The sequence below is a fragment of the Vigna umbellata genome, chromosome 2, assembly GCF_029865625.1.
Source record: "Vigna umbellata cultivar VRB3 chromosome 2, Vumbellata_1.0, whole genome shotgun sequence".
NCBI lineage: Eukaryota > Viridiplantae > Streptophyta > Magnoliopsida > Fabales > Fabaceae > Vigna > Vigna umbellata.
The window spans coordinates 20373594-20445682 of NC_142166.1; the positions used below are offsets into that span (position 1 = coordinate 20373594).

Consider the following 72089-nt stretch of genomic DNA (forward strand, 5'->3'; position numbering starts at 1 on the left):
AAATATGATTTTAGAAACATCGAGGGGAATGGGACTTAAGCTACTGGCTAACAAACAAGTGATGATAACCCAACCTCTGTGATTGGAGATCCCATGAATAAGGTTCATATGGGTAAAAACAAGTCACTTGTTAGTTCTGATAGCACTAATTTGATTTTAAATCAAATATAGCACACCTAAGACCAAAGGTCAAAGCCTAAGGTGAAGTACATATGTAATACTTCAATTAATAATCAAAAAACTACATTATTATGATTATAATTATTATAAGACCATTTACATGGCTCAAATCTATATTTTTGTTTTAAATTAAATGTATTTAAGTTTATAAACTAATTTTTGAATTTTTAAGCATTTTTTTAAAGTTAAATCCTAATTTTTGTAAATAAAAAAGGATATAAATAAAAAATAAAATGGGAAAAGTGAAGTCGTGTACCCCCTGCACGACTTCATTAGGTGAAGTCATGTACCCCTGCACGACTTCATTAGGTGAAGTCGTGTACCCCTTGCACGACTTCATTAGGTGAAGTACCCCTGCACGACTTCACTAGGTGAACACTTTACTTTTTCCATTTTTTTTAAATTTAAATAATATTTCAAAAAAAAAATTTACAAATTTTACATTATTGAAATACTAAATTATTTTCATACATCTAAATAGTTAATTATTTATTTCTTCACAAGGAAAAAAAATATTCTCTCAACATCTATAACTAATACAAAAAACGTGTCATGAAAATTAAATGATATATCATACCACTCCCTATTACTTTATACGGAATCAAATAAATGTAATAATATACATAGCTTACAAGTTACTGAATGCATGCAACCCTATACATATATGACACTGCTCTATTGCCCAGTACTTCCCTACTTCAAACCGTAACACGTAAAATGCACAAAGTAACCTTCACACTTGAAATTTCATTATATATATGAATCTTTCAGCAATCCATTTTCTCATCCAAATTCCACTTCCAACAAATCTCATTCTACTCCAATCATATTTTTTCTCTCACACATCTATTTCCTTATGGCATCGGGGAACTTTGCACCATCTTCATCATCGCAAATCATTGACGAACAACCTTTGATATTAGATAATGTTGATGAATTCAGCACCGATGATGAATTAGACCACATACTTCAAGATGACAACAATGACGACGACCACATCACACAATCATCTGAACATGTCATTCCAGAGTTGAATGAACGTATGCAGTTCCAGTCAAAGGAGGAAACTATTGGTGCAATCAAACATTATCACATCACCAACGGTTACAAATACACCGTTGTTGAATCGAAGCCCAATATTTATGTTATTCGTTGTGTGGAATACCACAACGGTTGTCAATGGCATTTGAGGGCAGCTTATAGCAAAGTTCGTACATATTGGGAAATCAAGAACATCGACGGACAACATTCGTGTTTCTCAACCATACTATCTCAAGATCATACAAATCTTGATAGTACTCACATTGCCACGATCATATCAAATTCAGTCCGGACAAACCCATCCATTCCAATCAAGAGTTTGATTGCAGATATTAAAGCTCGATTCGGATATTTTGTGTCATATAGAAAAGCCTGGATCGCTAAACAAAAGGCTCTTGCTATGGAGTTTGGAGACTGGGAAGACTCTTATAACCACATGCCGAGGTGGTTGAATATGAAGGATGCAAACCCAGGTACAATTTTACAATGCACTGGTTCTCCACTAGTGTAAAATTGATCTTTAACGTCACCTCATAGACGTCCGTCCACCAAAACCCCAACGTAAATAATTGACCGGTGGCATAAATGTAAATAATTGAGTGTGGAGACGTCCGTCCTAGACGGGGCCGGACGTCTATAATACAGTAGACGTCCGACCCCTCTAACAGACGTTCAAGGGGTTGACAGGTTCAACTACTCTGTCAGCCTCTTAAACGTCCGTCCTGGAGGGGGACGGACGTTTAATATATATAGAGGTCCGTCCCCCTCCAGGACGGACGTTCAAGAGGCTGACAGAGTAGTTGAACCAGTCAGCCCCTTGAACGTCCGTCCTGGAGGGGGACGAACGTTTATATATATTAAACGTCCGTCCCCCTCCAGGACGGACGTTCAAGAGGCTGACTGAGTAGTTGAACCAGTCAGCCCCTTGAACGTCCGTCCTGGAGGGGGACGAACGTTTATATATATTAAACGTCCGTCCCCCTCCAGGACGGACGTTCAAGAGGCTGACTGAGTAGTTGAACCTGTCAGCCCCTTGAACGTCCGTCCTGGAGGGGGACGGACGTTTAATATATATAGACGTCCGTCCCCCTCCAGGACGGACGTTCAAGGGGCTGACTGGTTCAACTACTCTGTCAGCCTCTTGAACGTCCGTCCTGGAGGGGGACGGACGTCTATATATATTAAACGTCCGTCCCCCTTCAGGACGGACGTTCAAAAGACGTTTAAAATAAGGACTTACTAACCAAAACGCGAACCCGCGAGGAGTTATGCGAACCCGTGAGAGTTCCCTCTGCGCCTTGCATTTCCAGGTTGGTTTTTATCTGTTTTGGACCATTTAATCTTACTTTTATTCCGATTAAATTGTTCAGTGATGAAATATCTTTCATTTGAACCGATTAAAAGTCGTTTTCTGTGCATTTTTGTGCAGTTTGTAGCGTGTTCTTGGGCGGCGTTTTTGGCCTACGTTTTAGGTCGTTTACTCCTCCATCTCCCTCCATTTTCATTTCGAATCTGCTCTTCAGACGTGTTGCAGTGCACAAACAAACGTCCAAACCCTGTAATCCTAAATAACCCGTAAATAACCCTAAATAACCCGTCTAATAAAGCCCTTTCTGCAGTAGTGTATAGACGTCCGAGAGGTTCACAGACACAGCGGACGTCTATATAGACGTCCGGCCTGACACAACGGACGTCTATATAGACGTCCGGCCTGACACAACGAACGTCTACATAGACGTCACCCACATAGACGTCCGTTGGAGGTCGGACGTCAAAAGACCCATAGAACGGACGTCTATAGCCCGTTCTGCACTAGTGCTCCAGTGCAGATTGATGGACAAACCGACAATAATTGCTATATTAGGGAAAGAGTTTTCTGGTCTTTCGATCCTTGCATACAAGGATTCAAATATTGTAAACCCATTCTCCAAGTTGATGGTACATTTCTAACGGGTAAATATCATGGAACTTTGCTCACCGCCATAGCTCAAGATGGCAATAGAAATCTTTTTCCATTGGCCTTTGTCATTGTAGAAGGTGAGAGAAAGGAGGCCATGATATGGTTCTTTCAACTACTTCGAGAACATGTTTGCCCTCAACAAAATATTTACATCATCACTGACAGAGGAAAGGGTATCCTATCGGCCTTAAGATCAGAAGAAGTTGGTTAGGAACAAGATGGTTTGAACTCTGTTTATTGCATACGTCATCTAGCATCCAACTTCAACAACAAACTCAAAAATCATGACCTCAAAAAACAATTCATCAATTTAGGTACTACTACAAACATTTTTAATGCACTTTTACTTTTATAATTTTGTAACATTATTCTAAACTTTATTTATTTATTACGTCATTACAGCTTACGAGGTCAAGCAACCAACTATCACGGCAAAACTTACTGCACTAAGAAACCAATACCCACAACAAGTTGATTGGATAGATAAAATCCCATTAAAAAAATGGTCTCAGGCTTTTGATGGAGGGAGAAGATATGGACATATGACCACTAATCTTGCTGAGTGCACCAACTCCATTTTAAAGGGAGCATGTTCATTACCAATATGTGCTCTCATCAGAACAACATTTGAGAGGACACAATCATGGTTTGTTGAACGAGGATTAAAGGCGAACTATATGCTACAAGCAGGACACCAATTTCCTGAACAAATCGCCGACATCATTAGGAAAAATCAACAACAATCCGCATTTTGTCATGTTCATCGCTACAACCGTGAAAATTCTGAATTTGATGTTCAGGAAATTTCAACACCTCACCAATACCGCCTGTTCCACTTTCCTATAAGGTCAGCCTAAATGAATGGTGGTGTGATTGTGGTCACTTCCAGGCTACTCGTCTCCCATGTCATCATGTCAATGCTGTTTGTGCATTTTTGCATATCCCACTAACCCAAGTAATCGATACAGTGTACAGTCTTAACAACATTTTCAAGGCATATGAAGTACAATTTCACCCAATCCAAAATCAAGATTATTGGTCTGCGTATACAGTTCCAAACTTCATACCAGATCCTAAAATGCGACGCAAGGCATCCGGAAGACCATCTACAAATAGGATTCATAATGAAATGGATCAATCCAATCCAGATAAGCCAAAAAAATTCTCTTGTTGTCGCAACGAAGGTCATCATAGGGGAAATTGTCCATTTTGTCATTAGTTATTTCTTAATCTTACCCAATTGTAATCAAATCGATTATTAATATATTACTATTAATATTTCTTATTAATATTTTTTTTCTCTTTTCTTCAAATTTGTCTCCATTCATTAAATAATAACCACAATTTCTTTTTCGTATAACACAAACAATACATAAAATATGTAAACTGCAAAATAATTTTCAAAAACCAACCAAAACACACTAGTAATCGATTACAAGAAGCTTGTAATCGCTTACCAAAGTGGTTCTTGCATACTTAAAACACTGGTAATCGATTACAGAAGTGTCGTAATCGATTACCAATTCCATTTTTGCCTACTACACTGAAGTCGTGTAGGGGGGTCACGATTTCAACACTGTGTAATCGATTACCAGTATCTTGTAATCGATTACAAGACCCAGAAGTGGTAATCGATTACAAGACCCAGAAGTCGTTTTTGGGGTGCACGACTTCACCACTAGTCAAATGCACAGTGTGAAGTCGTGCAGGGGGGCACGACTTCTTCATTTGAAGTCGTTTTGGCCCCCCACAACTTCCCCATTATGGTATTTTGAATTGAATTTGCCTATTCTCGTAATATATGATGTATTTTTGCCTATTTTGGTAACAAAGCTGAAAACCTGTGAAGTGAAGCCCACAGACGATGTGATGCGGGGAACGAATAGGGCTTGCGGAAAAATTAGACTAGATCTAGAGCCAGAGAAAAAGGGATAAAGAAGCAACTAGAGCTTGAGAAATATTACATTAGATGCTGAGAGAAAAAAGGGAACGAAGGAGCGGAGAGAAGGGAACGAAGGCGCGGAGAGGGAGGAAACTTGGAAAATTATTCGGGGTTTCTAAAACCCCAAAAAAACAACCCCTCCTAAAATGTATTATTTTTGTAGTGTGATAAATCTCAATATTATGTACTCTATCTTAATATTTTTATTATAATGGATTATGATAAGTCCCTAAATAATACATTATATCTTATTATTATTATCTAACAATAATATCTAATTATATCCAATAATATCTCAAGATATCTTTTAATTTGTACCAATATCTCAAGATATCTTTTAATTTGTAAATGTATCCAATATATAACAATATTCAAGAATATCTTTTAAAATGTCTAACAATATCTAATAATAATTTTTTAATTAATAATTTTTTTCCAAATCTTATTCTTTTAGAAAATAAAATAAACCCTTTAAATAAAAATAACAAACTATTTTATTTTTATTTAAAATAGTTAACTACATACGTATATTTTTCCTAATTTATTAAAATTTATAGAATCTCACATTCCCCACCAAAAACAATTTTCATCTACAAAAATATACTTACAAAATGTATCTTCTTCTTATGTTTTCCACATAAAATAGATACTTAAAATAATAGTTAAACAAATACGATAACATATTCATACTTTAACAAACAATGCACAACAATTATTATAAATATTTCACTTACATATAAAACAAATAATAAAAAAATATATATACCATAATCAAACACATGACCACTAATCCATCCATAATAAGGAACTCTGTATCATTCACTTCTATAAAAACTATCTTTTCTTATTTCAAATAACGACTTCCATAATTACCATATTTTTTAAATATCTAATTTATCAGGGTCTTACATATATAATTTACTCAATGTAAAATACAAATAAACTTAATCTTGTTAAAAATATTTAATAAAAATATCAATTTTAATAAAAATATTTGTATAACATTTATATATAATTAAATTTTGTTTTAATTTCGGAGGAGACAAAATTATTTAATTTAAAAAAATAAAACTAAACTAAGACAAAATAAGAATAGAAGAACCAGAAACTAGTGTAATGTGACTCATCCTGTCGTTGTAACGTACATTTGACACAAGACAAATTTTTATCTTTATAAAAAATATTAAAAAATGAAAAATAAAAATAATTAAAAGAAATATTTAAAAGAATCAGAAACGGATCCATGACACATCCTTTAACTGTGTTAGTTCTGTAATCACAGAAGGACCTAATTACTTTTATTTTTTTAAAATAAGAAATCAATTGAGGAAAAAGAATGAAAGGATAGATCTGCTACTTCTAACCAAAAAAACGTGATCACTGAAATGATTAAACCAAAAATATATATTCACTTTGTACGTAGCAAAGGCATCAGCCTCTTATTCTAATTTGGCAACGTTAGAACGTAGAAACAACTTTACAATGAAGAGACGACAACAGTGGGTGTGGATTTTATGCCTGATTTTGCAGAAAATCTCAGAGGTTAGTTCCCAGCAAGAATTATGTACACATAGATGTTAAATTTTATTTTACAACCCTCAAAGTTTTTGGAATAATAGCATTAACTACACTAACATCTAGAGCACAAATCACCTCCATCGAGTGTATTAAAAAGCAATATACTAATATTTTTCACATATTATATAAGTTGCTTTGTAAACATTAATGGATGAGAGGATCGATACAATGCCAGAAAAAAAAAAAAACCCATCCATACACGTTGAAGGGATAAGTTAATTTCACAGTGGGATCAACCCTGCTCCGAAACTATCAATGGTGCGATTTAAGCTTCCTAGAATTGTTTTATTGTTCAAGTTGGCCACTGAAGATGAGAATCAAAAAATGTCCACGTGAACCATTCAATTTAATAATTTATTCACCATGCAGTAGCCAGAACTAGTGCACGTGAACTATGACTACAAAGTTTGAGGAATCTCAACGTCTTTGCAGCGACATCCCTTCGAACCACTATTGTTTCACAGAAAGTGGCTGAGGTCCAAACAGTAGATTCAGCTTTCAAAAAATAATATAGAAAATATAGAGAAAGACATCCAAAAGGGCTTGTAATAAGAAGCGAGTAGAAGACAAACAGATAGTCAAAGAAAGAAAGACAAAAAAAAGAGAGCAAAGAACGTATTCAATGAAGAAACAAGGGTGTGAGGTTGAGGCAACAGACATAAACTACAACATCCGTACAAAGGCAGCAGAGCAACCTTCTAAAATCTTCAGAAATTTTTCACAATTGAATAGGGAGGAAGATGGTCGTGAAGCAGAAGATGAAGAAAAAACTGAACAAAGATCATGCAGTGGAGTTAGGCATGTCCTCAAGAACGTGAACTGCATAGCAAAGCCACTGGAAATTCTGGCAATTGTTGGGCCAAGTGGGGCTGGGAAATCATCCCTTCTTAAGATCCTAGCTGGTAAAGCTAGTTCACAAAGTGGGTGTATCTTGGTGAATCAAGAGCATCTGGATACAGCTGAGTTCAAAAAAATTTCTGGGTATGTTTTGCAAAAGGATACCTTGTTTCCCTTACTTACGGTTGAAGAAACCATAATGTTTAGTGCAAAGCTAAGGTTACGTCTTCCTCAAGAACAACTATGCTCCAGGGTCAAGTCAGTGATTCTAGAGCTTGGTCTTAGCCATGTTGCTAGGAATAGAATTGGAGATGACAGGGTCCGTGGCATATCTGGTGGTGAGAGGCGCCGAGTTTCCATTGGTGTTGAAGTCATACATGATCCAAAGGTACTGATTTTGGATGAACCAACTTCAGGGCTTGATAGTACCTCAGCTTTGCAAATAATTGATATGCTTAAAGTAATGGCTGAATCTAGGGGGCGAACTATAATCCTGACTATCCACCAACCCGGGTACAGAATGGTGAAGTTGTTCAACTCAATACTGTTATTGGCTGATGGTATTGTGTTGCACCATGGCTCTGTGGATTTTCTGGGTGTAAATCTGAGGCTAATGGGTTTAGAAATTCCTCTTCATGTTAATGTGGTTGAGTTTGCCATTGACTCCATTAAGACCATTCAGCAACATAAAAAATGTCAGCAGGTTCAGCTAGAAGCTTCGTGGCGATTATCAAGGACAATGTTACAGGAGAAATGTGATGAGCAGGGTGAGAGTACAAGTGGTAAGTTTACTTTGCAACAGCTCTTTCAACAATCCAAGTTAATTGATGAAGAAACCATTAGTGCGGGAATGGATATCACTTTTGATTTTGCAAATTCTGTATTGAGAGAAACTATGATTCTCACTCATAGATTCTCCAAAAATATCGTACGCACAAAGGAACTCTTTGCGTGCAGGACAATTCAAATGCTGGTTTCTGGACTGGTTTTGGGCTCAGTCTTTTGTAATCTCAAGGATGGTATGGAGGGAGCGGAAGAAAGAGTGGGTCTCTTTGCTTTCGTTTTAACGTTTATGTTATCAAGCACCACCGAAGCTCTACCAATTTTTCTGCAAGAAAGGGATATTATAATGAAAGAAATATCTAGTGGAAGCTACAGAGTTTCATCTTATGCTATCGCCAATGGCCTAGTTTCCTTGCCATTTTTGCTCATACTAGCCATTTTATTCACAGTGCCTCTGTACTGGCTTATTGATCTCAACAGGAATTTTTCGGCATTTTTGTTCTTTCTGATGCTAATCTGGCTAATTCTTTACACTGCAAATTCGATAGTGGTATGTTTCAGTGCTGCAGTGCCTAATTTCATTGTTGGGAATTCAATGATTGCCGGTGCCATCGGTTCGTTTCTTCTGTTCTCTGGATACTTCATATCAAAACAGCAAATTCCAAGTTACTGGATTTTCATGCATTATATGTCTCCATTTAAGTATCCCTTTGAAGGGTTTCTGATAAATGAGTTCTCCAACTCAAAAAAGTGCTTGGAGTACTTGTTTGGGGCATGTGTGGTGAGAGGAGAGGATGTACTTAAGCTAGCAGAGCTTGGAGGGGAGACTAGTAGATGGAAGAATGTTGGGGTGATTGTGTGCTTCATCCTGGTTTCCAGGTTCATTTATTTTGTAATTCTTAGGTACAGATGCTCACAAGGAATCATCCTAAAAAGTTGATGACTCTCTCACTCTCGAGAGGGTTGGTTCACATCACTCGGATTAATCTGCATAGAGGAAACAAAGAAGATGTAGAATCATATCATCAAGCAAAAAATGTAACAAGACAACAAAAATGATATTGTGGTTGTTTCTGTTTTCAAGCATACTTAATTCACACCACCGTCTCTCTCTTCATCATTCACATTCTTCTTCCCTCCTAATTTTCTTTCACAATACATGCTTTTTGCCAGAAATAGTGAAAGGAGGATCCTATATGCTGGCCGAGGGATTCTGCCGTTTTTATTTTTACACACGAAAAAGCTTCAGTATCTTGTGTAGCAACTCCCATAATGAAAATAGGTGATGCAGTAACTGAAGAGATGGTATATAAATATTAATTTCACCAGGCTTACTCTAAAATCCTAATTTCAATCACAACACACTCTTGTAAGACATGGTATATAAATATTAACAAACAGCATAATGAAGCAATTAACAGCTTGATCTACGGAGATATATCTGCTATTCCTTTTTATTGTAGTTTTATATCCCTATATGCTAGTGGCCAAGAACCCATCTGATTTACAGGATGAGTCCATTTGTAAATATGACACTAACTATTTTGAGCTCATATATTTGGCAATCAAACTGATCATATGATCAAAATCAATGAGCTTAGCTGCAAGAAAGTTAGCAGACTGAAAGTATATATCAGAGATGCACTGACGCAAGTGGTAACAACAAACCGACGGGTACATTCGAGATTCTACATCTTCAGCCTACTTACTATAAATTTGACTTAAACCCTTATGAAAAATTTTGGACGCTTCATCTCAAATTTCTAGAGCCTTGCTCAAATATGCGAACTTTAATCCCAAACCTTCCTACTTTCTAGTGAAAACTCGACAACTAGCCAGAAGATTTTCATTTATACAACTTCTGTATCAGCCTCCGATTCCATTTCACAATGCAAGACAAGTTCAGAGTCACTTTCCTCCTCGCAAAACTCATCATCATCAGCTTCTGGCACATAGCCAGCCCGCTTCATCTGTGCTGTGAGAATTTTCAGAACTAAATGGATGTCCTTCCTACGAGGATGCCTTTTATCTTTCACCATGAAAACATGCACGCGACTCTGAATTTCAATCCAACTGCAACCAGGTTGCTTAACTACTCCCTGTTGCCTCATCTGTTTCCGGACTTTGACCACGTCTTTCCATCTTCCAAGCTCAGCATACATATTTGAAAGAAGAACGTAAGGTCCAGAGTTCAAGGGATCAATTTCCATGAGCTTTTCCGCTACATGCTTCCCTAATTTAATGTTTCCATGAACCTTACAAGCAGCAAGTAGAGATCCCAAGACAACGGCATCTGGTTGCATCGGCATTGTCTGCATCAAATCGTTTGCTTCATCAAGGCAGCCAGCCCGACCTAGTAAATCAATCATGCATGTAAAATGGTCCTTCAACGGTGCTAAACCATACTCAAGCCTCATTGAGTGGAAGTAACGTCGTCCTTCTTCAACAAGTCCTGCATGGCTACATGCAGATAGAACTCCAATCATAGTAACAGGGTCTGGTTTTTCTCCAGATAGCAGCATTTTCCTGAAAATTTCGAGGGCGCTTGTACCATTACCATTTTGTGCATACCCCACTATCATGGCATTCCATGAGACAGTATCCCTTTCTACCATATGCTCAAAAACCCGGCACCCATCTTCAACCATTCCACATTTCATGTACATGTCAATGAGAGAATTCCCCACAAAAATGTCAGATTCTTCTCTAGACTGAAACCAATATCCATGCTTCAAAATGTGAGTGTGAGCCTGTCTACCAAGTTTCAGATCGGCAAGATTGGCACACGCATTAAGTAGATTCCCAAAGGTGTAATGGGTTGGCCAATGAGAATCCCTCTTCAGGAGGAGGAAAAGTTTAACTGCCTCCTCATTCTCTCCATTTTGTGTGTAACCTGCAATAAGAGCATTCCAGGACACCACATTCCTCTCCATCATCTTCGAAAACATCAACCTTGCCGCTTTCACACTTGCTGCCCTGGCATATCCACTAACCATAGAAGTTTCAGACACAACATCCCTAACCGGCATCCTATCAAAAACCAGTCGAGCTTCCCTAATTCTTTTGCACTTTGCATACATATCAACTAACGCATTGCCTAACACAAGGTCATTCCGAAACTTATCCCTTTTGATGACACGAGCATGTATTTGCAAACCTTCCCTGGTTGCAGACAAGCTCGCACAGGCACTGACTACGCTAGCCAGAGTTATTTCATCAGGTTCAACCCCATTATCCATCATCCTAACAAAAACTTCCAGAGCTTTTCCTGCAGGCCCATTTTGCTCGTAACACGTTATCAAACTGTTCCAAGACACTATATTCCGCACAACCATTTCATCAAAAGCCTTTTGAGCACAAATCACCACTCCACACTTAGAGTACATATCAACAAGAGCAGAACCCATATAAACATCTAATAAGTAACGAGATTTTGATATCAAAGCATGGATTTGAATCCCTACATTGAAATCTGTCAACCCTGCACAAGCACTGAGAGCACTCCCAAACGAATACTCATTAACCACAAAATCCTCACTATGCATGTCAACAAAGAACTTCAATGCTTCCTCAAATCGATCATGTTGTGCAAAACCCGACACCATAGCATTCCATGAGCATTGGTCAGGCTCAGGCATCGACATAAAAACGTTCCAAGCCTCGTCAAGCTTCCCAAACTTCGTCAAAACGCTTAAAATCGCATTATAACTGAAAGTGTTCCTCAGCGGCATATGAACAAACACCTTGTGTGCGTCCTCAAAACAACCGCATTTTCTATAAGCATCAACGAGTCTGTTCTGAATGAAAACTTCAGATGAAAACTGTGTCTTAATGATTCGACCATGAATGCGACGCACGTCAATTCCAGACTTTGATCGAACGCAAGAGTCCAATAACCTCGCGAAGGGTGAAGAATCGAGGAAACAAAGGTCACCCACCACTTTTTGAACGAACGCATGTCTACCCATTCATAGAAAAACCCTTAATTTGAAGAAGTGAGTCCTTTAAACGAAACCATATAGAAAGACCTCCTAATTTGGTTCAGAGAAACCAACATGACCATGCTCCCCAACAATGTCGTTTCCTCCGTTGAAAAGTGTTCGTCTATGATTTCAAAGTGTGTCTCGGCGAGGAGGGTGAAACTCGCAAGAGCCGTGCACGGTCACCTTATAAAAACCGCGCTTTTCTTCGACGCTTTCCTCGCTAACGGTCTCATTGACGCGTATTCGAAGTGCGGCAGCGAAGAAAGTTTACAAAAGGCCTTCGACGATCTTCCCAGCAAGAACACTCGTTCGTGGAATACGCTAATCTCGTTTTACTCGAAAACGGGCCTTTTCCGTAAGGCCCGTAATCTGTTCGATAAAATGCCTCAACGGAACGTCGTTAGTTATAACTCGCTAATATCCGGTTTCACGCGCTATAATCTTCACCAAGATTCGGTTAAGCTCTTTCAAATGATGCAAAACGGTCGAAACGTTTTGGTGTTAGACGAGTTCACCCTCGTTAGCGTAGTTGGAAGCTGCGGTTGTTTGGGGAACGGTAAATGGTTGCGCCAGGCTCATGGGGTGGCAGTTATAGTTGGCATGGACTGGAACCTGATTCTCAATAACGCGTTAATTGATGCTTATGGGAAATGTGGTGAACCCGACTTGTCGTATTCTGTGTTTTGCTGGATGCCAGAGAGAAATGTAGTGTCTTGGACGTCAATGGTTGTGGCTTACTCTAGATCATGTAGATTGGATGAGGCTTGTAAGGTATTTAAGGATATGCCGGTTAAGAACACGGTTTCTTGGACTGCTTTGATAACGGGTTTTGTGAGAAATGGGCGTTGTGGTGAAGCTTTTGATGTTTTTAAGAAAATGTTGGAAGAGGGTGTGAGACCTAGTGCTCCAACTTTTGTGAGTATTATAGATGCTTGTGCAGAAGAGGCTCTTATAGGAAGAGGTAAGCAGGTGCATGGTCAAATTATTAGAGGTGACATAAGTGGGAACTTGTTTAATGTGTATGTCTGCAATGCTTTGATTGACATGTATGGTAAGTGTGGAGATATGAAATCAGCTGAAAATTTGTTTGAGATGGCTCCTGTCAGGGATGTGGTTACTTGGAATACGTTCATAACTGGTTTTGCACAAAATGGTCATGGGGAGGACTCATTGGCTGTGTTTAGAAGGATGATAGAAGCCAAAGTAGAGCCCAATCATGTGACATTTCTTGGCGTGCTATCTGGTTGTAGCCATGCAGGTTTAGATAATGAAGGGTTAGAGTTGGTGGATTTGATGGAAATAAAGTATGGAGTGAAGCCTAAAGCTGATCACTATGCTTTACTGATTGATTTGCTGGGGAGAAAAAACAGACTGAAGGAAGCCGTGAGTTTGACTGAAAAGGTGCCTGGTGAAACTATGAATCACATTGCAGTTTGGGGTGCAATATTGGGTGCTTGTAGAGTTCATGGGAACATGGACCTTGCTAGAAAGGCTGCTGAGACACTGTTTGAGTTGGAACCAGAAAATACAGCTAGGTATGTTATGCTAGCAAACATATATGCTGCAGATGGTAGATGGGGTGATGCCAAAAGAATTAGGACGGTAATGAAGGAAAGGTGTTTGAAAAAAGAACCAGCTTTTAGTTGGATTGAGTTGAGAAATGTGAGACACGAGTTTGTGGCCAAGGACAAGCTGCATCGACAGATTGGAGAGATATGTGAAGTGAACAATAAATTAGTCCTTCATTTGAAGGATGCTGGGTATCATCAGCCTTATATTGATTACCCTTTTCATCCAGATTATGATGATGATTTCTACTTTAGTTAGTCAATATAGCCGCATTGATGAGAAGCTTTTGTCATGGTGTTATCATGCCACCGTGATTATCAAGAATGCTAACTATCTTCAATCATACTCCTCTCAATACTAGGCTGTGAGTCAATCGGTATGTTTGTTTTCATGTTGAGACGCTTCAACTGTCAGTTCAACTCAATAACACAAAACTCATGAAGAAATTGGAGTGAATACGCATTGGAATGTGTATTAAGTTTTGGGTAACACGTTGAATATTAGTGAACGTGGTTCCAAGAAGCAACTAATAGTTGGTTTTGAATTGTTGTTGTGTGATTTTGCTCTGAATATCCCTTATGGGAAAGCAAGCATTCTCCAAGTAATAACTGAATGTGGTCATGTTTGGTATTGATTAGCACTGTAATTACAAACATTGGCATTGTATTGAAATTTGACCAACTGTAGCTATTGATTAGCATTGATCATAATTATGAATGATCACTGCAAACAATAATAGGCCTTTCACACCTGCTATTGTTTATTGTGTAAATGTGTCATCAAGTAAAATTATACATTATTTATGTACTCAGTTGACTCTTGACCATAACATACTTCCTTTTAATTTTAATTTTAAATTTAAACTGACAACAGTCAAGTTTCTTCGAAATGATGATAATCTCGTGGTCGTTGGGAGGGACCACAATTCTTTGGAACACATTGCCATATGTTTCCTCCCTCTAACGTCGCTCAATTTATCTCATTCAGAATCAGCCTGCAGTTTCGTGACAGTAGTTTCCAAATGTGTATTAACGTTTGCAAAAACAAAAAATTCTTGTTGAAATTTTGCTCGTGGCTTTTATTCTGAAATCAAGTTAATAGTGAAGCATTTATCTAAAAAAAACTCAACTTTAAATTTAGAATTCATTCTATTATGTGAAAATGAACAGGTGAATAGTTATATAAATCACGTTAACTAGTATTTTTATCACTTAATACTTGTTAGTAATTTACAAGTTTGACAACTGAAAATGTTCAGAACAGAACACTAGAACATGGACTTTAAAACAACGTGAAATATAATCCAAAGGATGGGTGTGGAAAATGAACATTTTGGACCATTTACTTTTACTCCCATCCAAGACGGCAACGACTTGTTCATTACAAATTCCATAAAAAAAAAAGACTAAGAAAAAGACTACATATTTCCCCAACACTTATATTCGTTACCATGTTCTTCTTTGTCCCTTCACTCCTCCCTCAAACATGAACACAACCCACCAAACACACTCTTTTCACGAGAGTGGAGGAGACACAGAATTCAGTTTCTGGGGTTCATCAAACACCACACTTTCTAGCGATTGTGATCAACCACAAGGCAATGAAGCAAGGTTCAACAAGGAAGCAGATTTTGGAGAAACACACCAAAGGAAAAACTTAAAGTTTGAGCATTCACCTTTTTGTTCTACGGCTTCTCACCCTTCAAGGAGCAAAGCTATTGCACAAGGACAAAGGGAACTTATGGAGATGGTGCAAGACATGCCTGAGTCTGGCTATGAACTCTCTTTTCAAGACATGGTGGTTCATGAGAAGCATGTGCTGGAACCAGAACAACCACATCAAAATGAAACTTCCCTGAACAACACACACATGCAAAGTAGTGGCAAAGCTCAAGTCAAAAAGCTAAAGAAGAAGAAAATCAAAAGTAATAGTAGACCTGGTCAGATATTGCGGGTTGAAAGCATGGACAGTGACACCTTCCTCCTGAAGTTGTTCTTTCCAATCTCTCTTGATTGGATGAAGAAGGATAAAATGAAGAATGAGTCCAAGGTTTCTTCTAGACCTTCATTGCAGGAATCTATAAAACAAGTGGGAAAAGATTGGAGAATTAAACGATTTTCCCTTTCAGGAAACAACACAGAAGATGGCATGAGTGACACAAACAGGTGGATACTGAAACTCTCCATATGTTTCGGAAACACTTCTAATTCTGCGAGAGAGAGAGGTTGTGAAGAAAAAATGAAATGAATTTCTTCACAAGCTAAGTGTATAAACGAATTTATGAAATCTGTTATATAATTTTTCTGATTACTAATCCTTTTTATGAAATCGCTCGTATAGAGTACTAGTCCTTTTTATTAGACTTAACTCGTTTTATTCAAAAAAAAAGTCCTTCTAATATTCTGTATTAGAGGCCAAGAGTCATATAATTGTAGTGATCAAATAACTAGAAATTAACGTAGTTTAAGTGAAACAAACTTGGTGTGGTGTATATTATCCACTGATGCTTTTTTAGTTTCATCAGGTATTTTGATCACAGTTCTTCATTCTCAAATGGATGCTGGTCATTCCTTCCTTGTGCAAAAAGCAAAACAAAGAATATGAGAGGGTGAATTACTTATAATGGAAACACAAAACATGGAGTGCCATGGAAATTCACAACAGTAATAAAAATGTGAAAGAGTATTCCAGGGCATGAAAAATCCCAAAGGAAGACACCATAGATTTTAACTCCCAGGTTTGATAGTCAAGGAAATTCATTTCATTAGTTAGTATTGAGAAATGTAAAGACCACCAACAACTTCTCTTTGGTCATAAATTAGAGCACATAGCATATGTCAAGAGTTTTGCAGTCCGATAATTGAAAGTTCAACTTTTGTTTGTAAACTTTTGTCCTGTTTTAGACTTATATGTATTTTTAACTATCTATCCATTTCTTACTATAATCCTTAATCTAAAATTCGACATGCTTACCAACTTGTTCTTTATTGTCACTTTTGATTTCTGAATAAAAAAATTACGCGTGAATGTTTCTTCCTGTATGTGACATGTTACTGAACTTAAATATCGTGTTTAGGTGAAGGAAGTTGGTAAATTTATATTCCCTTTAAACATACATCATTACACCATGATGTGACATTTTAAATCATTGGCTGAATCCTTAGGGTGGTATATTTGATTTTTGAATGAAATAGGAAAAACATAAGGAGACACACATCTCTGTGTGGTGGAGACTTGCTCGGTGTTATGAGTTTTGTTTTATCTGGCGTGTTTTTTGTTAGTGTTTTCTGGCTTATTTAGACAAGGGCAGATCTAAGACAGGTATGAACTAAAATGTATATAGACAAAAATTATTTGAACTGTCCATTCATAAGAATTTATTATACAAGACAGGATGAAAATAAAATGATTAACAAACAATGAGACATGAAAGATAAGACAGGACGAACAAGAAAGATGATGAAGAAAAAAGAAACAAAGAATGAAAAAAACAAAGCACCAAGGGGAGTATAAAATAAATACCGGTGTATATAGAGAGGTGTGGTGAGCATTAATCTTATATTTCAAAATGAAATTGGACGATTAGAATTAGAACAATGTATCAACATAAATTATGATCAATAAGAGAAAGAAACAAGTGGAGGATAGAACCTTCAAACAACAACCACAGGATGAACAATCACCGCAAAGGGAACCTATCATGTTTGATATTGTTCTTCTTCTTGTTCCTCAGTCATTGTAACTGCCGACACTTTCTGCTCAAGACTCAACACTCACTCCTCTATGGCCATGGCCACCCTCTCCTTCCCCATTTTCCCCACAACCACCGCCTTCAGGATCAAAGCATCCGCCGTAGTCGCCACCCCCTCCACCAAGGTCGTTCCCGCCGTCATTGTCGGCGGCGGAAGAGTGGGGCAGGCCCTGCAGGACATGGGCAGCGGCCAAGACCTCCTCGTTCGCCGCGGAGAGGCCGTACCACTGAACTTTGAAGGCCCCATTTTGGTGTGCACGAGAAACGATGATCTTGAAACCGTACTTCAATCCACTCCTTCTTCCAGATGGGATGGTGAGTTTCTCACTGTCATGCATTGTGGGTTGAATTTGAGTTGATGGACTTTGTTAGGAGTTGAAAGATCGATTGAACAGAGAGTCTCTGGGATTAACTTTCACGTGATTATATTGCTAACATATATTCGGGTTTCTCATCTTACTCAATGTGGGATTCCTAGAACTTTTGGTGGTAATGATTTGGTGTTGTTTTCTCAGATTTGGTGTTTTTCCAGAACGGAATGATGGAGCCGTGGCTTCAGACCAAAGGCTTGAATGATGCAAACCAGGTGTTGGCTTATTTTGCAGTGTCGAAAATTGGAGAGGCCCCTGTTGATGGCACCACTGATACCAATCCTGAAGGCCTCACTGCTGCATATGGCAAGTGGGCTTCTGTTATTGCTGCAAGGTTAAATGCTGGAGGCCTCTCTTGCAAGGTATGCATACTACTCCTGAAATTAGATAACTGTCTGATGAATCCTTGAATTTTGTTCATGATATATACAACATACTGTCATTTAAACGTCTGATAATATATCATTTGTATGTCTGAAAACCAGGTTCTTGACAAGAATGATTTTCAAAAGCAGATGCTAGAGAAGCTTATATGGATTTGCTCTGTAATGCTTGTTGGAGCACGTCATGGAGGGGTTTCTGTAGGTGTTGTGGAAAAGGACTTCCGCACCGAAGTAAGTATGATTTGCAATTGGCATATTCTCAAAACTAATCTGCTAATTCTGTCAATCAATAACATTTTTATTACAAGACAAAATCTATCAGCATGTGCACGGTTAGATTAAATTTTGTAGTTAATAGGATGCTTCACGGTTGGTGATTACAATCATTACCATATGCATAAGATTTCTTCTTTTGGATCTTGAAGAGGTGTCTAAGTAGGTAAAAGTGACTATGGCTGAGTTTTTTGGTGAAATAAACTTTTGTATAGATTTTTTTATTTTATCAAACAGTTTAAGCTAATATGAGTGATTGTATTCAATACTAAGAAATAACACTGAGTGAAGTTTGCACTTTCAGTTGTCCAGCCTTATAGCAGAACTGGCATCAGCAGCAGCAAGTGAAAAAGGGTTAACATTTGAAGAAGCAATGGAAGAACGGTTATGTGCATATTCAAGAGCTGTGGCCCACTTTCCCACAGCAGTTAAGGAGGTAAATGATACAGTTAGTGCAATAAATATCTGATTCAGAAGATAACGTTGATATATAAATTATTATGTTGGTTATACTTGCAGTTCAAATGGAGGAATGGTTGGTTTTATTCTCTCTTTGAGAAGGCCACTGCCCAAGGCAACCCAGACCCATGCCCTTTGCATTCCCAATGGCTAAAAGAGTTGAGAATTGTTTGAATTTAACTTCAACTCTAGTGTCTTGTGTGTGCTTTGTGGTGTCAAGAAATATTTGATACCTTTGCTTATTGATGTTCGTTTTATAAATAATCATCGAGCATCTACTGATAATTACTACCATAATTACTTATCATATACAATTTGTCTCACTTGTTCTTACATGAACATATCAATGTAATTAAGAAAATAAAATATCTTCTTATTCACATGTCTGTGGGTCATCTGTTCAAGAGTTATTTATAGTTTGCTCACTTCACTATTAAGGGTGTTCTGGAAAAAATAAAAATTCCATAAGCATTTTTGTAAGAAGAAAAAAATAAATTATTTTTTCATATAAGTTAAAAATTTAGATTTGGAAAAGCTAATATTAACTCTGGAAGCTCTAGATTTGACCAACAATTCAGAATCATTATTATCCAAATGCTCTCATCTGTTCTATATAATTGGTTATTGTTTCTTTCAAACATGTCCTAGGCATACACAAGATGTGACCCTAAGTTATCAACTATTTTGTTGGTTAATGCTTCGGAATTCATAAGTTAAGATTATAACTAGAGCTATAAAAACTTGGGTAATCCGACTCAATTCAGTTCAGTCTATCATAGGTTAGTCAACCCAACAACGAACTGAAAAAATTTGAATCTAACCCGATCCATCACAGATTGGTAGTTTAAACGGATTGGTTCAATAGTTCCCTTAATTATAAGTCTTTTTTAAAATAAAAAAATATATAATTTTTTTTATTTAATTCTAAATAAATTTCACTCTAATGATGTTTAAACTCCAAAGACAATTCAAAATAAATAAAAAACAAATATTATACAATCCAAGCCTAATTAAAAAACAAGCATAAAAAGCGAATAAATAAGTTTTTAATATTGATAGAAAAAATAATATTAGAGTCTTGAATAATATTAGAATCTATTATAATATTGGAGTCTTGAATAGATTAATTATAATATTTTTCTCTCTTGAAACATCTTTTCTTTATCCCATCTACAATATAATAAAAAAATGCTAACTAATAATATTGAAACACAAAATAATAAGATTGGAACTGAGATTGGTGAGACAACATTTCGCCAAATGGGATTTGTTTCTCGTGGTCGCGTGATCATTCACAAGGATGATGATCACCAAGATGATGACAATGATGATATGGACGCCATATGGCTGACCCAGTCCAAGTTGTTGATCCTACTGATGCTGGTCCTTCTCAAATGCCTTCCTCTTCCTCACTAACTATGGAGGAGCATTTTGCAAACCTATCTAAACAAATGGAGGATAAGCGTCTTGCTCAACAAGCTCACTTTGAACCGATATATGAGTGGCAACAAAATCATGAAGAATATGTGATCGACCAGTTCAATGACCTTAATACTCGTCTTGGAAACATTGAAAATCACTTTAATCTTCAACCTCCAGACAGACCACCCAGTCCTGAGTTTTAGATTTAGGATTTTATGTTAGTATGTTTTGATGATTGTTTGTTTTGACTCTATGTTTTATGTTCTTCTTTATGAAAAATGTTACCTTTCTTTTCATGAATAAAATGATCTCTTATTTTAGTGCATACATTGTTTAATTGAGGGGGAGCTCATATTAAGGGGGAGCATTTTTTTTTCATTCATCTTTTTGCTTATGATCAAAAGGGGGGAGAAGTAGTGCAGTTACTGCTAACTTTCTTGTTGTCTATCAGCTTGTATTTTTTGCAGACTAACCAAAGTTGCTTTTAAACAAGTATTTTTTTATCATCATCAAAAAGGGGGAAATTGTTACCAATGAGGAGCATTGGTAAATTTGAAGATAAATGATTTTGATGATGCTGCAAGAAGATAGACTTGAAGAAGTTGTTAAAATTATTTTAAAAGCACTTTGTAGAATATAAATGTATTAGGAAAGTCTTTGAATATGTAATACTTAGAAAATCTCGTATCTTTAGTTAAGTTACGCATTTAATCGATTATATGAAGCTATAATCGATTATCATGACCACTCTTGAAAAAGCATTTCGCTCTGGAATAATCAATTATTCCTTAAAATAATCGATTATCAACTGGTCCTGATGAGAACTGCACAAGTCTCTGGAATAATCGATTGTTCCTCAGGATAATCGATTATCACTTTCTGAAAACCCTGTAACGGACTTAAATAATCGATTATCACTAACAATAATCGATTATCAGTGGCAGTTGTAATTTGTCTTTTCTAACTCATACCAATTGCCTATATATAGTTGTTCCAAAACCCTTAGTGGGTTAACTTTGAGCTTTTGAGAATATAGTTTGTCTGAGGAAGTTATAAAAAGCTAGTTCAAGTGCTTTGCCTGGTCTCGTGAATAGGAGAAGCTCGCGCTTTGTGGGTCAAAGGTCGGAGCGGTTCTCTTCGAGTTGGCAAGGCTATCATCTTCCGGTTCGTGTGTCGAAGGAAGACTTTTTTTCGCACTATTCCAATTCGTTGGTCGAAGGAGAGTGTAGATTTTTGCTTCCGGTTCGTTGGTCGAAGGAAGCTCCCTTCCGGTTCGTTCGTCGAAGGAAGGTTTTATCTTTCTATTTTATTCACTCCATTGTAAATCTGTGAAACTAATTTTTAGTGAAAAACATAATAACTTTTTATAGTGATTAACAACTGGACGTAGATTCTTTTGAATCGAACCAGGATAAAAATTTTGTGTTGAATTTTTATACTCCCTACCCTCTTTACATTTTATGCTCATCAACTGTTTGATAAATTTTCTCTAAGAAAATTGATTCTCTAAAACAGACCATCTTAATATGAATTTGACTGAACACGCTTTCCGCTATCTATATTTCATTCCGCTGCGCGACTCTATAACGGTACCGATTGTTCCGACAAACATCGCATCCTCAAATTAGAATGTTTAGGTACTCATCCTCTTCAAACCGAATGAGATTATGTTATGGGAAGACATCTTGATGCTCAAGTTAGTCAAATGCGTTAGATATTAGTAGATACGATAATTAATAAACGTAATTAATGAACTTTGTAGAATGTATTATTTATATTATTGTTTGTGGGCATTTATCTGGATGGGCATGGATCACGTGGTATAATTGTTTGTTAATCTTGCTTTGACCATTTTCTTCTTAACTTACTTATAATTTATAATATCAGTAGTCTCATCAGTATGGTTCCTTCCTGGCCGAATAGATGTCAGCTCAGATGGTCGAATGTACTTGGAGGGGGTAGTAGATTTATTACCATGGCATCCATATATACTCTACACTTTTTCCAATTAGATAGCGAAAAATCTATCCATGACTCACTGATAGGTTGCTCTAGCATTCTTGAGGCCAAAGGGCATGATCTTGTAATAATAGTTGGCCCTTTATATGATGAAAGTGGTATCTAATGTATCTGCTTAAGTCGTGGGGATTTGATTATATCTCTAATATGCATCCAAAATAAATTAGCATATTGTGATTAGTAGCTCCATCTAATAGTCGGCCTATGCTAGGTAAGGGATAAGCATCCTTTGGACAGGTTTTGTTAAGATCCATATTATGAGGCCAACTTGCAAGCGCTTTTTGGTTTCGGCCTTCGTGGCAAGCCTCCTTCCTTCTCCCAACTTCCTTTTCTTTTACGATATTAGTGTAGCCTCTTTAAATATGGATAACATGTAGGGATGGCAAAAATTTCAATGTTTGTGGGTATCCATGGATAAAATTTGTGATAGATAATTGGTACCTACGGGTAGGTACCCATGGATAGCGAGTATTTCAAGACCCAGTTAGAAATAGGTTGAGTGTGAGTATTATACTACCCGTACCAGCAGGCATTCATTACGTGCAAAAAATAAAAATAAAAATTTAATATATATTTCATTATGTTAAATTTAATTAAGTTTAAAATTAATTTATATTTTATCAAGTTAAATTTAATTAAAATTAAATTTTAATTTATATTATATTATATTGTTTTTTGTAATTTTATTTTAAAAATTTATAATTTTTTTTTTAAATATCCGCAAGTATCCACGAGTATCCTGAGTTTCAAAATAGTCGCGAATATTTTTTAAATGGGTATCCGCACAGGTAGCGAGCGATAACGAGTGGATTTTTTTCTTGCGGGTCGAGTAGCATGTAGGCATTATTCATGTCTGACCCGACCCGTTGTCATCCCTACATGTGAGAAGTTTTGTAGAAAAGCATCTTATAACAAGAAGTTATTCTTGGGTCTCTTAGAAGGTCAGTTGTTGTCCATGCAAATAAATGGACATTATCAGTAAAGACTTGCCCTTAGAACTTGGTTTCCCCATTAGTTCCATCTTGGCATCGTTGTCTAGCCTAAGGTCGAGGTCTTCTCCATCTATGGTTATGATGACTACACTTGCTCTCTCAACAATCTTAGTATTAAGTTGTGGGAATGTAGCACTCTCATCTTGTTTTTTGGTCTTCGTGGATCGTGATTATAACACCTAACAATGAAGAGAATTTCATGGCCAAGTGGGGAGTGGACACAATTGCCCCAAACAAGTTGAGCGATGGTCATCCCAATAGGATGTTGTAAGACGTATTTGCGTCTACTACCAGATACTAGATAGATATGGTCTTTGTTAGCTCTCTCTCCCCAAAGGTGGTGTGTAGGTCGATATATCTGCTGGTACTAACCCTTTCTCTAAAGAATCTAAATATGGGCTCGTCATATGAGGTCATAGCCTCCTCTAGTAGCTACTTTTTATATGTCTTCCAATATAGTATATCTACTGAACTACCTTGATCTATCAAAGTCTTCTTAATAACGAAGTTTTCAATCTCCATTATGATGACCATGGGGTCATCTTGTTCAAGGTCTGCACCTTGGAAGTTGGCGTCCTTGAAGAAATAAGAGACATCCTCTTTCTCCTAAATGTTCTAGATATGATGTTGACGGACTAATTAATGTACCTCGTAGAATGTGTTATGCATAATATTGTTTATGGACCCTTACCTTGATCGGTCTAGGCCACGTGGCTTAATTACCTGTTAATTTTTCTTTAACCCTTCTTCTTAACTTAGTCATAATTTATCAATATTAGTAGTTTGGATGGTATGCTCCTTCTAGGCTGAAGTCGTACTTGGACAAATACAATAACCATACTGAAAGGTTGAGGTGTGTTCGGTCATGTACAATACAAATAGGATTAGGACATTTAAAATTTGTCTAAAATTGCGCTAATTAGTATTTAAAACCTTAACTTTAAATCTTACTTGAAACAAAACATGTATAAAGTTATGTTCTTTATTAATGTAAGACAACATTGTTTATCTGTAATGGTATTTAAACCTAAGTTGATGGATTGGGTCCAATCGATGGACTCATCACAAGGAGCATGGCTAGGAAGATCCAAAAAGGCTGGGAAGACAATAGATACAAGGATCCATCATCTCTTTTGTTGGAAAGCGTGAAGCTCATTCGACGCTATCCACCTCGCCTAGTGCATGTGGTTAGCACCAAGCATTGCTCGAAGATCTGGAAGATCCCTTGATGCATTTAACACGTTTCTTTTGCAAGTTTCCCCTTTTTTGCACACGTAGCACGTCATGTGGCATCTGATCGTGTATCAAGGCTAATCATCAACCTAGTAGTTGTCATAAAGCATCGGGATCACTATAAAACCATGTTCATAACTTGTAATAGAGACTTTTGATTAATGAATTGTATTTATGTTGAAAATACTCCAAAGCCAATTCCATTTTTGAGAGTCAGGGCTCGAGAGTCTGAAAGGATCTCCTATAGCCATCTTCCAATCATCGAGAGCCACCCTCCATTATCCATACTTACCTTGCTGCACATCCACCAATACACATCATTCGCCATCTCAAATATTAGAATTTAATTTCTTGGTATTAGATTGGTTCAATGGTCTATTTAAGCAATCCTTATATTAGTCAACCCTTAAAAATGATATAATTGGAATAAAAACATATTCATATAATAACCAATTTAATAACATCATACTTCAAATTTTAGATTTTTACCAATACACAAAACAATCACAAAGTTTCAATTACATTTCATTAAAGCAAAATACACATACTAGTTATTAGCCAATTGAACGTCAACATAATATATTACAATTCATCTAATACTATTTAATTCACTCAATTGCACATATCATATGTAGATTAGAACTTGAATAAAATAAAAATAATAAGCTTCCCTTACTTTGAGTAAAAACCATTGACTCAAATGTTGTTTCTAAAGCTCTAATTCTCATAAGATACTCTAACTACATAAAGAACCCCAGTTAAAGATCAAAACACATCCTCATGATCACAAACAAACAAAAATTTACGTCGAATTATTTTGAATCACATGGATACACTATAGAGCTACACACAATAACAAAATAGACACTAACTAAAAAAATGAGCAAAAGTGAATTTACTCTATTTAGAATTTTTATTTGTTGGATGCGTAGATCTCAGTGTAAAGATCCCTCCTATGTTCTTTAATATTCAAATAAATAAAAAATGAGGTCAAAGATATAGAAAAAAGACAAATAGAAATTTTTAGAAACAAATACTAAAGAGATGATAAATTTTTATAAAATGAAATTCAATTAATAAAAATTCCATTTATATAGTATAACTTTTTAAATAATAAAATAATTGAGTATCATCTTTTAAAAATCACTATTAATCTTTACTATTTTCTTAGTCTTTACCGTTTACAAATATATAAGAAAAATAAATGTAATTTACTAAAATCATAAAGAAAATAAATGTCTATTTAAAAAGTAATAAAATGCGATTATAATTTTATTGAAAACATAAAAGAAATACATATATAATTTAAAATTATAAGAAAAATATAATTCTCATTTAGCATGATGACCTAACATAGTAAATCCTTTTTCTTTCCTGTAATATGGTTGTTGTTAACCATATAATTGAAGAGAAGGTTTAAAAAACACTGAAGGGAAACCATCTTCAAAATATTTTTAATGACTTTTTAGTTTATTATATTTATAATGAAAAAATTATTACTATAGTATATAAATTAATTTTTGGAAAAAAAATGAAGAAATTCAATTGCCCTAATTTGGACATTCAAGACTGGTGTAAATGACTATAATTTGCAAACTCAAAGGTGTAGTTGGTGTGTCATTTAGGAAGAGAAGGATCTGTTTGTAATTTTCATTATTAATTGCTGGCCTTGATGAAAATGATTGACCTAAGCTATTGCAATTTAATGCAAGTCACTATTAATATTTTTATCATATTAGTTTTTTTTGCCCTATATATTTTACACAAAAGAACTGTTTGTTATATATACCATCGGAGAAAGTTTAATATCAAATATGCGGCTACTTTTATTATTTGGTTTAATACCTATTTTGGTTCCTCGGTTTGTAGAGTGTGTTCAAAGTTGTCCTTTTTTTTTCTCAAAAGTACACAATCGTCCTATATTTTGCAAAAACAGTTTAAGTGAATCCTTTTTGCTTACAACGTTAAAAAACTAACGGCAGGTTGCTCTCCTGGCAAAAAATAAATGACATGTCCAATTAGTTGGCAAGCTCAGCCAATAAGACATTGGCACATGATAGTCCCCTTTTCACTCAAAAACTTCATCACACTTCTTCATCTTCTTCAATCACACGCTGCTTCCCAAACCCTAATCCCATTTTCCCCTTTCTGTGTTCAATGTTGAGGTTCTGAGATTAGAGAAATGAACTTCGTTTTTTAAGCTTTATATGTAGCTTCAGTTCAGAAATAATTTAATCGATTTTTATTTGTTTACTCAATTTTGTTTTACTGGGATAAAAAACCTCACTATCTTCTAATCCCAGTGTATCACCCTTGCCGTAAACCAACATCGTCGCCGCCCCGTGCGCCTCCGCTCTCTCCACTACTACACTGCGCCTCATCTCCCTGCCCTTCTGCATGATCACCACGCACTCGCTCACGTTCACTCCCATCGCACACAGGGCGCGGTAGAGGAGTGTGGTGTAGGTAGTCCATGTTGGTGAGGGCATCAAAACAATTTCAATCAATACAATCTTTACTCATATATGAGAAAGAGAAGAATATTACAAGATCTGGAAATATACAGTGGCACAAGATCTGAGGAAATACACTATTACAAGATCTGAAAATATACAGTGACACAAGTTCCCTTTTCCAAATTTAAATTCAATCTCAACCTCGCTTTAATTATGTGCCATTGAGATGAACTGAAACTATATCAAATTAACAAAAAAGGAAAGTCGGGGAGGACCGCTTCCACTCTGGCAATTGCAGCTCTGCCTGTGTTTATGTCTCTCTCCTCCCTCAACCCTTCCTTGTGCCTCTTCTCTTTCACATGTTTGTCTCCTAATACCTCTTAACTAAATTTGAAAGTTAAGTAAATACTTTCCTTTTAAAAGGTAGTTTTGTTCCGACGAGGTGAGGTGCAGGGTGAGGGCGCAGAGGTAGGAAGAAATGGTGGAGTTCGAGGAAGTGGAGAGAGAAAGTTTTTCCACTAGATAGATGTTTTTAGAGGAGGAGAAGGAGGAAGCTGCAGAAGAGTACGGGAAATGCAAAGCAATGCCACGTAATAAGAAATTGTACAACTCATTCAGGTTTCGCCAGGTAGACAACTCTGCCGTTAATTTTTTTAACGCTGTAAGTAAAAAGAACTAACGTGAACCGTTTATGCAAAATATAGAACGGTTGTGAACTTTTGAAAAAAGGAAGGACAACTTTGAACACACCCTACAAACCGAGGGACCAAAATAGGTATTAAACCTTATCATTTCTTTTATAAATACGCTATTATATAAAATATTTTTTATGATAAATTAAATTTTGTAAAAAGTCTGAGTAATCACTTTTACTAAAAGTCAGTTTTTTATTTCAAAATTAAAAACTTGATATAATTTTTTTTTCATTTTTTGCGCTCACACTATGCAAATATAATGAATCTTAAAAAGATATTCTTCAATACATTTTTTAACATACAGTTATTAATTAAATAATTAGAATTTATTAAAATACAAAAAAAACAATTTTTATTCACTACATAAATTATCTGTTAAGGACAACTAAATTCTAGAAAACGTTATTAGGGTATTATTAGGGTATTATTAGGGTAGATAACAAATTCTCTTTTAAATTTTGTTTTCTAAATTTCTAATCCAATGCAATTGCACGTTTAAGATTTAAATCCAAAACTGATAATTAGATTGAAGAAAAAAACTTAACTTTAAACGTAAGTATTAAGGAACTGAGATTACTTAAATAAACGAAGAGGTGGAAGTGTAGCAAACTCTGGTATGTAGTTTCGCAGTGGAGTTGGTGCATTTGTGATGGATTCGGGTGCATACGCATAGACTAATATAATTTGATAGCATTCCACTAAATTCTAAAATAATAATATATATCATTATTTGGACGCTATTATTTTATTATGAAATTTTGAGAAATTTAAGGTTTTTTTTCAATTTATAAGTTTTCAAAAAAAGTAATTTCCTTTCTTAGCTTTTCAGTAATAATTTTTGTAGGTCAACATATCTAAATCTCAATAATATATTGTACTGCTATCATTATTTTATTATTATACAATTCGTACTTTGGTAGTATAATTCCGTGTATTCACCCGCAACTGCACCACCTTTTGGTTATGTATCCATTCACATTAATTATTTTATTTTTCTAAAAGTTAACAAAGCTGTTTAAAAACGTATGGCAGTCACGTTTCAGATCTGACTCTATATCAATTCCCGCTTGTGGACGGATGTGATATTTCGAACTTGAAGGAGTACGACATTTGAAAACTCCACAACCCATATGATTCAGGAATCTTAAAATGTTTAAATTGCAGATTTTTTTTATTGATGTCGAGTTAAATAACAGTTACTTATATTATTTTATTGTTTGAGGCAAATAAAATTTTCAATTGATAAATCATAACAAATTTCAAAATAGGAGAAATATTACATTTTTAAAATTATTTTTTCAGTTTTGTTTTGTCAAATATCGGTCTTACTGTTAATGTCCCATACTCTTTGTCGGTGGGGGTGAACCGTTAAAAATCAGTTCATTTAAAGCGCCGATTTTGCATGACGGGTTTCACCCATTATTCTCCTATTTGTATATTCAACTCATGTTATCGTGTTATTTCTAAAACAATATTTCTAATGTAAATTTAAGTATTATCTGAAATATATCAAAATCTATGAAATAAGAAAAAAATATCAAATTAAAATCGAAACTTACTAAAATATGTTATGTTTAATATTGAATAAAAAATATATTAGTTGTATTAGAAAATATATTCGAACTAAAGCGAAGATAAATGAATTCATTTTAAAATTATTGAAATACTTGTGTTAGAGAGAATGACCTCTTGTTTGTTTAGTGGACTTGCTTCTTACACTATAGGTTTGTTTCCTATATATGTTATAGTACGAGGCTCTGGTCAAAACACCCACAAAATCAAGTTTTGTATGTTAATTAGGTCAAGTTTTGGCTGTCGAACCACAACCTCCTTATGTATTTTTATACGATTTATATACATAAGAGTGCCTTTATCGATACTTTACTCACCATTTCAAAAATAATAGGAAAAATAAATTTCAAATATAAAAAGGATGAATACATCTTAGTCTTGTATAAGAACATATGAAAATTTCATTATCATGAAATAGTGTTTGATTTTCTCTTTACATATTGACTTTTGCTTTTTGTGGAGACTTAATATACGAGTATTCATAATGCTATTTATTTTGAATTTAGAAACAAATAAATAAATTATAAGTTATTTAATTTAAGGATCTGATATGTTTTTGGTTTCTTAATATCTATAAAAATCGGTTTTACAATTTTGTTGTATAATTTTTGGTATATATATATATATATATATATATATATATATATATATATATATATATATATATATATATATATATATATATATATATATACACACACACACACCAGGTCTTATAGGTTTTAAACGACATTCTAATAGTATATCATGATGAAAATTTTCATTATCTAATCCATTAACTAAATATTTGTTCTTTTAATAATTTGAAACTTTTTACCAACAAAGATACTGAAATAAAATACAAAAGAATGATAATTATCTATTACAACAATAAATAAAACAAAGGTAGTCTTAGTAGAAAATAAACGTTTACATATACAAAATAATTAGACTCTTTAATTCATTATGATTATTTTCATTAAATATTGACAACATTTAAATAAGTACAAATAAAGTTTTAAAGAGTCAAATACAAATAATGAAAACTAAAAATAAAATATTAACTTACTCAAAATAAAAAACAACTATTTAATCTATTTCTATCTTATATCAACAAAATAAAGTAATATTGTATCTAAATAAATGAAAAATCAAAATTACTCATCCTTATTCTATCTATGTTAAAATCAAAATAAATATTACTAGATAGAAACTAATAAAATAAGACTAAAATAAAATTATTAATAAACTTCTAAAATTTAAATTTATCCTAACAATACTATTTTAGTTTTTTATATTTTGGTAATTTTCTTTTTCATTCTAACATTTTTCTCTTCTAATCATAAAAACTCTTTTTTCGTTTTATTCATATACTAAGTGTTCTAAATATATTAAGTATTCAAGATACTTCTCAGTTATAAATTTACAGGGATGAATAAAATAATAAGTTCTTTTTTCTCATATACATATCTTATATACAAATATGATATATAATTGATTTTAGTCAATTTCAAAATATAAAACTGCAAATCAAACTAAGCTACTCAATTGTGAAAAAAAAAATCAAAAGAATTTCAATTTTAATTTATTAGCAACTTTTGTTGTTATTCTTTTGATTGAAATGTAAAAAAGTTATTATAATGTTATCTTTCCGATGATCATATTTGTTGTAACTAAGAGATATGGAGATCCACAACATTTAAAACTTTTTGTATTCCTATTTATTAGGTATATAACTGCTATTTGTAATTAATTATTAGGTACAAATTGAGAATTTGAAATCCCTCATTATTTCATATCTTGATTTTAATTATTATAACTTTTGTTTAAAAGGAAGGAGTTTACCTAGGATGTAATCCTATAATCAATCTTGATTTACCTTTTTTATGGCATTTAATAATGTAATAATTTTGTATTAACTATGTTGTAGAAATTATGAAAGATTTGCTTAGTATTTATGATTTACTAGACATTTATTATTACTTTAAACTAACAAGGGCAGGGGTCAATAAAAGAAGTGGACATATTTCCTATCAGACCAACTACATAAGTAGGGGTCAATAATTAAAGACATTAATATTATATCAGTACAAATCACAATCTATACTAATTGAGCATTATATTGACACAAAAATGTTTGATAACAAATATTTTTCTGAAATGATCCTTCCAACTTCTTCTATTTTTATTCAAAATTAGTTTGACTTGAAGATTAACAAGAAAACGTTTTCTATCTCCTTTCCATATGGCGACCATGGAAAAACATTGCTCCTCACTTGTGCGGTCAAAATTCAAATATTATTCAAAATTTCTTATAATCGACATTGCATGAAGGACCACTTACAGGTTATATTCAGCTAGAAAGATTGGTTCAGTTTGTAGCTTGAGGACAAAGTGAATTTGGAAGCAGCTGGGAATGTAATAACAAAATCAGTGGATGAGTCTATTCAGGAAATTGGTAAACAAAGATCCAAAAAATAAAATGTTATGACCCATTATTAGTAGATCCTGCATGGTTAATTATGAGGTTAAAAATTAGAAAACAATTAATTAAGGGTATAATTAATTGCCTTGTTTTTCATTGGACATGTGAAAAACAAAATTAACTTCATGAAACCTCATGGGACCACAATTATATTTGGTTGGTTAAACTAAACCTTTCATAAGAAAATCATTCAATAAAATGCAGTAAATGGTCATTAAATGATGCCCTTTTATGGATTTTGATTAACATCTCTCTCACCATTCTCCTTTTGTTTTCGTCATAAATTAATAAAAATGATAAATACATATTAGGTATAATACTAAAGAAAAAAATTTAAATTGATGCTAATCACATTTACTCTATGATTATGTTATGTCTGATAGTGAAGCCAGTAATTTTTAGGTGATGTTCGCACAAGAGTTAAAAGTCAGAAAATTGTTGCTGCATTGTTCCTAAATTTTAGTCACCCACTCAGATCTCGTTTATCTTGCAGCATTTCTACACGGCACTGCTATGCTTCCACACTCAGCGCGTGCTCTTATTCCACACTCTTTAGTTATTTCAAAGTTTTTTTTTTCATTTCTTTAATTAGTATTTTATAAATTCTAAAAATCTCACTCTCCTTTCCCAAATATGATTTATTTATTTATTAATTAATCAGTAATTAATTTCGTCGGCAAATTCTAAAGGAAATAAATAAATAAAATTAGGCATCGTCATTTGGCAGCAGCGACCAGCTACTAAACTCTCTCTTCACTCTGCTATTTAATTCACTCATTCGCCGTAAGCTTTCATTTAACACTTCTCTGCTCTTCTCTTCTCTTCACATCCCTCTCTCTCCGCAAACGTGATGAACAGATAGAATTTCAGATCTGCTTTTCTTTTCACTCAGATCGCGTTAACCTTTTCGCCTACTGTGTGTTCCGGTTCACGCGGAACGCGTTTTTGTCCGCCAAATCAAACCGACCTTATCTTCTTTCAGTGCTCGCTAGGTGCTGATTCACTCGGGCGGAATCTTGTTCGGCGTAAGTTTCGTGCCGCGGTTCTACTTTTGTTAGATCCGTGTGATTGCTGTTTATTTGAATCGATTTTTCTTGCCTATGCGCTTAGAACATGTCTTCAGTTAAAAATATAAAGCGTTTATTATATATCGAACTCGACGGCCATTTAATGCTTGTTTTTGTTTAACTGACTCGAAGTCAGCTTAATGCATTCAATGCTCCTTACATGTGCTCGTGGTTGAATACTCATGCTTCAATGTGTTGAATGTGTGGTAGTAGGTATCTTATTTTGTTTAGTGTGTTCTGTTGGTCATGGATCTTACTGGTTCGTATCATCTCATGCAAAAGATTCGAGTTGTTCTCTCAATTTTCAAGTGTGAAAACGTTACTATCGTCATGTTTCTTGCTTCGGTTTTATAATCTTGGCTCAGTTTGGTATAGTTTTCTTCTCCTTTGGTAGGTTTTATTGATTGGGTTTTGGGTTTGTTTTTATTTTAACATGGAATGAATTTTATATTTTCAAGATACTAAATGCGTGTATTTTTTTTATTTATTTATTGCTTTCTCAGTTTCTTTACCTGAGGAAGTATTGTCTGTGATTTTGTTTACTAGTCTTGCACGGGCACTTTGGTGTAGCTCTTTGTGAGTGGTGTTTAAATCTTGTTTTGTTCTTGATCAGGTGTGAGTCATCTGTGAATTCCGTCGGACAAGATGGCTTTAGGGAAATATACTAGAGTAGATGGTAGAAGATCATCGAGTTGGTGTTCCACGGTGACAGTTGTCGTGTTTGTGGCGCTGTGCTTGGTTGGGGTTTGGATGATGACATCATCTTCAGTTATCCCTGTGCATAACGGAGACGAGGCTCACGAGACCAAGAATGAAGTCAAGGAACAAACGGATATTAAAGAAGAGGCTGCCAACGAGGTCGGCAATAGCAATACCAGGCAGTTTGAAGATAATCAGGGTGATTTGCCTGAGGATGCAACCAAAGGAGATATCAATGTATCCTCTGAAGACAATTCTAACTTGTCAGAAAAACAAGATGAGAAGTTTGAGGAAAATCCTGTAGAAAGGTCTTCTGAAGACTCAAAGACGGAAGATAAGTCGTCCGAAACGGAAAAGAAGGATAGGAAAACTGATGATGAAGGTTCCAATACAGAAAATGAATCAAACTCAGAATCTTCCGAAAATAACGAAGACAGTGACGAGACTTCCACTAAGGATTCTGATTCTAATGAGAGTGAAAATAAATTTGAATCAGATGACAACAAGAAGTCTGATACAGATGAGAGTGAGAAGCAATCTGATAACTCTGACGAGACAACAGATAGTAGGATAGAGGAGAAGGTGGAGGATAGTGATAACAAAGAATCTGATGAGAACTCTAGTTTGAAGAATACAAATGATAATACTAAACAGCAGAGTTCAAATGAGGTATTCCCTTCTGGGGCTCAGTCAGAGCTTCAGGATGAAAGTACGACAGAAACTGGGTCTTGGTCAACTCAGGCAGCAGAGTCTAAGAATGAAAAGGAGTCTCAAGAATCGTCCAAGCCAGCTGGATACAATTGGAAGCTTTGCAATGTCTCTGCCGGTCCTGATTTTATCCCATGCCTTGACAACTGGAAAGCTATTAGGAATCTCCGAAGTACTAAGCACTATGAACATCGAGAAAGGCACTGTCCAGAAGAGCCTCCGACCTGTGTTGTTCCTGTTCCCGATGGATATAAACGCTCAATTGAGTGGCCTAGAAGCAGAGAGAAGGTAGAAACAAACTTAAATCTTGTTCATTACCAGTGTCTGTCTGACCATTTACCCGTCCATTAAATATTAAGTTTTTATCCTGCAGATATGGTATCACAATGTTCCACACACCAAGCTTGCTCAAGTTAAGGGCCACCAGAATTGGGTGAAAGTTACTGGAGAGTACCTTACTTTTCCTGGCGGTGGAACCCAATTTAAACACGGGGCACTTCATTATATTGACTTCATACAAGAGGTAAAATGAACAGACATACGTATATACATGACTTTGAAGTTTGACTTTAATTTGTTGCTTTTTAATATTGTGCCCTGAAATATGTAGATATGTATGTATGACTTTTGCTGCATGTTCCTTAAATTGAAATTATTTGTTATTTCAGAATTGCGGTACCAACCAATCATATTTTATCTTTGAGCAAATTTTCATCCAAGATTTTATTTTACATTTTCTAAATACTTATTTCTTTGTCTCTCCAATTGCCTTATTCTAATACAATTTTAGAAATTAAACAAAAAAGAGTAAGGGAGAATCAGGATACTGTTGCTGTACGTCCCACAAATCTCTGAGCTTATATGCTTTAGTATTTATGATGCATTTAAACATTTTGAACCATATACAGACAGCTCGATCCCTAATTTTTCCGGAGCCTGAAATGGGATAAACATTTCACAACTATAATAATGTCATGACAACTCTTAAAATCTTGTAAATCTAAGCTTATGGGAGACATCTCATAGGCAACCGGTGGAAATCTTACACTCAGACATGATTCATGTACCTTGACGTGTCACAATTGTGATTTTTTTCATCCTCTAGCAAGAGGTTAGGTTAGTTGTTGTAATCAAATTGGTTGGAATCCACACCATGAAAGAAACAAATAGTAAGCAAGATACAAAAAAATGGCAGTCTGAGTGTATGGTAATGGCATTTTAGTTTTGGTGGAATTAACAGTTCTGCAATGACCTTATGTTCCAACGACCCACAGATAAAATCAAGTTACACAGGATGATAAATCTGACCACCACTTTGATGTCTAAACAGGACCAGTCCAATCATCCCGGAAATTATTCTCATGTGGTTCTTTAGGAGACAACCACAACACGACACAGATATAGCTATATATTTGATGCTTCAACCTATATTCTTTATCAATTGTAGAAGTTATCCTATATAGTATAAATATGATGAGAAGTCCTCATGCTTTCATCCTAAAATTTGTCTTGGTTTTAATAGTTTGTTTACTTGATTTTATTGAGCATTTCATCTAATAGGGCTTTTGTTATATAGACTGTACCTGACATTGCTTGGGGCAAACGCACACGAGTTATACTGGATGTTGGATGTGGTGTAGCCAGCTTCGGAGGTTTTCTCTTTGAAAGAGATGTACTGGCAATGTCATTAGCTCCCAAGGATGAACATGAAGCTCAGGTACAATTCGCACTTGAACGGGGGATTCCTGCTATATCTGCTGTGATGGGTACAAAGAGGCTTCCCTTCCCTGGGAAAGTATTTGATGTAGTCCATTGTGCACGATGTAGAGTTCCGTGGCATATAGAAGGTATTTCGTTTGCATAACTTTTATTTTGGTCATATGATGAATTCATGATATAGTATTTTTTGAAATCATATTCATTTTAGGCATTTTTAGATTACCATAGAACATATATCTATTCATGTAAATATATGAGTGCATTTACAATATTTGAGTAGTGTATTTACATTATATACACACACACTTTCCAATAATTATTATTGTTGAACTGCAGGTGGTAAACTTCTTTTGGAGCTGAATAGAGTATTGCGACCTGGTGGCTTTTTTGTATGGTCCGCTACTCCTATCTATCAGAAGCTCCCTGAAGATGTTGAAATATGGAATGGTAAGTTAGAGTTATGTCTGACATTCTTGTGTACTTTTATGTGTTTTAATCCTGACATGTTATGAGCTTATTTGCAGCCATGAAGGCACTTACAAAAGCAATATGCTGGGAACTTGTTTCAATTAGCAAGGATCAAGTAAATGGAGTAGGTGTAGCTGTATACAAGAAGCCAAGTTCTAATGAGTGTTACGAGCAACGTTCAAAAAATGAGCCTCCGCTGTGTCTAGACTCTGATGATCCTAATGCAGCATGGTATTTCTTCATTTATGGACACTTTTCCAGCCATAACAGTATATTTTTTTGTGCCTGCTAAGTTTCGATAATATTGTAGTATTATAACATAAACATATGCAGTCTAATATTTTCGGTGTGACAGGAACGTTAAATTGAAAGCTTGCATACACAAAGCGCCAGTTAGTTCGACGGAACGAGGATCAAAATTGCCAGCGAAGTGGCCAGCCAGACTGACCAAAGTTCCTTATTGGTTGTTGAGTTCCCAAGTTGGAGTTTATGGAAAGCCAGCGCCTGAAGATTTCACTTCTGATTATGAACACTGGAAACGCGTAGTGTCTAAGTCTTATCTAAATGGCTTGGGAATTCAATGGTCCAATATTCGCAATGTCATGGATATGAGATCTATCTATGGAGGGTGAGCTAAAGTCACTGTCGAATGTTAATCATTAGTTATATTCACCTGCTAATATGTTATTCGTTTTACATCTTTCCCCATTTCTGGTTTCCAGATTTGCTGCAGCTTTGAAAGATTTGAATGTTTGGGTCATGAATGTGGTTTCAATAGACTCTCCAGACACCCTTCCAATTATTTATGAACGAGGTCTTTTCGGTATATATCATGATTGGTGTGAATCATTTAGCACCTATCCTAGAACCTACGATCTCCTCCATGCCGATCATCTGTTTTCAAGTCTTAAGAAAAGGTGCAAATGCTACTATGTTTCAAAATTTTCTTGTTCTTTTTACGAGGCTCTTCTCTAATTATTAATTTAACGTTACTACTTAAACTTTTTAGTAACAGTGACTTAGCTATAAATCTTAGTTTTATATGTTAGAGTGGTGTTGCTAATGCTTGTCGGTGACACAGGTGTAATTTGGCTGCTGTAGTGGCTGAGGCTGATCGGATTCTTAGGCCGGAAGGAAAACTTATTGTTCGTGACAGTGTTGAGATCATAGAAGAGCTGGAGAGCATGCTAAGGTCTCTGCAGTGGAAGGTTCGCATGACTTACTCCAAGGATAAGGAGGGCTTGTTATGCGTGCAGAAGTCCATGTGGCGACCAAAGGAACAGGAGAAACTTGAGTATGCTATCATTTAAGCATGGACGAGATTACAAAATTCTTGGGTTTTTTGGCCTCTCAAAATTCTTACGTAAACTCTACTTCCACTACGAGTCATGTATCATGTTAGTTTAGGAGTCTATGTATTTTTCATTGTATTAATTTTGATATCTCCTACTTAGTTAGGTGTCCTTTGTTGTAACACGGTGCCATAGCGTGAAGGAAATTTTATCACATTCTTGCAAATGTAGAGGCTATTGGCTTTATAATTATAAGCGTGTAATAGTTGAGTATTTGGATTCTTCACTTCACCCGAAATGAAATGTAATGTTGTATTTGGGAATGAAAAAAAAAAAAACAAAGCTATATTACTCTCCAACGATATTTGATAGTGCATTATTATTATTATTCATTAATAATTATGAATATAATTCTTTTATGGGAGAGATTTTGATATATCAGTAATTGACATTCTCAATTACTATAAATATAATTTACAATAAGGCTATCATTGGTGACAGCTACTAGCTGTATATAGATTATAGAAACAGCCAGCATTTGATATTCAAGATGGCTACCCGATACATAGGCCCCATACCCAAATGAACCCTTCTTTGAAAGCGAAATGTATCTGTCCTTTCCACGTCTGAATAACATCATATCTCTATCTTAAAAAGTTCATTATTATGTCATATAAGAATTGTCGTCAATCAAGGATGACATTATATTGACGGGAACATCTCGATTATAACAAGCACATCTCAACCATGTTGAGTTTCTAGAGGTCAATGCGATTGACAAAAACATAGGGATTAAGGTGGATTAGTAAAATTGCCGAAGAAAAGGATATTGCTAGGCAACATTAACATTGTACACGTGATAGTTATTATGTATTTATTTTTTAGCATTTATTATTGTTTCGTACACATATCTAACTTAAACGTTAGAGTGTCTTTGTACAAACATCATCCTAATCGGATGTTAGAGAGATCTTACTTGAATACATCTCTGATTGCATTAGTGAATAGAAGAATTGTTAATAGGGGAGCTATGTGAAAGCTAAACCCAAACCTTTGTGTTTTTGATGATGACAACAATAGAAATGTTTCAATAAGTTTCTTGCACAACAACTGAAATGTTTTAATATGCAAAACTGCATTTAGGTGTTTGTTTGTGGTTGAACTGTTTGGTTTGCATGCTTATTGTGGTTATACATGAGTTTATATATGTGGTATGCATATTCATAGTTTTGAATGATAAAACTTTTTGCACAATGCATATCTAAATGAAGTATCAACTACAATGTTTATGTAATCAGTTAGATTCATCAGATACTAATAAATGCTTAATTGTGACAAACTGCAAGTTTTAACCAATTACATTATATGTTTAATCGATTAAAACTCGTGTCTTTACTTACACCTGATTGTTATGTGCTTTCAGAAGAAAAAATTTTCAAATTTGCTTATGTGTCATACTTAACCAATTACACGGTTTTCTTAATCGGTTAAATCTCGTTCACACTGAAAATTGTTTTCATGATAAGTCTTAACTAACATAAAAGGTCATATTTTGAATTGTTTTGACTTATGTTAATTATGCAATCGATTACATTAAATGCGTAATCTGTTAAATCTGTTTTAATGTAATTTTGGTATAGCAGTGATAATTGTTTAACCGATTACATTAGTATTGTAATCTATTAATATGCGTCATACTTGAGAAAAACTATAACTCTGTGTATTGATAACTTTTGAACATTTGATCTTTGATATTTGACAAAGAGAGTTGAGATAAGATTTTGTAAGTTTACTCATTCTCCAAGAATCAAGAAGCGTTAAGTTTGGAAGATTCAAAGGATTCTTGAAGGATTTTCTGTGTGCTTTCGTTTGCTGATCATCATTCGCACTCTGAGGTGTTCTGAATCAAATCAGTGTTGATTTTGCAATCTATGGATTGTGGTTTCCCTGTTGCCCGTGGCTAGGAAGAGAACGTGAGGTTCTAGTTTCTTTGAGAGGTATCTCAGGTTTATGCAAGAGGATTGTTCTTTCTGTGTTGTACTCTTTTATATTAGATTTGGAGTTGGAGAGGAGATTACATTGAGAGAGGGTCTTTGTAATTCTTGCTGTATAATTCAATTTTTATAGTGAAGTGACTTTCAATCTCAGGTTGATTGAAAGGGACTGGATGTAGGCATTGAGGCCGAACCAATATAAAAATTTTGGTGTTTGTCTTTCTATCCCTTATCTCTTTTATTGCATTACAATCTTTATTTGCTTGTGTTTCAAGAAAGTGAGAAAGATTTTCAAGGGTTCTTAAAAGAACATATTTTTTAATACGAACCAATTCATCCCCCGTCTTTGGTTGGGAAATAAGGCCTATCCGTTTCTACAAGAATATATCTTAGACTTACAATAAGAGTGCTAGGAGTGTTTCAACCAATTGTAGACACATTTCAACCCTTCAAGAACATTTGGCATCCATCGTGGGATCAAAGGATTTTCTTGAGAAAGCAAAGGTATCTATTAAAAGCAAGATGAGCAATCGTAAGCAATTAGAAACTGAAGCACCAGGTAATAGCTCAAGTGAGGTGACATTATTGTTGGAGCAGCTGAAAGAGCTCATTTAGTTAAAGAAATGTAATGCATAAGAGATGGATACCTACGGGAGGAGAATGCGAAGATGAAAAAAAATTAGAAGGGGTCGAGCGTGAAAAGGTTTAGTGTGAATCAAACCACATGCAAAAAAATGTGTTGCATCCTCAATGGTTCCCAAGACAATACATGAGAGTGAAAACGACACAAACTAGCAGACACGTGACACCATTCACACCCTCGCAACTCTTTTAGCAAGCCGAAGACATCCATTTATGGATGGGATTTGAAGACCCCTCTGGCCAATAGTTAGAAGTCTTTAACAATAGACTAATACTGATTCAAATGAACATATCAATGTCTATGTCACCTAGGTCAGCATGTAGATGTAGATGTCCTTAAACGAATTACTAGAATTTGGTCTGTTAATAAATAAAGAATATTTTATACAAGTACCATATGGTTTAATTGGTCATAGATTAGTTGGTGGGATAATGGTCTCATGTATATGTTATATGTGGAGTAAAATAATTAATTGTTGAATTAAAATGGGAAAGAATATGAAATAAGCAAAAAAGAAAGACTTAAACGAATAATATATGAGTATATGATTAGCGAAAATAAGTTAGCCTAGTCGTAGTGTGTGTGCATATTGTTGTTATCACAGAGACTGGGCGAAAATAAATAATATGTTAAATAGAAATAAAAAGGATATGATATTAGTGAAATGAGTTTGACTTAATGGTTATGAGTTGTGTGCTTGTCTGTGTGTCACAGTGTTTGAATTTGGCTAGGAGGATTCATTCCTCTTTTTCTCGTTTTCTCTTATTCCTTTCTCTTTCTACTTTTTTCGATAACCTTAGGGAAAAAGGATTCTTAATCCTAATCGGGATCTGTTGCTTGGAAGTCTTCATTCGTAAAGGTGATGGGCGACATAGTCTTGGGCTTGCAGTCTAACAGGTGGATGGTCTTGAGGCCTACTAGGTGGATGGTCTTGAGGCTTCTCAAATACCTCTTTCATTGGAAAAAGGATGATTTGACTCCTACGAACCCTCCTAAGATTGTATTAATTTTCCCCTGTAGGGATTGATCACGATTTGTACTTCTACTCCGGCTCGTGTGAATGGTTTCTTTGTGGTGATCATCATGGCATAAGCTTCGTTCAATACTATGCCTTCGAGGTAGGCTTTTATTAAGGCGGTCGGTCTTGATGTAGCATTGGAGATGACCCGCTTGGATAAACTCTTCGATATTGTCGTCAAGGATTACACACTTCTCCGTTGTATGTCCCAGATTTTGGTGATACCGTAGTGTTTTTTACTATTGGCATCTTGAGGGTCGACTTCCTTTTCACGAGCAAAAGAAGGTTTGCACTCAATGCGTCCTCTAGGATTCTTGCCCTTGGTGCGTTTAAGGGCGTATGTTAATGGAACTTGGGCCCTCGAGGAAGATCCTTTGGTCAGGAGTTATTCCCCTTATCCCTTTTGTCGACCGACTTCTTCCCTTCTTTCATCTAGCCGCTCGCGGCTGCGACCTCCTGCTATTGGTCTTTTACGGAACTCCCGCATGTCCTTCACATGCATGAACTTCGCCCTTCGCTCCTGCAACTCGTCCATGGTCTTGGGTGGCCTCATCCAAACTTATTTGCAAACAGTCTCGCTTTCAAGGCCGTTGAGAAATGATATAGGACAAAGTCTTGGCTAACATCCTTTATCTACTATGACGTCTTGTTATAACAGTCCACAAAAGATCTCAAGGACTCGTCTTTCTCCTGCTTGGTTATCACCAAGGCAAGGTGAGTCAGGTTTTGGATCTTACTGGCTACATATTGTCGACTAAACAAGGTGCGAATGGTGAGAAGCTATCCACCAAGCTGGGTTGTAAAGTGTTAAACAACATCAATGCCTCCCCTAAGAAAGCCCTATGCCACATGGGGTTGCCTGCGGTGTAGAAGATCATCACGTTGACAAACATCCTTATATGCTCATATGGGTTAGTCAACTCGTCATACTTCTCGAACGATGGAGACATCCATCGTCGGGATTAGGTGCCTCGATGATGGTTGGGTTGAAAGGTAGCAAACTGGTCGTGTGAATCGTATGTATCGTAGGGGCTCCCTTACTCGCTCCCGTGCTTCCTTCCTAGATCGTCTTGGTCGGTCCTTCCATCTACTTGTTCACGTTTGATGGACTAGGACCACCCGACACCAAATGTTGGGCCGTTTGTTCTTGGCAGGTGGTTGTTTGGTCCGCCTCATGCCTCTCCTACATCTCTTGCATTTGGCGTTGCATCTCCTTGATCAGCTCCATAGGATCCTATTGCTCGCCCGACTCCCCTAGCGCATCTGTGTTCATGTTCCTAGTGGTCACCATTAGGTTTTCTTATACTTCCTCGAGTCCCACGGTGGAGGCAAAAATGTTTTGATTATGTGGTCAACGTTATCTGTTTCACTATATTGCGCATGCCTTCACGTCCAAGTCTTTTTGATTTACAAGTAATGCGTTAATTTATAATTTTGATCATATCAAACGCAAAGTAATCGATTATGTTAGTAATGTAATCGGTTACATAAAAATCAGGTGTAACAGAATTACAACAAACACAACTTTTAATTGAATGTACAATTAATGTAATCGATTTGCATTTAATGTTAGTTAAACATACTTAAAAATATGACCATTATGACAGTTATGACTAAGCTGAAAACATTTTTTAAAAGATAACAAACTTAATTGATTACATAGAATGTGTAATTGATTAAATTGCAGTCTTTATACTTATCAAACACTAATTTTTTATCCAATCTAAACTCACATAAGCCAAACACCACAGTTTATCCTGAACTTATACATCAGGGATAACAATGCCATTTTCACTAAAACTCAAAGCAACACAAAGAGCAATCATGTACAACATCCATTTTTTTATGCAATACTTCCTTTCATAAATCCTCATAGTAATTCATACTCATTTAACCACAAACATTACAAACCATAAGAATTCAAATTCCAATACAAGTGTCACCTAAATGAAGATTCATAAACCAATTAAGGACCCCCTTTAATTTTACAAATCCGAATAGAAATAGAGTATCAAAATGGCAAAAGAGTTATATATGAGTTACAAGTAATGAGTACATGTTATCAAAAAGTTTAAATCAAAAGAGTTTTGATCATCATAAAAAAGGGGGAGATTGTTAACAAATATCTTAACTTTAGAAGTTTTGATGATGCCCAAATAAAGTCTCAATTACTCTAGTTGCAAAATGATATTTCTGAAGATTTGTGTTTTGTGTTAAAGATTTTGTAATATGTATAGGGTTTTATTTGTGATTTCTGAAAATTCGTTTCTAAGTCACAAAAATTCTACAATAATTGATTAACACTTAAGATAATTGATTATAACAGAGAGGTTTTTAAGTTTGCTAAAAACTCATTTTGGTCTCTGGAATAATCGATTACCTGCCCATGATGATCGATTATCCATAATCATTATGACTTACAATAATCGATTATCACGACTAGCTATAGGTGTTTTTAGGCATCTTTTTGGCCGTTGTGCATTCATTAAATGCATAATTGATTATCATAAATGGATAATCAATTATTACATGTTAAATATACTATAACAGATTTTTGGAGGTTTCCTTGAGTGAGATCGTTATATATTGATTTGAGTATCTCATTATAATATACAAAAACACCAAAACATATCTGAGTATTTTTTTTTGTGAAAAAATGTTATAGGATTTGTGTAACCCTTGTGTTGTGGCTTTGAGAACTTGGTGTTGGCATAGAGCGAGAACTTTCACTAGGAGTGTGATTGAGTGTTGTTGCTGAGTGAAAAGTTAATAATTCTTTGTGAAGATTCAAAGGAAGTGTTCATCCTTCATGAAACATTCAGAGGAGGTGTTCATTCTTTGTGGCTTTCAGGGGAAGTGAGTTTCATCTCTTGTGGTAACAAGAGAGGTGTTTTCTAAACCTTAGACTTGTCTTTCTTTGTGATTGTAACAATTTATTGATTTTGTGCTAGTGGAAAGTTAATCTCAGACTAGACATAGGATCTTTGTGATTTGAACCAATATAAAAATTATTTGTGCAATTTTCTCTCTTCCTTACTCTCTTTATTATTTTAATTAATTGCTAAGGAAATTAAAATATTAAGAAAATTGTTAAAGGTAGGAATTTGCAATTAGAAACCAATTCACTCTCCTCTTGATTTGGTTTTCACGCTAATTGATGAGTGCATATTTATGCCCACATTTATGTTTTAAAATTCAAATTTTTCATGAGATTCTTGTGCTTAAATGATTGATTTAAAGTGAATTTGTGACAATTGGATTTACTGGGTTTGGGAATTAAAGATGCTTAAAATGTGATTCTTAGTTGCATAAATTATTTTGGATATTCTAATGTTTATTTGTGCAGCTGAAGTTAGAATTTTATTCATTTAAAGCATGAAATTGAATGGTCAAAGTTGTTCCAATCTGGTCAATGCAGGGCTCCTATGCAATTTTGAAAAGAAAGAGTTGACTAAAGTGCAATTAGAGAAAATTTCTCGACTTCTGTGCAAATTTGAATAAAATAAAAAGGGTTGAAATGTAGTTTTGGGCAAGTTTAAACCTGCTAGATATTTTAAAAGATAATTTGGAGAAAATATATCTTAAGATATTTTATTTGATATTGTTAAATAATTACCTTATTTATCTATATCAATAAAAATCAAAAGATAATATTTGTCAAATCTTTTTGAATCTAGAAAAGATATTATCAAATATTCTCAAAAACTGATTAAATCTGTTGAATATTTGAAAGATATTAGATAAAAGATCTTATCAATAGAATACTAAGAGTCTATGCCCAATTAAGCCTATATAAAGAGACCCAGGGGAGGCATAACTCATTAATCCACCACTCCTCTCACTTTTATTTTGCCATGTATTCTACTCCATCCATGGAGGGCTAAGTGTTATGCTGTCGTTGAAGCTATCAAATTAATACTACTTTTCAAGGAAACTTCAGTATTGCTAAGTAGTATTCAAGAAAGTAGATAGGGTTATAGTAACCCTGAGTCATCTCTCAACGAATACGGAATTGTCTTTCAATATTTGAATCTTATGAATGCAATTCAATGCTAAAGAATAAAAGTAATGTTTGGAGAATGTTTAAAGAAAAGATAAGAAACTTAAAAACAATTATGATGAAATAGGCTAATTCCACTGCTTTTTCAAGATAGATTCATCATCGGTTATTCACAGATAATTGTTCAAGTTTCAAATTAATTAAAATACATTCTTAATTAATTTGAGGGCGATCATGCAGTTAACCAAAATAGATTCTCAATCAAATGCAAAACCTTTCTAGATTATTCACAATGAATTCAACCAAAGTACATTCTCAATCAAATCATATTGTGTTTAATCATGTCTATTCTTAAATCTCCTAACCAAATTAAAAGCTAATTAATTAAAGTAAATTCTCAACTAATTATAGTTGAAATTATTACCACCAATCAAAGTACATTTTCAATTGATAGCAAAAGCCCGTTTAATCATATGAAAGTTCCTAAATTTGATCAAAGTAGATTCTCAACCAAACCTAGAAACCCTTGAACTCATATGATCAATATGCATGTAGAATCAAACACCATATAATGCAAAAATCATTACTTTTAATATGATTGAGAGATGAAAGACATAAAAGAAGAATAACTCAAATCAATAATCAAAAGACAATTGCATTAATTCAACTTGACCTCATAATCCATAATGAAATTACAGTGGAATAGTCTTAGGAGCTTAGCCCTCCATGAATGGAGTGGAACACATGATGGAATAGAAGTGAGAGGAATGGTGGATGCTTGCTTCCAGTGGAGGAGTATGAGAATGAATGAACTGTGCCTCCCTGGGTCTCTTTATATAGGGCTTGCACTTTGAATATACTGTTGATAAAATCTTTTATCTTATATCATATATCTTCCCAATAACTAAAATATTTAGATAATTATAATATTATTTGAAAGATATTTTCTATTGATATTCACAAATTAAGATAATTCAACAACTAAATTTTATCTTTTAGCCTTTCTGAATTTCATCTATCTACACTTTAGCCCCTCATTTCTTTTCTGAAATTGCTCATTGCCCCTTGTTTGACCAGCTTTGACTAGATTCAAGCACATTTGACCAGTTTTGACTCAGATGGTCGTAACAAATGATATTCAACACGTGGCAACCCTTCCCCACCCAAAAATTAGGGTTTTTGCAGATTGGGGAAAGGGCTTGCTGCTTCCCCTCCTGATAATGGTTGAAAATAACGTTATTTGATACTTAATTTTGATACTAAAAACACCCTTTATGACTTATAAACTAGCTTGAAATCATGATTTTGCTTTAGTTATGAGGATAAGAGAGTTGAAGGTCGAATTATTGGTTTTACGCTTGGTTTTCCTTGTTTTAACATGAATTAGGATGATTTAGAAGAAGAGTTGAAGTATCAAGGTGCTAGAACTCAGGAAAAATTGGAAAATCATCAGAGAGAAGAACCGCAGGTGGCACCTGAGCGCCCTTTTGGAGGCCCTCAGCGCTGAAGTCTCGCCTAGGCGCCTGAGCGCCCTTTTTGTGCTGCTGAGCGCCAGTTAATACCGCAACTCACGCCTGGGCGCCCTTCTAGGGACGCTGAGCGCATATGCTTTCTAGTCACGCTAAGGCGCTCTAAGTTGGAGCGCTGAGCGCCAGTTTCGTGGGGTTGGCTCTATTTAAGGATTTGGACGTCCTAGGCTTTGTATCTTTTGACAAAAGAGAAGCAAAAAAACTCTCTTGGAGGCAGATTTGGAGGCGGAAGCTCCTACTTCAACTTTTAGGGTTTTTCTATTTCATTCTTTTCCATTATTCATCCAGTTTCACCATGTCTATGGTGAACTAAACTTCAATTGTTGTTGGGGAAACGATGTAATCCTTTGAAACTCTCATGTATTGAATTGATTCTTATTTTAAATGCTTTGTTCATTAATTGTTAGGGTTTTTTCTCTATACTCTATGCTTGCTTTGTTTAACTCATTCATAGCATGATAAATGATTTTGTCGATATGGACACATATGGAGAAATCTAGATCTGGGGAATCTGTCCCAAAAGCAGTATTGCCTAGACATAGGGATATGAGGATTGATTGCCTTTAAGCTTCTGTGCGTTTATAATGCAGAATTAATTGCTAGGGAGACAAGACATTGCAAACTAATAATTAAGGATAAGTTTTCTTCACCGAGATATCGGGTCTAAAGTAAATTAGAAAGTGGCATTAACATTAATGAAGAAGACAAATTCATAAATACATGAGAGTGGATAGCATAAGTCGAACCCCCAACAACATAACCAGTTTACAAATCAATCACCTGTGCATTTTTATTGTCAATTGTTCAACACTTGCATTCATGTTTATTTTCTGCATTTTAAACCAAAAGATTTTGTTCTCAAGTCATATTTAATCAAGAAATCACATAACTGTTTATGCCTTGAGTTTCTTGGGAAACGATACTTGGTCTTACCATATTTATTACTTGATACGATTCGGTACACTTGCCGAGGTCCTAACACCTGCGTTGTCATGATGCAACACGGTGTTTGATGTAAGACTCGGATAAAATAAAAATAAGTTTTATTTTTATTTTTATAATTCTAATAATAAACATTTAATTATAGTATGATATGTTATCAATGAGGAGCATTGATGTCTTGAAGTTAATAATTTTGATGATGTTACAAAGTGAAGAATAAGAAGACTTTTGTTGTATGAGTTTAAAAGCATTTCTGCATAAGAGAAGACATTAAGACCGAATGGTAAAAGGCATGACCAAAACCGAACGGTAGAAGACATGAAGGAGACCGAGCAGTTGGAAGGTGAAGTGGATAGAAAGAATTGAACCTGGCAACCGAGCAGAAGCATGACTAAGACCTAACGACCAATATCAGTCAACGGACGAACGCATATGTAGACCGAACGGCTACACACAGGATGAACACTAGACGAACACAGTTCAAGACCGAACAAAGTTGAACATTGGCGAAACTCAATTGAATATTGAACGGTCACTAACACTGGCTGAACAAAAGTTGAGGACCGAACGGTGTTGAACACAGTTGAAGGCTGGACACTACTATTTCAAGTCAAAGAGTTAAATATCCTAACTATTTCAAGTCTCGCATATAATCAATTATCACATACAATAATTGATTATCATTGGCAATTGTAATGCATCTTTTCATTTTTGGACCAGTAGGCTATATATATCTTTGCCAAACACTTTAGAAAATAACTTTGCGAATTTGAGAATATAGTGAAGTCTGAGGAAGTTCTCAAGTGCTAGTTCATTGCTCTTGTCAAGTCTTATGAATAGGAGAAGCTCACACTTTGTGTGTCAAAGATCGGAGCGGTTCTCTTCAAGTTGGCAAAGTTTTTGCTTCCGGTTTGTTTGTCGAAGGAAACTTTTTCAGTTCGTTTGTCGAAGAAAGGTTCTTGCTGCACTCTTCCAGTTCGTTTGTCGAAGGAAGGTGTTTTTGTTATTGTTATTTTCTATTTACTTTCATTGTAACTGTGAAACTATTTTAGTGAAAAAGTTAATCACTATTCATAGTGATTAACGACTGGATGTAGAATCTTTTGATTCGAACCAAGAAAAAAGCATTTGTGTGATTTTTCTACTCCCTACACTCTTTATATTTTCTGCTCATCAACTGTTCGATAAAACGCTTATAAGAAAATTAAAGGAACCATTTTTTTAATTGACCGAACACGCTTTCTGTAATTATTTTTATTCCGCTGCACGACTCGAAGATACTAGTTGTACTAAGCAACATGATATTGGGTGATAAAAGTGTTTAGGAGTTGTATAAAAATTAATAATAGTTTTTATTTTGAATTTGGAAATGTACTGAAGAAAGGGTTAAATAAAAATATTAGCACTAGTAGTTGAATTCCTGTATGCTACCTTGCTAAGCTCTAGTTTGTTTTTAACTAGTACATGGTTGACTATTTTATGGTGTGTTTAGTACATGGTTGACTATTTTGTGTGGTTTGATTGACTTGTAATTATTTTGATGATTACTTTATTACAGTCTTGTGAATGTATAATATATACGAATTTGTCGTTTGGTTGTGTGAGTGCAATATTGTTTATTTCTTGCAAAATTGGGTTTAAGTTGTGTTGCCCAGTGAAGCTCTTGGAAGAGTGGTGGGAGTAGCACTAGTACTTGCCCGGTGAAGCTCTCTGAGGGTGGAGTGGTGGGAAGTGGTGTACTTGCCGGTTAAGCTTTCCAGAGAGTGCTGGGAATTATAATTGTGTAAGAATGTGGTAAAGTGTATCGGTCGGTGAAGCTCTTTAAGTTTTGGTGTGAATTGTTTACCTTGACGAAATAATGATATAATATTATGTTGGTGACTTTGATTCTAATAGTGTGGGTGTTAGTGATTTGATGTGTTGTCATGTAAAGATGTGTGTAGGAGTACAGTTGGATATACTATTCGGAAATCTTATTCTAAGTTGATGTTGAATACTTATGTATGTTATATGACTTGTTTCTGTTAGCTCACCCTTGCATGTTGTGGTTGTGATTTCCACCTGCGATGATCGTACTTGTATGGGAGTAGATGTTGTTATGGAAGTTGCTAAAGCGGCGAGATACATGGGAGAACTAGGACTTTAATTCCAATGCTAATAGTTTTGTAGTGTGATTCTATGAATGCTTATAGTTACATTTGATTTATGAACTTTTCTAAATTAAGTTAGGTTTAAACCCTCGGATGGTCCTCGTATTTGTATGGGAATCTCAGGTGGGTCCTCATATTTTCAATTGTCTCAATTGGGTCCATATATTTGCAAAATATCTCAATTGGATCCAAATATTAGCAAAATTGAGCCAATTTTACCCTAACCGTTAAGTTGTCACAAACGACGTTAGTTGGTGCTGACGTGTTGTAGAATTAATACGCTGATATCAAAATATTTTATTAGGTGGATTTTTTTTTAATTTAAGAGATTATGACATGGCAACCCTTGGTCGTTCTCTTCTTCTCCTTCGTTTTGATCTTCTATCTCGCGCATTTCTGGTGGCTCGCGGCAACGTGTTGAGCGTTCTTCTTCTTTCCCCTATTTTTTTACTGGTTATGTTCAGAAGTTGCAGGTGAGAGCATAGCCGCTGTAACAACGATAACACGACTCAGGGAGGCGTCTTTCTTTCTTCTTCGTTGGGCCTGGTAGAGTTCCTCCTTTCTCTTGGTGCGACAAGGCGTTTTTGGTGGATGATTTTGATTCCCTGTTCTGCAGGTTTTGATTCATGGCGCAGTCCTCTTCCTCTTCTAAGATTGCGATTAGGGTTTCAGTTGTTCCTGAGGATTTGGGGGTTTTTCTGTTCGATCATCTGATTTCTTTTGCAACTTGAAATGTAGGGTTTCATTCCATTTGAAATTGGGTTTCCCATGTTCTTGTGGTTCGATTAAGGTTGATGGCTGCGATACGAGATTCGTCTATGGAATTTAGGGTTATATTTTGAGAAATTTTGAGTTTTTATGCATTTTAAGGTCCTGGTTCGGGGTGGTTGTGGGTGGTTGCTGCAAATGGAGCAGCCATAGAGGTTGCGGTGATGGATGACCGTGGAGTCCCCAGGCTTAGGATGGAATGACGGATTTGAGGTGGCCTTGTTGGGCTTGCTGGATCTCGCTGACCGTAGTGGATAATTACTTTTCTGGGAGGGGTGGTTTTGGTGAAGCGGGAAGAGTCAACAATTAGCATTAGGATGATAGACAACTGCACCTACAACCTCAGCTTGAATTTTCTTTAATACAGCATGAGTGAAAATCCCTACAACACTCTTCTCTAAAGGTGAAGGAGTTTTTAAAGTTGCCAATTTATTCCAAGTATCAGAATATGCTTTTGCTTCCTCTTCATACCTGTCTTGCAAGATTGATTCATATTGTTTGACAGTCTTGGACAGAGGTCTTCTTATGAACATATTTGTCAAAGAAGGAATTTACACTTTCAGATCGCTGGACAATACACATACCACCTAAGAAAACATCTTTCATGAATGTTGGTGCCCATAACTTTCGATCTTCATACAATGACTACATGCATTCATCCTCTCAAAGTTCACACTTATCAACAATTCTCCACCATTTCTTCTCAAAATCATCACTGGTCAAGGACCTATAAATGCATTTTTCAAATTTTTCCATAAAATTCTCATGCTTTTTAATTACAGGAGCTAAATTTTCTAATACCTTCCCTAATACATGCTATAGGAGATGAAAGAGATAATGGCGCGATTCGGCAGTGGTAGCGTCTTTGCGGCGGCTTTCCGAGGCTAGAGTTTTGGAAAGAAGATGACAGCGAGGATGATGAGGTAGTGGCGGTTTGGTGTTCGAAGGGTTTTCCAAATTGGGTCTATATGGTTTTTCTGAGTGCAGGCCATTTTCCCTCTTTTTTTTCTGCTTGCATAATTTTTGTATTTTTTTAATTAATAGAATATCCACCTCAACACATTTTAACACCGTTTGTGACAACTTAACGGTTAGGGTAAAATTGACTCAATTTTGCAAATATTTGGACCCAATTGAGATATTTTGCAAATATATGGACCCAATTGAGACAATTGAAAATATGAGGACCCACTTGAGATTTTCGAGGGTTTAAACCAAAAATGAAAGTTTGTTTAAGATTGTATCTCGCTAGTTAAATTTTTTAAAGGTTAAACCCATTCGGAGGTCCCCATTTTCGTCGGGTTGTCCCGGTTACATCCCCGTCTTTTAAGTTTTGCCAATTAAGTCCTTAATATTGAAAAATTGAATCAATTGGGTCCCTGCCGTTAAATCAACTTAACGGGGTTAAGTTTTTGCTTACCAGTGAGGGTGATGTGGATAATTTTGGAGACGTGGCGTGCACAGACCCTTATACGTGGCTTTTTATTAATGAATCCCATGTATGTAGCATTTTCTAAATGAAACATTTAAAAAATTGGGGTATTTATGAAAGATTTTAAAATTAGGGTTAATTGAAGTTTGAATTGACAAGAGAAAATCCAAAGCTTCAAATTGGCAGGACATCAACCACGGAAGCATCTCCGTTCTGCATTCATCATCAAGCCCAGATTCACCTGCAAACAGAAACCAACTCAGAATTGCGCCTCCACATCAACAACCAAAAATCACCATCTTCATCATGAACCAAAAGACGCGAAGCTCCTCCCATGGCCGTCATCTCCTTCGTACAACCTGCATAAGAAATCGGGACCAGAGAAAAGCAATTTCGAGCAACAGCTCAAGAACCCCAAATCAAACCCTACAAAGAACCCTAAGCGCAAATTTCATCTACTCCTCTTCTTCATCTCGCGCCACTCAAACCTTCATCCTGCAACCATGGCAACCAATCAAACCAGAATCGGGTCACCCAGGAAACCATCAACACCAGTCCAATTCACTGAAGTCATGACAGAACTCGAGCAGTCGCCGTAGAAGCAAGAGAGCGTTTTCCCCTTGCCAATATGAAACCCTAATTGATGAAACCCTTGCACAAACCGCTTCAAATTTTCTCTGCCATGGGCTTCAGTCTTTGTCTGTTGGTAAGTGCACGGACCTTAATGATATGAGGTTGATTTTGAAATTGCCAGAGAGTGTTCCAGGCTAGTTAGCACCGCAGCGAAAATCGAGAACTGCTTGCGTCATCGTGAGACCATGCCGTGAGAGCTAAAAACGCCTTCATTTCTCCTCCTCGAGCAATTGCGAGAATCATAAAATGTTTTAGAAAAATCCCAATTTTTAAAATGTTCTTTTAGGAAAATGCCACATGACTATTAAAAACCACGTATAACGCTTTCTGCAAGCCACGTCTGAAATTACATCCACGACACCCTCACAGGTCATCAAAAGCTTAACGGGGTTAAGTTGATTTAACGTCAAGGACTCAATTGAGTCAATTATTCAATAAAAAAGATCAAATTGGAAAAAATGAAAAGACGGGGATGTAATTGAGACAACCCCACGAAAATAGCGACCTGGGTTTAACCGTTTTTAAAAAGTTGTTGTAAACTAGTGTCATCCCAATCCCAAAATTTTAGGGTGCTACATTTGGGGCGAACTGGGAAGAATGAAAATGACAAGAACGAAGCGAACTTGGCTGACAAAGGTCCTCACATTCTGAACAGTGAACTCGTAGTCAATCGCGATTGGATTTTCTCTTGCAGGTGTGAGAACATAGCTTCGTGCGTGATGAGTGGAGGCGCAATGTGGGAGATGACGAACTATTTTTCTTTAATTTGGGAATTGCAGGCGAATGACGATGGTGGATGGGGAAGATGAAATCGCTATCTGGTGAAGGATCTCGCGGCTAAAGGTGAAGGAACGCCGCAAGGCAAATGCGAATATGAGTTTTCTGGTTCTTGTTATTTTTGCAGGTTGAGGTTGCTGGTGAGGATGATGATGGTTAAAACGCGAGGCTTGCGCGATTCTGGGTGTTGTCGTCATGGTCGTTCGCGCTAGGGTTTCTAGAGACGGTGGTCGTGGTGGCAGCGCGACAAGGAAGGTCGCGATTTGGGGTCCTGTCCTTCTGTAGGTGCGTTAATGGCGGAGGATGAAGGAATTGTGACTGGTATTTTGCAATGGTAGCGACACTTTCTGTTTCTGATTTTGGTTGCAGATGGTGCGCGAGAAGCTTGGTGGCCTCAGAGAGAAAAGACAATGGTGGCATGGTGATGATGATGGCGAACTGGGTTCTCTGGCGCAACAGAAGAGAGAAGACGCTTTGGTGGTGACGGCCTTGCGATGGCGTGGTTGTGAAGGCTAGCGACGACGGTGGATGGTAGGTTGGGTGGTGGCAGAGCAGTGCGGCGGCACGACATAGTTGACAGCAGATGAGGATTAGAGTTTGTGATTAGAGAAGGTGATGACGTGTCAAGCGTGTTGATGTGGCAGCACGACATTGGCTAAATCTGTGTATGATGGATTGAGACACGTGGCAACATCTGATAAAATCTGGCTTAATTAGTGGTAGGAGGGGTAGGAGTCGGAAACTTAGGGAGGTGTAGGAGAAAAGGCTTAGTGTTTGGGCCTTGTTGTTGGGCCTGTTTCAGAAATAGAAGTGTATGTAGGGATTTTGAGGAGATACAAGGGTAAAGACTTTCTGTTTGGCCTATTTTATATTAGAGGGTTACTCCCTACACCACCCCACAGTGCTCCCTGCACCACCACATTTTTTAAAAATTCCAAAACTATCCTTTATATTTTAAAATATCCTACACCCCTGATGAGTGCATATTTATGCCCACATTTATGCTTTAAAATTCAAATTTTTGATAAGATAATTGTGCTTAAATGGTTGATTTTAAGTGGATTTGTGATGATTGGAATTGTTGGGTTTGGGAATTAAAGAGATGTAAAAAGTGAGTTTTAGCGCATAAATTATTCTTGGATGTTCTAATGTTTATTTGTGCAGCTGAAATTAAAGTTTCATTGGTCCAAATTGCAAATTAAGGCCCAAAACTAGGTTTTATTTGAAAAATAATGTACAGATGGACCAACAAACAGACTTTACCCTTGCACCTCCTAAATTTCCCTACATACACTCCTATTTCTGAAACAGGCCAAACAACCAAGCCCAAACACTAAGCATTTCCTCCTACAACCCCTAAAATTTCCTATTCCTACCCCTCCTAAATCAGACTCCACCAGATCATGCCACGTGTCCAAATCCGCCACACACAGATTTAGCCAACCACATGCTGCCACACCACCCCCTCTGCCACATCATCATCTTCCACGCATGAAACCCTAATTCCAATTCCAGTAGAACCCTAGCCGCCACCACCTTGCCGCCGCGCCACTACAGGCCACCACAGAGGCTCGCCGTCAGCCGCCGTCGCACAGGAACTGCGTCGCCAGTGGCCACCATCAACCACCTTCTTCCATGGCCAATAACCACATGCCGCACCGCCATTAAACCCAGCATCGTCACCGTCTCCCATGGCAGCTATCATCGCGCCACCACACCGTAGATCCAAACCACCATGTCGCTATCCTCCATCGTAGAGCCACCCAGAATCGCGAAGACCATCGTCGCGAGGCCACCACTGGGTGAGTCTCTCAACCATCGCGCAACCTTTCTTCTTCGTGAGTTCTTCACGCCTTGCCGCCAACCATTGCCGCTTCTTCATCTTCTCCACTACCTGCAAAGCAAACACAGATCCAGAAATAGAAATCAAAACTGTTGCCGCCACCGAGAGCACCATGGAAATCGCGGATTTCCATTTTTCTTCCTCCATCAGCGCCGACATTCTTCCTTCACGCCTTCAAAGCGCCGTTGCAGAGCCAACCCTCCACAGAAATCGCCGCCATGCTTCGCAAGTTTCACCACCAGATTCGTAAATCGAAATCTCCTTCATCAGCAAGGCGACGATAGTTCGCAACAACAGTGGCGGAAGCGTCTCCTCTTTTCCTCATGACGGCAAAGTGGCGGCATAGAGAAAGGTCCTTTTCCCCCAATTTGCAGAACCCTAATTTTGGGTGGAAAGGGAGCGGACACGTGGCGAGCACTCATTGCGTCCTTTCTCTGGTCAAAACTGGTCAATGCTGTTTGAATCTGGTCAAGGGTGGTCAAGTGAGGGGCTTTCTTGCAATTTCAGAAATTAAAATGGGGCTAAAGTGCAGATAGAAGAAATTTCAGGGCTTATGTGTAATTTTGGAAAATTTAGAAAAGCTAAAAGATAAAATTCAATTGTTGAATTAATTTAATTTGAGAATATCAACAGAAAATATCTTCCAAATAATGTTATAATTATCTAAATCTTTTAGTTATTTGAAAGATATGAGATAAAAGATTATGTCAACTGAATATTCAGAGTCCAAGCCCATTCAAGCCCTATATAAAGAGACCCAGGGTACTTCACTTCATTCATTCTCTCATACTCCTCTCACTTTTCTTTCATCTTGTATTCAACTCCATTCATGGAGAGCTAAGCATCTAGGGCTATTCTGCTGTAATTCCATGATGGATTTTGAGGTTACGTTGAGTTAATGCAATTGTTTACTTTGATTATTGATTTAAGTTGTTCTCTCTATGTCTTTCATCTCTCTATCTTGTTTAAAGTAAAGATTTTTGCATCATAATGTGTTTGAATCTACATGCATATTGATTATATGAGTTCTAGGGTTTCTAGGTTTAATTGAGGATCTAATTTGATTTAATTTAGGAACTTTCATATGATTAAATGGTTTTTACTATCAATTGAGAATGTACTTTGGTTGGTAGTAATAATTTCAACTATAATCAATTGACAATTTACTTTGATTGATTAACTTTTAACTTGGTTAGGAGATTTAAGAATAGACATGATTAAACACAATATAATTTGATTGAGAATGTACTTTGGTTGAATTTATTGTGAATAATTTAGAAAGGTTTTGCATTTGATTGAGAATTTACTTTGGTTAAATGCATGATCGCCCTCAAATTAATTAAGAATGTACTTTAATTAATTTGAAACTTAAATAATAATCAATTGAACAATTATCCATGAATAACCGATGATGAATCTATCTTGGAAAAGTAGTGGAATTATCCTATTTAATCATAACTGTTTTTAAGTTTCTTATTTGTTCTTTAAACATTCTCCAAACATTACTTTTATTCTTATTGCATTGCATTCATAAGATTGAAACATTGAAAGACAATTCCGTATTCATTGGGAGACAACTCAGGGTTACGTTAACCCTATCTACTTTCTTAAATACTACTTGCAATACTGAAGTTGCCTTGAAAAGTAGTATTAATTTGATAGCCTCAACGACATCTTATCAAACCCCACATTTTTTCTTCAACGGATGTCGACATCCGTGGAAGATAAAATACTTCAACAGATGTGCTTACATCCATTCAAGTTTTTTTTTTTTAGTTTTTCTTTTATTAATTTAATATTTTTATATAATTAATTAAACAGATGCACATCCGTAAGGATGTGGCGACATCCGTTAAAGGGTTTTTTTAGTTTTTAATTTTTTAATTTATTATATTTTAAATTAATATATAAATATTATTTAATTTCCTTTTGAATTTATTACATAACTATATATAAATTAATTTTATTTTATTTAATAAAATAATTATTATTAATTTAATTTATATATTATTTAATTAATTATTATAATATTTTTTATATTATTAGTTAAATGGATGTGTCACACTCGTTAAATTTTTTTTAAATTTATTAATTTATTATATTTTAAATTAATAGATAAATATTATTTAATTTTATTTTAAATTTATTATATAATTATATATAAATTAATTTTATTTTATTTAATAAAATAATTATTATTAATTTACTTTATATATTATCTTAATTAATTATTATAATATTTTTCATATTATTAATTAAATGGATGTGTCACGTTAACGGATGTAGCCACATCCGTGAGGTGTTTTGTTTTGGTTTATTAATTTATTATATTTTAAATTAATATATAAATATTATTTAACTTTTTTTTAAAATTTATTACATAATTAAATATAAATTAATTTTATTTTATTTAATAAAATAATTATTATTAATTTAATTTATGTATTATTATTTAATTAATTATTATAATATTTTTTATATTATTAGTTAACTGATGTGTCACATCCGTTATTAGTTTTTTTTAGTTTATTAATTTATTATATTTAAATTAATATATAAATATATTTTTTTGAAAATTTATTACATAATTATATATAAATTATTTTTATTTTATTTAATAAAATTATTATTATTATTTTAATTTATGTATTATTATTTAATTAATTATTATAATTGTTTTTTTATATAATTAGTTAAACAGATGTGCCACATCCGTTAAATTTTTTTTTTTAGTTTTTAGTTTACGGATATGATCACATCCGTTGACGGATATCAACATACGTTGAAAGTGAAACAGATGTTGACATCCGTTGAAGGAGAAACAGATGTTGACATCCCGTTTTATTAGAAGGGCAAATTAGGTATGAGGTGCTGTATGGAGCATTTGGTGGTGGTGGAGGGAGTAACACTCTTTATATTATTTTCCGAATAAAATCTGATTTTGGGCTTTAATTTGCAATTTGGACCCCTTATCTCCAAGTTTTGAATCAATTAAACTCTAATTTCAGCTGCATCAATAAACATTATGACATCTAAGAATAATTTATGCGCTAAAAATTCTCTTTTTACATCTCTTTAATTCCCAAACTCAATAAATCCAATCCCCACAAATTCACTTTAAATCAATCATTCAAGCACATGAATCTTATAAAAAATTTTAATTTTAAAGCATAAATGTGGGCATAAATATGCACACATCATTAAGCTTCTAGTGTTATTCTACTGCAATTTCATTATGGATTTTGTGGTTAAGTTGAATTAATGCAATTGTTTCTTTTGATTATTGATTTGAGTTGCTCTCCTTCTATGTCTTTCATCTCTCAATCATATTAAAAGCAATGATTTTTGCATCATAACGTGTTTAAATCTACATGCATATTAATCATATGAGTTCAAGGGTTTCTAGGTTTGGTTGAGAATCTACTTTGATTAAATTTAGGAACTTTCATATGATTAAATGAGTTTTTGCTACTAATTGATAATGTACTTTGATTGATGGTAATAATTTCAACCATAATTAATTGAGAATTTACTTTGAATAATTAGCTTTTAATTTTGGTTAGGAGATTTAAGAATAGACATGATTAAACACAATAGAATGGTATTGAGAATGTACTTTGGTTGAATTTATTGTGAATAATCTAAAAAGGTCTTGCATTTGATTGAGAATCTACTTTGGTTAACTGCATGATCGCCCTCAAATTAATTAAGAATGTACTTTAATTAATTTGAAACTTGAACAATAATCAATTGAACAATTATCTGTGGATAACCGATGATGAATCTATCTTGGGAAAGTAGTGGAATTAGCCTATTTCATCATAATGGTTTCTAAGTTTCCTCTTTGTTCTTGAAACAGTCTTCAAACATTAATTCTATTATCATAGTTTCTCACTTTTATTTTTGAGCATTGCATAGCATTCATAATATTCAAATATTGAAAAACAATTCTATATTTGTTGGGAGACGACTCAGAGTTACTTTAACCCCATCTACTTTCTTCAATACTACTTGACAATACTGAAGTTACCTTGAAAAGTAGTATGAATTTGATAGCTTCAACGATAGCGTATCACTAACCATTCCGCTACACCGCTTTGACAATAGTAAATAACTAAATGACTGAAATTAGAGTAAAATTTAAATAAATCACATACTGATATTTAAACACAAACATATTTCATGAATGTGTACAATGTTATGCTTAAACTTATAAGAATCTAGAGACTCCCCTGAATCTGTGCTATCCTATTCTATCCTATCGTTTGGCGTACTCCCTTGATTTGTCTACCATTTTAGTTGTTGAAGTTAAGGTTGAGATTCTAAGAAAACTCTAAGACAACTATAAACTATTGGTACTAGAAGTGAGATATTAAATTAGTAGTTTGATTCTAAAATATCTATAACCTATAACTATTGAAAGTGAGTTTCTAAATCAACTTCTAAACTATCTCCCCTTTATCTGATAAACAATCAAAAAGAGTGTTCCTAAGTGGAGGTTGACCATACAACTACTTTAAATGTTGTGTTTAAGAGTGTGTGAGAATGCACAGATTAACAAATAGGTGTAAGGGTCACATGTTGCATGTTCGTGTCATGCTAAAGCTATATGCATGTATATATGAATTTAGTACCAATAAGTATGAAAATTACTATGAGTATAAACATTGATGGATATAATAAATCACACACTAAAAGTATCTTTGCATAGTGTATATTTATATTGGATTCAACCTCCCTTACTCGTGCCTTGGTTTGTCATCAGCCAAGCCTCACATATCACAAGCCACGTGGTTGCATGTTTTTCAAGTGTGGTACACATATACAAGAAGTAAGAAAAACATGTCTATTATAGAACGTCGTTGGCGTTGAGTGCCATTAGTCTTCGCTGGGCACGTGTATGATCCGCAAGGTTAATGTGAGGCACCATGTGGCTTGCATTGGGGAACTTCAGGCTGCATTGAGGATCCTTTGCTTTCCAAAATTAGCTTGTTATGCAATGATTCTTTAGTATTTAATGCCTCCTCTTCTAGTTTTTCATGTTGATTCTATTCAAAACTTCATTATAAACTTAAAAATGTTTATTATTTCTTTCTCAACCTCTAAAATCATTTTAATAAACACAAAAACAAACATCAATTCATGCATTTTTTTCTCAAAGTTTTTTATTTTTAGAACCATTTTTAAAAACTTCTTTAATTAATTAACAAAATACATAGATGATGCTTGATTAAGGTACCTTAACAATCACCTAGATACAAAAAGTTCAAAGAAAGTGTACTATACCCTGGTGACCAATCGGCTAAGGAGAGTCTGGAGCCAAAACAGGCAGCAACTAACCAGCTGTCAACCAAACACTAATCAAGAAAGGTAAATATCATTAATGGCCAATTAATTCATTTAATGGCCATATTGAATGCGAATATACACTATTTATGAGTGATTGGCAGGTTGTATTGTTTAAAGGTATATTGCACTAATGGTTAATCAAGGGAATTGACTGTAACAAGTCCTATAAATATATAATTGATGTCCAAGTACAAGAATCTTTTACTATCCCAATAAAATATAGACCTCTTTATGAAACATATTTTACTTGAGCGTCGGAGTGTCTTTTGCAGGTCAACCACCCATCGGAGTGAATTACGTTTTTGAAGAGCATCAGACAATCAAAAGAGAGTAGAGCAAAGAAGGACGACTGACCCTCCGACCAATTCTACCAAAATAAAAAGAATGCACAACACATAAATTTATTTTATATTGGTTTGATTCTACATAAATCTACATGTTATTTAACACCCTTAGCTAGATTTTTACTAATAATATCAAGAGTTAAAATTACAAGATTCACTTACATAACCTACACTTTAGATATACAAAGAATTTGAAAAACTTACAAGATTTATAAACAAGAGTAAAACTACACACAATTAACCTAACCTATTACCAACAAAGTAAAAAGAAAACAAAAGAAAAAATTAAAAAAAAAATACAAGAAAAGAAGTAACATGATTTATAAAGATTTTACAATTTCACCTAATGCCAAGTAGGAGAGTTTTCACTAATACCTTATCTTTATCTTTATTGGATGAATAAATAATTTTTCAATTCTTAATCTCTCAAAACACTCTCTCTAATGTTCTCATGAGTTTGTAATATGAAAAAAATTATTTAAAATGAGATATGATACATCTTTTTAAAAGAAAAATAATGAATAGATTATGTAAATTACTTAATTGATTAATACATAGACAACATCAATGATTCAATTTTTAATAGATTAATGGATTAATGTAGAGAACAAAATAGTTTTAGTTCAACATTAACATTAATTGATTATGTTATTACTATAATCTATTAAAAATAGTTTTAAAATTTTTCCTTTTAAATTTAATTGATTTAGCGTCAAAACTAACTCTAATAGATTAAATTGATTTTATAAAGATCTTAATTTGGATTTACAATCAATCTAGACACTCCTATTAATATCTATCTATTATAAATCATCTATTACATATAGATTAAAATAAGAATTTGATCTTTTTTTACATAGTAACAAAAAAAGTTGTTATTCACTCGTGAAATTAACGTACAATTTATTATTAAACTAGTTGATTTATTAAGTAAATTTTTAATATATGATTTTCTAATTTTAAGGTAAAAAATATTTGTAAGTGAAAATATTTTTAAATTTTTTATTTATTTTGTGTCCTTTATATTTTTTAAAGATAAAATGCTTTATTAAAATAAAAAATATTGTTAAAGGTTGATAAATAAGAATTTTTATTAGAATATAGAGATGCAAATAAAAAGATTTAATCAAACTTTAAATGTTTCATAAATTTGAGTGAAAAAATTGTGTTTAATTAAGTGCATATACTTTTTTTTTTCATTGAAATACTTTACCTTTTCATTTTTGTCCCAATAGAAGAACATGAACGTTATTTTGGTCTTATCATCTTTAATTCAATGATCAACTCTCAATTTGCTTATTATCATTTTAATTTTCTTCAACTTATCAGTCAATTCGTTTTTTCCTTTTTTTAAGAGTAAATTGATTAATTGATTGGAGAAAATTTGAGAAGAAATGTATAAGTTAATCGAGGAGAAAAGAGAAAAAAAACTGAAGTAATAATCACATAATTTCATTAACAATAAAATTAACTAAAACTTTAAATAATATCTAAGTACCTTTATTTTTATTTTAAAAAATTCTAGAGTAATCAAATAAATTATAAAAGTGTTGGCAAAACATGATTGTTGGGCTCGTTTTAGACCGTCTGCATTGGGCTGAAAAGAGAAGGGATTTTCTTTTTCCACCCTCAATATTTTCTTCTAGAACCATTAGGTATAATGCATTTATTATTAAAATACCCATGCTTATTTTTTAAATAAAAATTCCCACATCATTTCAAACCCATTGAACACCTTCTACAGTAAGTGTATAGGATAGGTTTAATAAAATTATCCAATAATACATTTTGAATTTATTGCTTAAAATTGTAATTATTATTTGAGTAGTGATTTATAAATTAAGTAATCATAATAACTTTTTAGAACTATATTTTAAATTATGCAACACAATAAGAATCATAATTTAGATTATGTAATCTATAGCTGTATTTCATGTTACATAATTTGAAACTATACTATAAATTATACAATTTAGAGCTATATTCTAAATTTCATTATTTAAAATATAGTTTTGAATTGATTATTTATAAAGAACTATAAATTAGTATTTTAGAAGTGATAGTGATTTATAAATAATGAGATTCGATTATTTTAATATTAAAAGGTTTTAATATAAATAATTTTATTATGAATGAATTTTATTATTTTAAAAGAAATCACCACTTTAGAAATTATTTTTCTAGAGTTCTTTAACTTCTGTCTAAGATTTTTTTTTTGCTTGTCTGATTGAAGAACCGATATTATAGGATTAATTCTTATGACAAGCTCTTCAATTTAGACGGATAAGTTTCTCTGCCTGCATAAGTTGAGTTTAAGCTCTTTTCTCAGTCTTTTTATGTTATATGATTGTTTTTTTATGAATGAGTGACATATGATATAAAAACTCTTTTACACATTAGCTTAGCCTGTTTTTCTTTTGGAGTTTCTTGTGTCTATGTTTGTTTATTATGTGATAATCACCTTATTATCCTTAATTCTTTTAGATATATTTATTATTATGATTATTTTTTTATATAATTGTATTAATACTATATATATATATATATATATATATATATATATATATATATATATATATATATAGTTTGAGACAAATATATTTTATTTTATAAATCTTATAAATTCTTATTTTATTAGTAGTAAGAAATAAACTTTAAATCTAATTCAACTCCACAAAATTGGCTTGTAAGGTGAGGTATCACTACAAAAATTTAGATTTTTACCGGGGGTTATTTTTTTTGTTTTCGGCAGTTTTAACCCCCGGAAAGTATGTTACCCGGGGTTAGGAAAACCCTGGGAAAAGTTGTAAAAAGCCACTGGGAAAAGTTATGTCACTATTAGTGGGGGTTTTCCTAGAACCACCAGAATTAGCGGGGGTTTTGCTGAAATCACCGCAATTAGCGGGGGTTTTGCTGAAACCGCCGGAATTAGCGGGGTTTTGCTGAAACCACTGGAAATGTGTACAATTTTTTTTTTTAGTTTTTGATTGTAATAAAATGAGATTATAATAAAATTAGTTTTATTAACCAAACAAACAATAAAATAATATGAAATAAAACTGAATATTATATATAAAATAAACTACATTGTTCAACATATTAATTTGTTTATACAACTAATTATTCATATATTAAAAAGAAAAATTTTCAATACTAAATTAACATACTAAAAATATGTTCGTTATATTACTAATAAAGAAACTAATAAATAATGTCTAATTTTGTTTGGGCTCCGTTGGTTGCCCATGAAAATCAAAATTTTCAACTTTTCCTTGCACATCTTTTGGTATAGCAAATCCCTGAAATCAAAGACTATATTATAATCAAAACACATTAACAAAAAATAAACCAAAATTTGGAAGTAAATATACTTGGCCAAGCATCGTTGCCTCTACTTCAATACCCCCAATACCCCATCCAGCAACTCCAAGCCAATCAATCATTGTTGTATGTGAATCAATCCCAACAACACTATCAGGATAAAGTAGGCCTTCATTGTTGAAAACAACACGTCCAAGATATTCAAGATTGACCTACAACAAGACATAAACAAGTCCCCGAAATTAACAACCCATCCAGCAACTCCAAGTCAATCAATCATTGTTGTATGTGAATCAGTCCCAACAACACTGTCAGGATAAAGCATGCCTTCATTGTTTATATTACTCATTCTCACTAGGTGGAGAGGATGTATCTCCAAGGTATTCTCCTTTTCTATGTGTAGACCCTTCTTTCCTTTTACCCTTGTCTTGATTGATCAAAAGTTGACCAATCATATCCTTGAGCTCACTTATCTCTTTGTCCCTTTATTGGAACTTTTGCTCAAATTCCTCTCTTAGTTGTAAGCTCTCACTTTTAGGTCTCACACATCCTTGGACACTAGATTGACTGATCCTTGTCAAGTATGTAAAAATGGTTTTCACAAGGTTTTCAAAAACTTGCACAAGTAATGAGTGAAAAGGTTTTCACAATCTTTCTTTGTTTTTGGTGAAGGATTTATAAAGAGATTCTAGAGGTAAAATAATGTTTCCAAGTAGCTCCCAGGAAGAAGAGGTGAGTCACAATTGGACAAGCTTAGAAACCAAGTTCTTCCTAGCCAGAGTTTCCTTAGAGTTATCTTTTACCTTAGTTTCTTAGTAGAAATTCTTCAAAATATTTTCAAATGTTAATGAAAAGCTCCTAAAAACCAAAAGAAGGTTTATCTACATGCTATGCAATCCTATATACCACGGAGACTTAAAACAAAAAAGAATCAAACAAGCAATTTAAAGAAAGCAATAAAGATGCAAAATGTAAATGCTAGACGACCCTAAGTGAAAGTGCAAGTGACACTCGGAGCCCCTTGAAACACTTCCACACTAAAGAAACAAAATTACACTATTACAATGTTCAAATGTGATCTTGGAATTGCTTCAAGAGCATTTTCCCAAGTCACTTAGCCAAAAACCAAAAATCAACTTAAGACAGCAAAGGTTCCGTGATATAATGATTTAAACAAGCCTAAAATAATGCCTAAACCTAGTGTAGGCTTCAAACTTTGGCTGCTGCTGCTTGCCACTCCAAAACAAGTTACAAATCAAGCTTTTCTGGTATATTTTAGCTACTGGAACAACAGGTTTGCAGCTACTCAAAATCCCCCCTTTTTGTTTCCACTTCAGCCTCCTTTGCACTTCCTAAGATGCTACCTCAGTAGGTGAAGGTTTCTGCTTCTGGATGCCTCACAATAGGTAACACAGCACCTCAAGATTCCACTTAAAACACACCAAACAAAATTAGCAAACTGCACCAGAATTTCAAATCAGATTTCTAAACTTTTGACAATTTGGAAGCCAAGAATGAGGAAATCAAATGGAAACAGGGATGGAATAACAACAAGCACTCAAAAGGAACCTAATAATGGCACTAGAACATATGAAGATAAATTCATTCCAGGTGCAAACTGTTTGATAAATTCAAAAGTGTTTGATAAAATGCCCCAAAACACTTCAGATTTTGTGTTTTTGACTTTCAGGGCTTATAAACTGATTGCACAGTTCTTTAAGCCGTTTAACACTTGATATTATGTCTTTTGATAATTTTTCTTTCATTTTCAAACACTGAACCAACTTTTACTACATTCTAGAAATGAATTTGAACAAGAATGACCCAAATAGTTCCTGGAAAATGATTTCTGCACCAGAAAAAGTGGACTGAAATGGTGGTTTTAAACCCAAAATTGATTGGAAGTGATTTAGCAGTTCAATTGATGCATCAAACAACTTTGTATAATCACTTTAAAGATGTTTAAACATTGAAACAGCTGGAAAACAGATTGCAATGTGAATACACTGGTGCACTTCCATTTTAAAGGCAATTTTAAGGTTTAAAAAAGGCAAATCTGCATATATGTTGGAAAATGACCAAATGAACAGTGCAAACAACTTTGGAATGACAATTTAAACTTGATCAAACGTTGTAAATGCAAAAAAATAGAATGATTCAACAATTCACCCTTGCTATAGCCTATTTATGCAGCAAATTCCCACCAAAACTGCACCAAATTTAAGAAACTTGTGGAAACAAGGCTGGACAACACACACAATGACTCCAGAGAATGTTATCACACTAGACTAAGCTAGAATTAAATTGCTTAGTATGAATAAACTCAGATTGGACTAAGCAAAGAATGATAGCACAGTGAAAAGCTAGAATAAAGCTGAAACAGTGACATGCTAGTGTTTATGCACAACCAAGCTATGCAAATTGCATTTCATTGCTTGTTATAGTCTGCCACACCTTTAACATCCTTCAATAGCATCAAACAAAGTTGTACAAAGCTTGAGAATCAAAGAAATCGAATTGAAAATAGATCCATGAATTGAAACAGAAATAAATTTTCCTGTAGCAGAGTTCACACAATATTGAAATCAGAATTGATTTATAGTGCTTCAACTTGTATCACCAAGGCTAGAACAAGTTCTCATTGCCTTTATTGGTAGATATATAGCTTGTCTAGCACTTGAACTCAAGCAAAAACAAATTAAGCCAGTAGAAAATAATATCAAAATAGTGACAGAAATTAAAACTGCAATATTCACTTGCACATGACCAAGACAACACAGATTTGAAGAAATTAAGCTGGAAATGACTCAAACAAACAATATTCACCGTTTAAAATGAAGGATAAACATCAACACACAATGGAAACAACAAATCAGAGACTGGAAATACAAATTAAGCACAAAACATAAATAAAATGACTGAAACAGTGAACTGGTAAAGGATGACAACATAACAACACATGTAGAATAAAATTTGGAGTAGAAAATGAAAGGAACAACTTAGCTATGGATACATGGACGACCACAACTCTGATACCACTTCACGCAAGGAGGAGTTCCAAATAAGAGTAGAACAACCATGGAAATAGGTGTAGTAGAAAATGGAAAATAGTGAAGTGTTTGAAGTGTTTAAAGGTGAAGTGAAGTATGTGGTTGAGGCCTCACAGCTCAGAAGACCTTCCTACAGAGGAAGGAAGCTAGAGGAAAGGTGGAGAAGTAGAAAATCAAGAGTGACTCAAGAGCAATAGGGATGGAAATTAATTTCTGCAGCGTTTCACTAAGCTCAAAAGTAAGAAAATACAAAGGGGAGACCCTCTTATTTATAGGTGAAGAAGGGCCTCAATTCTAAGCTAAATTCCCTCCAAAATTCAAAATAAAAGACGAGCTTGAAGGCCAAGTCAGCTGGGTCGCGAGAAGCATGCTGGGTCACATGGACAGTGTTGCCAAAACGTGCTTCAGGCTGCTCCACTAGGGCTGGAGCCCCCCCTGTCTAAGGGCGCTAGAGCGGCCCTGGTGCTGATCCCTTGAAGTGCTTTTCCCAAATCTGATTGGTTGACCATGGCTCTTGCTTTTATTGTATCTTATAAAATAAACAACCATATAGTATTAAAAGAGCAATCCTTCTAAGACATAGAGAAAGAAAATCAAGAAAGAGCCTTTAAAAGTTCTTCTTCAACTTCCCTTTCCTAGCCTTAGCATGAGTTAGTACTCCTTTAGATGACTTGCCTAATTAGGTTTCCATCACATATACTTGTTTGACACGAAAAACTTCAAACAAAATCACTCTCCCAACTCTAATGCCAACCATGAAAACAACAACACCATAACAACTTCTCCAACAAAAAATCTCTGTCAAATGTCTCTCAAAACGCTTTAAGTGCAACGAAAATGGAAGGCTAAGAGGTGAAGGGGTTTGGAAACAAGTAACGTGGTCAGGTTATTTAATAAGTTGGTCAACCACTTTATCTAATTTTCACAAAACCTCATTAATTTGAGGACAAATATGGAATTTGAAGGCGTAGGGTGAAACCCTTGGAGGTATAGGGTGAAACCTCTTTTTATTAATGTTCTCTACTTTTTTCTTCGCATAATCTAATAAAATGAGAAATTTCAAAATTACATCTCATTAAAATTATAATAAAATATTTTTTATTTTAATTTTTTTAGATTGGATATTTCATAAAGTACTTGTAAGTATTTTTGAATTTGAAAATATTTATTTTAATTAATTTTTTATATTTTAGAATTACTGAAGATGTAAGGCCTTATAAAAATATAACCAGCAAGTGTGCACACGTGGCAGCATAGGATAGGTTGGGCAAAATTAGTAAAGTAAAAACCCACATCTAAGTTGTGCTTCAGAAGAACGTTCCCCATTTTCTTTCAAGCACTCTCTCTTTTCTTCTTTGCCTTGCCACTCTCTCTATTCCAACTCCAAAATCTAACCGTTTGTTTCCCGAATTGAAGCTACCTAGACCTTCAGGACTCCAAGAGCTACGTTTCTACCGATTGATTTTCCGTTTTCTCCAAATGGTAAGAAAACCCCCTTTCTCGTGTGCCCTAGGGTTGTAAGCATGCGATTGAACTGTTGCATGCAACCCATTTCATTTTCTTCCATAATCTAGCTTCTATTTGGTTCTAAGATTCGTTTTCCATCATCAATTGATGATTTATAGGTGATTCTAACATTTTGGGAGTGCAAGCAAGTGGTCTAGGGTTCCTACTTGAGCTTGGTTGTCTACACTAGAGGTAAGGGGAGCTAGTTCTACTCTTGATTTTATTGTGTGGAGTGAATGCATGATAAAATTTGTAGTGGTATGTTGTGGAAGCATGAACTTGGTTCTAGTTAAACTTGAAATGCATGTATGGAAGTGTGTGTTATGTGAATTTGGTGATTGATGGCTATAAACTGTTTGGAATGACTTATAATGATGGAATTGTGTATGTTGGAACTGTTTTGGCATGAAAACTTTGTGGTAGTGCTGTTAAAAAGGAAATCAAGTGTCTTTAGGGTCAATTTTAGGCCATTTTAGAGGAAGTGAGGTAGTGATTTTGAGCAAATGAGGTCTGCAGCGTTATTGGACTATTGGGACAGTTTTATCTACTGTATTGTGACTTGTTTGAGTCACTAAATTGGTCAAAATTAGTGCAGAGAGGTAAGATCGGGTTTTGGGTCTCTAAGTTGAAAAAAAATTGGTGTTTTAGAGTTAGAAAGGAAGTGTGGTGGTCAAATTTAGAGTTAGGCATTCTTGGTGATCCTAGTCAGTTTAGGTAACTTAGGTAGGTCATGTGTGACATAGTAGGCATGTTTAAATGGTTAAAAACCAACTCCAAGTTGTAGAATTGAATTTAGACCCCTAGGTTGATAAAATTGAAGTTGTAGAACCTAAATCAATGCATAAACACTTTATAATAATGTTAGAAAGGATTAGAATTGTTTAGGTAAGTTTAGTTTAGCATGAAAGTTGATTTATGAGTGGTAGAAGTTCACCAAAATGATTAGAATTGGTAAAAAGGAGTTAGAGTTGCTCAATTATGCAGAAAAATCTGCAGAATTTAGCTTGCTCTGCAGACAAAATTCGCTTAGCGCACACGGGGGGTGCGCTGAGCGAATTATGTGTGGCAGATTGAGTGTTTTCGGTGTTTTTGATGTTTTGGGAGTTCCGGACGCCCGTTTCGGACGTTCTTTAGTTCGTTCTGGGGGTTTTTGACCCTTTCGGAGCCATTGGTGAGGGTCTCCAAGCTGTTTGAATTACTTAAGTATTGATAATTAAAAGTCCTAAAGAAATTTGTGTTAATAAGTGAGGGTTTTGTGAAAGTATGTAATGTATGAGTTGTTTTATGACATGGTTGATGTTGTATGATGATGTATGGGTTTGGTATGAGACAATATAGTAAGAATGCACTTGAATGACTATGAAATTTTATGTTTGATGAATCAAAGTGGTTTATGAGGTACATTATTGATCCAAGAGGAATATCATGTGATTTAAAGTGGTCGGATTGAATATGAAATTAAGATCTCTCGGTGGGATCAATTAGTGTATTGAATGAATGTGAGAGGCTTCCATATGGGGGTTTATCCCTAACACTCGAACGGTCTTTCATTCTCACTTAGAGAGGATTGACGCGTGTGGTAGGAATAGTGGGAGGTCCTAGGGTAGGTGCTATCACTGAAGGTCTATTCCGCGATAACGGACTAGCCTTGTGTATGGTCGGGTGGAACCCCTCGGCAATGGCTTTGCAAAGCAGTAGGGGCCATCACAAGTTCACAACCCGCCCCAGCTCTACATACATTCTATGTCCGGACGTGTCTAGGAGTCTTAACATGATAGGATGCTTGCTTTAATGAGTTTTGTGAAATAAATATTTATGTTTATAATGACTTACATGTTTAGGTGTGTATGGACGTTCTTGGAAATGCTAGATTGAATTGAAATTATCTGTATGTTTGTTTGAGACCTAGCTCACCCTTGCATTGTATGTGTTGCATGTGTTTGTCTTCTCCCTTGTGATGATCATCCAGTCCTTTGGATGTGAGCAGTAGGTGATGATGTACCATTGGAGCAAGCTTTGGAGGTTGAAGAAGACCCAACCCCTAGTACTTAGGCCTTCTACTAGCTCTTAGTTGATTAGTTTGTTATTTTGAAAAACTCCTAGCTTTTATTTTATATAGTTCGACACTTTTGGAAAACTATTTAGGTCTTTTTAAAATTTCAATAGCCTTGTATTTTGGAGAACTTTGGAAACTTGTACTCAAGTTTGATTTCGTTTTAATTTCCTCTATCTTTTGGATGACTGTATACATATTTAAATACTATTATCTCTATCTCTCAACTGCTTTTACATATTGTAATAACTGAATCCTATTATATTATATGTGTATATGATATTTTGGGATGTCACAGAAGATGTTTCACGATTTGAAATATAAAAGTATTTTCAAAATAAGTGTTTTGAAAGATATTTTCAGGTTCGAAATCTATTCTGAATTTCTTTTATATTCCAAAATGTTGGAAGGTATATTTGATGTAAAAATACTTTGTGAAATATTCATTCGAAATATAAAAAGAAATTTTTCAAAACAAATATTGTAAAAAATATTTTTTAGATTTATAAATACTTTTCAGAACACTCATTTTGAAAAAAGAATTATTCTAAATCTAGAAATACTTTCCAAAATAATGATCCTACAATATTAAAAAACATTATATTCTTAGTCGTGACTAAACACTCTTAAGAAGAGTTGAAGTAGTCTAGCCTCTTTCTCTTAGGCCATCTTAGGTCATTATGAAGCTTTTAGTAGAGGAGTGTTTCACCTTGCACCTCCAAGGGTTTCGTCCTGCACGTCTAATTTTCATAAATATCCTCATAATTAATAAGGTTGTTGTGCACTAAAAAATTTTAACCAAGGAATTATATGATGTTGAA

The 72089-nt window shown here is 34.7% G+C and overlaps 5 protein-coding genes and 2 pseudogenes across 6 annotated transcripts; 6 read left to right on the top strand and 1 right to left on the bottom strand.

The window, feature by feature from the left end:
* Window positions 1-1036: 1036 nt before the first annotated feature.
* LOC148203579 (uncharacterized) lies at window positions 1037-4038 on the top strand. Its single transcript, XM_088107664.1, is given in 3 exon segments — window positions 1037-1764; window positions 3086-3387; window positions 3584-4038. Coding segments are annotated over 3 exon segments (1485 nt in total).
* A 2719-nt stretch (window positions 4039-6757) lies between these two features.
* On the top strand, window positions 6758-9762 carry LOC124838917 (ABC transporter G family member 5 pseudogene; annotated as a pseudogene).
* A 138-nt stretch (window positions 9763-9900) lies between these two features.
* On the bottom strand, window positions 9901-12415 carry SLO2 (Pentatricopeptide repeat (PPR) superfamily protein). Its single transcript, XM_047314632.2, has one exon. It carries the CDS (start codon window positions 12287-12289, stop codon window positions 10172-10174), a length of 2118 nt encoding a protein of 705 aa, XP_047170588.1. The 5' UTR covers window positions 12290-12415; the 3' UTR covers window positions 9901-10171.
* LOC124838925 (pentatricopeptide repeat-containing protein At2g21090 pseudogene) lies at window positions 12377-14701 on the top strand (annotated as a pseudogene).
* A 399-nt stretch (window positions 14702-15100) lies between these two features.
* On the top strand, window positions 15101-16801 carry LOC124838868 (uncharacterized). 2 transcript variants are annotated; one of them, XM_088106403.1, is made up of 2 exons: window positions 15101-16038; window positions 16389-16801. In XM_088106403.1, exons 1-2 carry the CDS (start codon window positions 15359-15361, stop codon window positions 16483-16485), a joined length of 777 nt encoding a protein of 258 aa, XP_087962529.1. In that variant the 5' UTR covers window positions 15101-15358; the 3' UTR covers window positions 16486-16801. The 2 variants fall into 2 exon arrangements, with proteins under 2 accessions (XP_087962529.1, XP_047170536.2); XM_047314580.2 differs by having other exon boundaries at window positions 15110-16038; window positions 16398-16801.
* A 711-nt stretch (window positions 16802-17512) lies between these two features.
* Window positions 17513-19490, top strand: LOC124838901 (uncharacterized). The gene is made up of 5 exons (XM_047314620.2): window positions 17513-17939; window positions 18140-18357; window positions 18481-18609; window positions 18956-19087; window positions 19171-19490. Exons 1-5 carry the CDS (start codon window positions 17657-17659, stop codon window positions 19282-19284), a joined length of 876 nt encoding a protein of 291 aa, XP_047170576.2. The 5' UTR covers window positions 17513-17656; the 3' UTR covers window positions 19285-19490.
* A 13208-nt stretch (window positions 19491-32698) lies between these two features.
* LOC124838885 (putative methyltransferase PMT26) lies at window positions 32699-38280 on the top strand. The gene is made up of 9 exons (XM_047314597.2): window positions 32699-32988; window positions 33644-34725; window positions 34811-34960; window positions 36014-36284; window positions 36493-36603; window positions 36681-36855; window positions 36980-37252; window positions 37347-37541; window positions 37706-38280. Exons 2-9 carry the CDS (start codon window positions 33676-33678, stop codon window positions 37932-37934), a joined length of 2454 nt encoding a protein of 817 aa, XP_047170553.2. The 5' UTR covers window positions 32699-32988; window positions 33644-33675; the 3' UTR covers window positions 37935-38280.
* Window positions 38281-72089: the final 33809 nt, after the last annotated feature.

Excerpts from the sequence above, each read along its gene's own strand:
- SLO2 (XM_047314632.2), bottom strand. The coding sequence starts at position 12,289 with ATGGGTAGACATGCGTTCGTTCAAAAAGTGGTGGGTGACCTTTGTTTC.
- LOC124838868 (XM_088106403.1), top strand. The coding sequence starts at position 15,359 with ATGAACACAACCCACCAAACACACTCTTTTCACGAGAGTGGAGGAGAC. Across the intron at positions 16,039-16,388 it reads GGCATGAGTGACACAAACAG|TTTCATCAGGTATTTTGATC; the intron begins GTGGATACTGAA and ends ATGCTTTTTTAG.
- LOC124838901 (XM_047314620.2), top strand. The coding sequence starts at position 17,657 with ATGGCCATGGCCACCCTCTCCTTCCCCATTTTCCCCACAACCACCGCC. Across the intron at positions 18,610-18,955 it reads AAAAGGACTTCCGCACCGAA|TTGTCCAGCCTTATAGCAGA; the intron begins GTAAGTATGATT and ends TTGCACTTTCAG. Across the intron at positions 19,088-19,170 it reads TTCCCACAGCAGTTAAGGAG|TTCAAATGGAGGAATGGTTG; the intron begins GTAAATGATACA and ends TTATACTTGCAG.
- LOC124838885 (XM_047314597.2), top strand. The coding sequence starts at position 33,676 with ATGGCTTTAGGGAAATATACTAGAGTAGATGGTAGAAGATCATCGAGT. Across the intron at positions 36,856-36,979 it reads GATGATCCTAATGCAGCATG|GAACGTTAAATTGAAAGCTT; the intron begins GTATTTCTTCAT and ends TCGGTGTGACAG. Across the intron at positions 37,542-37,705 it reads TTTTCAAGTCTTAAGAAAAG|GTGTAATTTGGCTGCTGTAG; the intron begins GTGCAAATGCTA and ends TCGGTGACACAG.